The following is a 72089-nucleotide window of genomic DNA, read 5'->3' as shown; positions in this document are numbered from 1 at the left end:
ATGCGCGATCCAGGAACTTGTCATAGAGAGCAGTGGAGGATCCCGATACCACCGCCGGCACCTCGCTGAGAAAATTCTGTGAATTTGCCAGACACGCGAACTAAGTACAGTCAATTACAAAGGGATCCCATGCGAAGGCGGGTTGCGTTGGTGCAGCCCGAGCACAAGCTCCCCCATTCCTCCGGGATGTCTACGTCAGCAGGGCACCGCGCAGAAAGGCGTGCCGTAGTTACCACATGATGCGCATCCCGGGGAGAAAAAGGAGGGATTACTCCCCCTTGTGAATACCCCTTAACAACTACAGTCTGACAGTACGAGATATACAAATTTCTGCCATTTCTCAACCCAAACAAGAAATGCTGTTGAGAGGCAAGTATTTGAACGAACTCAGAAAACCACAGACGCACAAATGAATGCCCTGCTCCTCGTGCCTGGTTTAAATTTTATCAGAAGTACTAGGAAAGGAAACAGGAGGTGGTTTATATATGATTCCAAAAAATGAGAAAATATTCTTCCCTCTAGGGCAGACAAAATATATAATTAAGGGTACGAGCAAGAAGTCCTCCATTTCTGGAAGACAACTTCTACAAAACTACAAAAACTTTACATTATATATTGGTTTACCTAATTTAGTTAGCCGGTGTGTACTGCTCAGACCTCTTGGTATAGCCTTGTCAGCATAGGGTATGACTTTGAACAGCCCGGCTTGTAAGTCTCGAAGTCAAGATCAGCGACAAGGGTGCATCGAGAGCTTGCGTTTGAAAGGTGCAGGTGAAGGAGATCGTGTACCTTATTTGCTGACGGGTACGCGTATATTTTATACGTTTGGGATGGCTGGTTCAGAGATTCGTAGAATGTGCAGCCCGTCGACCAGTTAGATTCTCGTGGTAGTTGTCCTGTGCAAATCTCGAAAAGCGGCGCCCGTCTCGGAATATGGGGAAAGCGGGTCGATGTTAAATAACGATCCTTGTGCAACTCAAAGTGGATGGCAGCCATAGAAATACCAACGCAGAGTTTTCCCTGATCCCTATTATAGTCAGGCATACTTCTGAGAAACTGGAGTGGTTTCGTCGTGACGTGCTGGCAAACGTACATGTTAGGTTTTTCTGGTAGAAACTCGTGGGTCATGAAGAAAACAAAGTCCACCAGGTGCGGCGGCATCGAGCCTACAGTTACGTTGTCTCCGTAGGGAAGAATGAGCGTCATCAGCGCTGCTAGATTGTTCACATTCAAAAGCTTCCTCACGTTAGCGAAAAGAGCTGACAGTGTGCTGTGAACGTCGAAAGGCTGGCAGGCGCCTTTGGGCACAACCCAGTGGATGGCAATCCCGTCCAGGCGAAGGTCAACCATCATAGTCACGATGTCGACGACTAGAATGTCCATGGCCACAGGGTCTCTGCCTAGCCTTGAGAATTGAGGACTGTCTTCGGGGTACCCGCCGAGGGCTACCAGAACCTTGGTTTTGTTTCCACTCAGGCGGTCGGAAGTATTCTTCAGCTCCGAGATACCGTACAACTTGTCAAATGCTGGAACTCTACTTATTACTTGTCCATCATTGATGCTCATTGACCAATAGATGACATATGGGCAAAGATCGAATGGTAGATGCTCCGGGAGGTAGTGGAAGTCTTCATTTTTTCGGAATCTTGAGTTGTTAAACAGACAAAAAAAACGGAGGTTGTTTTTATGTGGCATCGAAAAATTGCTAGCATTACGGCACAGACCGTTGATGTCGTCGTTCAAGATTACCGCACCAGAGCAATTGAAGTCGATGGTTGTCAAGGGATTTAGAGTTGTCCTTCGACCTGGGGTGGGAGGCGTCATCAAGACCACAGTGGTGCCGCTGCTGTTGAATGAAATCTTGTTTAAATGTGACAGGTATCCAAGGAGCACCAGGCCGATGGGAATCAACATGGTTCCCGCACTTGCGACGCAGAAGAACCACATCTTAAGGCACCTGGTGCCCTCTTCCACCTCTTCGCCGTTGAACTCCTCTTCAGTTGAGGAAACGTTTTGTCTGAAATGGACTGGACTCGGGGCACGGGCGGCATCGGGAACTGCCTGATTCCATATTTTAGCTGGCGAAGTCCCTGTTCGTGGTGCACTGCATGTCCGGGAGAAATCCCCTTCTTTCGCTGTTTGATGATGACTCTGCGATGTGGGTCCGGCTTTTACGGAATGGGTACCGTCGCTGGCTGGTGTTCCGGTGGAGGTTCTCCCGGAGAATATTGAACTCCCGCTAGTAACCTCGTACTTGTTAGCGTCTTCAGAAGTAGGGCTAGCGCTCTTCATTTTCGAGTACACTGAGCCGCTGCGAGGTATGTACAGGGACGTTCGCCAACAGCAATAGGCGCGCAAGTTAGAACAGCCGGTACTGTGATGGCAAAAGCGCGAGTCTGGCACGAGACGTTTTCGTCTTTTTCATGCACATTTAATGAGGACGTGCTGGGCGCGTGGAGTCAACCCAGGATCGTGTAAAGCCCCTTCATGTTTCAAAAGTAGCGCAAGGTGCGCCTATGCACGAGGCACCTACAACGTGCAGCCCTTGGAAAGATCATAGCGGCACAGCGCAGCACTGAGCTAGATTTGAGACGCCGTGTTCTTCCAAGTTCTTCCCAGAAGTGGCACGCGGCACGTGTCTCGAGCATTTCCTCAACAATGAATGGCGCCACTTTTCCCAGGATAGAGGGGCTTTAGAACCGTGGTTCAATTCCAACCCCTGCCCGTTTCGATCTGAATGAGCGGCGAGCGCTCGTGTATCATTATATTGTATTCTTCAGCTACGCTCTGCTAGCGGAAGTTTTCGCGGTCACTATGAAACATCAATTCAGCACACGCCCGTCGGGCCCGCTTTCCCCCGAGAATGATCTAGTAAAATTTGTTATTACTGCGTGGTGCACGTTAAAGGCCCTTAGGCCTTTAAGCCTAAGGGCCTTTAAGGCTGTAGGGAACTGGCTAAATGTTTCATCTACAGGTGACGGACAAGTTGCCCTAGAGGCAGACTAAGTTTCGGCTTTCCAAACATGCATTTAGCATAAATACTTAGAAGTTACTAGAAAAGTAACTAAGTCAATATATAAAAAAAAATCGCCGATGATATGGCGACTCGACAGTTTCCTTGGAAAAATCTGTAAAGTGACTATAGTCGGTTACAAGTGAAGAAGGTAGCGGAAAATGCCCCTCAAAAGAAACCTTGTTTTCCTCCACCGCCAATCGCGTCCCGTTGTTTCCGTGACGTCATGACCTGCTCGAACCAATCTTGTTCTGGCAAATGAATATTTTCAACACGGCTGCCGGGCAGATTATTTACGACTCCAGTATCGTGCAGCAAGTATTCTGTTTTTTAATGCGGTTTTTCACTTACCCGAGCATACGTCGCGAGGTCGTAACCGAGTCCACTTTTATTCGCAATAGGTTCTGCGCGACAGCGTGAGAATCCAGCGATAGCATTGCAGCCAAAAAGTTCGATGCGGGAGTAAGGCCTAGCATCGTACAGACGTCGAACGCCGTCTGCTTCTCTGCCTCAGGTTACGCCTCAACGTCGGGACGGCATCGGCTTTTCTTCGCAGTGGTTTCCGTGGAGCGACGTTAAAATGCAGCGGTCACCAAACTCTTCTTTATAAGTGTAGTGGGCTGTGCGGGAAGGGCATAAGTGAACCGCGAACACAGTAAGTGTCTTTACCCAATTTCGACCGTATCTTTGCTGGCGTTAATAAATAGTCTGTCTACTGAAATGACGCCTTCGAAGCAGTATGTATTCATCTGTGAAACGTGGCGTCCTTGTCAAGTTTCCGCGTCGCAACCAGCTGCACGGTAATCTATGACTGCGATAGTACCCGCGGGTGCACCATCGTTCGCAATAATGAGCTGTTACATATATGTGACATACGAATGATAAAGCCAGTGATGCGTATGTTACAAACGTATAATTGATGTTGTTTTGTACGCTAAGAAGCTGATGTCTTTTTTTGGAATAACATCACAGAATTTGAGGGAAGCAGATTTGGCTCCCTCAAGTGCTTCCGAACATTCTGCTTGCTCTCAGAGGCCCTGTCAGTCGTATGTTTATGCTTCGAAACCCGGGTACGTGACGCGTGTACCCCCACTCGCGTCGCGTCGCGGCCTGACGTATTACCGGTTAACACGCGCCAGCTTTTCTAATTTACTTGAGAAGGAAATCTTGTCCCCAATATCGGACCGCAGCATTGGTTTCATACATTGTAAAAGACCAAAAGTATGTCAATAAAAATTGATTGCAAGGGCAGCTTCCCACTTTATGAATTGTGGCTTTCATATGCGAAATATTTGTTCAAATCAAAAATTTAAAACATACCGAATACTCAGATGTCCTGATCTTGATCCGAATGCAAGTAGCAGAATGATTTGTCTTTATAACAATAAAATCAACAATGTTTAAATCAAGCAACAGCTCAAACCGCCTAATTACATTTCTGATGTATGTTTATCTCTGCATTATACCAGGCCGTAGTCGCGAACGAGCTCTTCAGAGTCCGCCATCCTCTTTCTGGTCTACCTTGGCAAAGACACACTCGTGTAAAAAACATATTGAGCTTCTTAGAGGCAACTTCGCTGTCCTTATTGTCAGAGCTTCCATGGAACCAGCGGGAAGAAGGGTCCCTGTCGTTTCATCGACACATGTTTCGTCACCTTTTACGACTCTCGTTTTATCGACACTGATTGTTTCATCGATACTACCATACCGTGCCGTGAAGTTTCATCGACACACAAATTGCACGCTGTAGGAACATTTTGTTGGGCGTTTATCACTGGGGCACATGTTAAACTATCCGACCCACACAGTTCACGACACTTTGCGGCGACAGTCTCCAACAGTTCATTACAAAATGTGGACTTACCCAGCCCACTCGTACATGCCGCTTCGCAGCAGCGTGTAAGGGTGGTCCTGCCCCCGTGCATGTACCAGTACCCTTGCTCACCAACAAACCAGAGGGGCTATGTTGCAGGTTTTGGACTCCCAGGAGACTAGGGAGAAGGAAGTGACGTCAACAACGCTCTTTGGATGTTGATTGGTGGAGTCGCTGATGACGCGTTGCATGGTGCTGCTAAGATACGTTCATTCACACCTACATCACTTCCTTCTCCCTAGTCTCCTGGGAGTCCAAAACGTGCAACATAGCCCCCCTGCGCACCCCTAATAAAAAAAATGTTAACGACGAAACATAGCAAGATATGTTGACGAGCGAGTGTCGATGAAACAATCTGTTGATAAAACGTCGCAGCGTTGATGAAACGAACTGTCGGAAAAATGTCATTTGATGAAATGAGTGGCACCGAAAAAAAAGCCCGTTTCTGAGCCGCGTTACTTAAACACTATCGCAGTCATCATTTTTAGATACACATTGCCAGACAAAATGCACTCTAAACAAAACAAAAAAAGAAAATTAATTTCACGGCCCTTTCCCGTTAAAGTTCACGACCTGGAATTAGATAAGGAGCCATCAGGCAAATTTGAAATGGTTCTGGACTGGACAAGATGAACTCGTTATCGGCGTTATTGGTGCAAAATTATGACGAGTACAGCGGGCTCGGGCCTGAGACCTAAGGGTTAACGTGGGGCTCCCCAAGCCAAGCGGTACGGCGAGTGCACACCGACAGGGGGAGGCGACCACCTACCTATCTGACCTCGTTGCAATTCTTAGACCTCAGCCTTCAAAGGGCTCTGCATAATTCGTCGTATTGAATAACTTCTTGGCGGCCCATTAGAGTGATCCTACAATTCTGCTCCACCAGTACATCCCCAGGCCTTGCAGGAGGCGACCCACTTGATTTGGGTGCGAGAAGGTACCCCAAATCGTGACCTGCACTATATATTTGACCTCTGGGTCAGCTGATGGGGGCACTACAGCAGCACCAACGGAGAAGGGAATTACGCCTGTTACAGACTATAGCATCGAAAAACCCAGAAATACCTCCATTCATTCTAAACCAGTCTTAGAAGACAGCCAAGCATTCGAAAACGACCTTTCAGTACTTCACAACTCTGTCCTCAGCAACAAGTCTGGCTCCGATCTGTGCATTGTGGTTCTTATCGGCTCCAAAAAAGGTTTGATTTAATCCTCTACATTGCGCTAGTGCGGGAGGCTCAAAACTGAGGTCACTATGGAGGACCTCTTCACTTCATCACAGCGTTTCTGCAAGAGGGACGATATCACGCTTGAGTCGAACTGAACTAGGCCCAGTTACTGGCATTGGCATTCCCCAGATCTCCTCCCTCTCACCAATCCTTCATCAATGTTGTAGCCGACGTTTCCTCACGTCAAGCAATCGGTGCTGTTTGTACAATATATTTTAAGCGAGTACAATGGCACCTCTGAACTTCAGGAAATCTATGCCACACCCCTTTTGACCGCACTTCGGCGCACAGGGCAGCCTGCTCCTCATCTACCACCAGGTGTTAACCAACTCGGCGAAGTGCGACCCAAGAGTCATAATGGCCGTCGACTTCAAGGGAATTTTCGACGTCCCTATTAAGCACGATCCAAACCAACGCTTCTTTTTGCGCCTGTAGGTCGTGCGGCTGCGGATGTGACGTATTTTCGTGACGTCGCGCCGCTTCTACGCTCCTTCCGGGCGCGCACAAGAAAGTTGGATAATTTCGACTTCTTCTCAACGCGCACAAAAACGCGCGGTGACGTAGTAGGGCGCTCTGTGTCCCGGCCAATCGGTGGAGGGCAAGCTAGTTCCGGCTCCGCGTTTCTCGCCGTCTGGCTGCCCTCTCCTCCCCCCCTTTTATTCTCTTCCAACATGACAAAGCGATCTCTCTCTCTCTCTTTCTCTCGCCGTCTGGCCGGCCAGTTCGTCGCAGTTGCACTTTGCTTGTGCGCTCGTGCCTGCGTGCGCGCGTGCGCGCTCGCCCGAAGTTTTGCCCGTCCAAACCAAAGCGCACGGTTCTGACTCAGAAAGCGCGCCCGGAAACAGCAAAAACGCCACGAAATGCGTCACATCCGTAGCCGCACGACCTACAGCCGCAAAAAGAAGCGTTGGTTTGGATCGCGCTTTATGCTTCGAAACGAGTTCACTCTCCACTGAGCTAACACAAGGTATGGTTATTCTCAGGGTGGCCTCAGTCGTGTGAATGGCCACCGACGTCCAGTTTATGCTTCGAAACAGATCATTGGCAGTAAGAGTTAGCTGCCCACAGTGCTGACGCACGTTATGGTTATTCTCAGAGTGGCCTCGGTCGTGTGAATGGCCACCGACGTCCAGTTTATGTTTCGAAACAGATCACTGGCAGTTAGAGTTAGCTGCCCACAGTGCTGACGCACGTTATGGTTATTCTCAGAGTGGCCTCGGTCGTGTGAATGGCCACCGACGTCCAGTTAAGTTTCGAAACAGATCACTGGCAGTTAGAGTTAGCTGCCCACAGTGCTGACGCACGTTTAGGTTATTCTCAGAGTAGACTCGGTCGTGTGAATGCCCACCGACGTCCAGTTTATGTTTCGAAACAGATCACTGGCAGTTAGATTTAGCTGCCCACAGTGCTGACGCACGTTATGGTTATTCTCAGAGTGGCCTCGGTCGTGTGAATGGCCACCGACGTCCAGTTTATGTTTCGAAACAGGTCACTGGCAGTTAGAGTTAGCTGTCCACAGTGCTGATGCACGTTATGGTTATTCTCAGAGTGGCCTCGGTCGTGTGAATGGCCACCGACGTCCAGTTTATGTTTCGAAACAGATCACTGGCAGTTCGATTTAGCTGCCCACAGTGCTGACGCAAGTTATGGTTATTCTCAGAGTGGCCTCGGTCGTGTGAATGGCCACCGACGTCCAGTTTATGTTTCGAAACAGATCACTGGCAGTTAGAGTTAGCTGCCCACAGTGCTGACGCACGTTATGGTTATTCTCAGAGTTGCCTCGGTCATGTGAATGGCCACCGACGTCCAGTTTATGTTTCGAAACAGATCACTGGCAGTTAGAGTTAGCTGCCCACAGTGCTGACGCACGTTATGGTTATTCTCAGAGTGGCCTCGGTCGTGTGAATGGCCACCGACGTCCAGTTTATGTTTCGAAACAGATCACTGGCAGTTAGAGTTAGCAGTCCACAGTGCTGACGCACGTTATGGTTATTCTCAGAGTGGCCTCGGTCGTGTGAATGGCCACCGACGTCCAGTTTATGTTTCGAAACAGATCACTGGCAGTTAGAGTTAGCTGCCCACAGTGCTGACGCACGTTTAGGTTATTCTCAGAGTAGACTCGGTCGTGTGAAAGGCCACCGACGTCCAGTTTATGTTTCGAAACAGATCACTGGCAGTTAGAGTTAGCTGCCCACAGTGCTGACGCACGTTTAGGTTATTCTCAGAGTAGACTCGGTCGTGTGAAAGGCCACCGACGTCCAGTTTATGTTTCGAAACAGATCACTGGCAGTTAGAGTTAGCTGCCCACAGTGCTGACGCACGTTTAGGTTATTCTCAGAGTAGACTCGGTCGTGTGAAAGGCCACCGACGTCCAGTTTATGCTTCGAAACAGATGATTGGCAGTTAGAGTTAGCTGCCCACAGGGCTGACGCACGTTATGGTTATTCTCAAAGTGGCCTCGGTCGTGTGAATGGCCACCGACGTCCAGTTTATGCTTCGAAACAGATCATTGGCAGATTTAGCTGCCGACAGTGCTGACGCACGTTATCATTATTCTCAGAGTGGCCTCGCTCATGTGAATGGCCACCGACGTCCAGTTTATGCTTCAAAACAGATGATTGGCAGTTAGAGTTAGCTGCCCGCAGTGTTGACGCACGTTAATATTATTCTCAGAGTGGCCTCGGTCGTGTGAATGGCCACCGACGTCCAGTTTATGCTTCGAAACAGATCATTGGCAGAGTTAGCTGCCCACAGTGCTGAAGCACGTTAGCATTATTCTCAGAGTGGCCTCGGTCATGTGAATGGCCACCGGCGTCCAGTTTATGCTTCGAAACAGAATACTGTCAGTTAGAGTTAGCTGCCCACAGGGCTGACGCACGTTATTGTTATTCTCAGAGTGGCCTCGGTCGTGTGAATGGCCAGCGACGTCCAGTTTATGCTTCGAAACAGATCACTGGCAGTTAGAGTTAGCTGCCCACAGTGCTGACGCACGTTATGGTTATTCTCAGAGTAGACTCGGTCGTGTGAAAGGCCACCGACGTCCAGTTTATGCTTCGAAACAGATCATTGGCAGTTAGAGTTAGCTGCCCACAGGGCTGACGCACGTCATGGTTATTCTCAAAGTGGCCTCGGTCGTGTGAATGGCCACCGACGTCCAGTTTATGCTTCGAAACAGATCATTGGCAGATTTAGCTGCCGACAGTGCTGACGCACGTTATCATTATTCTCAGAGTGGCCTCGGTCATGCGAATGGCCACCGACGTCCAGTTTATGCTTCAAAACAGATGATTGGCAGTTAGAGTTAGCTGCCCGCAGTGCTGACGCACGTTAATATTATTCTCAGTGGCCTCGGTCGTGTGAATGGCAACCGACGTCCAGTTTATGCTTCAAAACAGATCACTGGCAGTTAGAGTTAGCTGCCCAAAGTGCTGACGCACGTTTAGGTTATTCTCAGAGTAGACTCGGTTGTGTTAAAGGCCACCGACTTCCAGTTTATGTTTCGAAACAGATCACTGGCAGTTAGAGTTAGCTGCCCACAGTGCTGACGCACGTTATGGTTATTCTCAGAGTGGTCTCGGTCGTGTGAATGGCCACCGACGTCCAGTTTATGCTTCGAAACAGATCATTGGCAGAGTTAGCTGCCGACAGTGCTGACGCACGTTATCATTATTCTCAGAGTGGCCTCGGTCATGTGAATGGCCACCGACGTCCAGTTTATGCTTCGAAACAGATGATTGGCAGTTAGAGTTAGCTGCCCGCAGTGCTGACGCACGTTAATATTATTCTCAGAGTGGCCTCGGTCGTGTGAATGGCAACCGACGTCCAGTTTATGCTTCGAAACAGATCACTGGCAGTTAGAGTTAGCTGCCCACAGGGCTGACGCACGTTATTGTTATTCTCAGAGTGGCCTCAGTCGTGTGAATGGCAACCGACGTCCAGTTTATGCTTCGAAACAGATCACTGGCAGTTAGAGTTAGCTGCCCAAAGTGCTGACGCACGTTTAGGTTATTCTCAGAGTAGACTCGGTTGTGTGAAAGGCCACCGACGTCCAGTTTATGTTTCGAAACAGATCACTGGCAGTTAGAGTTAGCTGCCCACAGTGCGGACGCACGTTATGGTTATTCTTAGAGTGGCCTCGGTCGTAGGAATGGCCACCGACGTCCAGTTTATGCTTCGAAACAGATCATTGGCAGAGTTAGCTGCCCACAGTGCTGACGAACGTTATCACTATTCTCAGAGTGGCCTCGGTCGTGTGAATGGCCACTGTTGTGACTCGGGGCTTGTCCATGTAGTCGATCTCCGCTGGAGCCATGCGTCGCCCAGGACATCGGGCAGAGTTGGTAGTGAGCCAGGGTGTCTCTTCTCAAACTGTTTATTTACATTCTATGTACAGTCTGCCGTACGGCATGAGAACAACGTGAGAACACACCGAGAGCGCGTAAAACCGCTCTTTTTATAAGGTCCCCCTTCCCTACGTCTCTAGGCCAGGACGCCGTTCCCCAACTGGTCAGGCCCCGCCCACTAGCACGCACAAGCACACAGTGTAGCAGCGGCCGGACATCACATCCCGGCGCCGAGTCACTCCCGCCCTCGAATGCCGCGCCGAGGAGGCGACAACAAAGGGTCTACTCTCAGCCTGGGAGACGACGCTGGCCGAGGTGGTGCCGATCTCTCCATTAGGCGGCTTTGTGGCACGAAAAGGGTTGGGCCGGAACAACCGCAAGTGGCGTCCGAAGATGATCCGTGCTGAACACACCCTCACGGAGGTCCCGCAGCTGGCGCACCGTCATCCGGAATCTTCGCACAGTAATCCCCCCCGGTTCCTGCGTCGGGTGACCCTGTTTCGGGCCAGCGTAATCCCCGCCAGAAGTAAGGGTCCGGCTCAGCTTCGCGCCTAGGTGTGGCGACATCAACACGGTGGTCCTCCGTCGAAAGCCATCCCTTTGTCGCCTCTCGCTTCGTTTCCGGGCTCAACTGACCGGAACCATATGGCGACGATACTCAAGGGGGTTCCCCAGTGCCGGGTGGTTTAGATCGAGAGGGCCTGGTCCGGGGGCCGTTCATAACACCACCGACGTCCAGTTTATGCTTCGAAAACAGATCATTGGCAGTTAGAGTTAGCTGCCCACAGTGCGGACGCACGTTATGGTTATTCTTAGAGTGGCCTCGGTCGTGTGAATGGCCAGCGACGTCCAGTTTATGCTTCGAAACAGATCACTGGCAGTTAGAGTTAGCTGCCCACAGTGCTGACGCACGTTAATATTATTCTCAGAGTGGCCTCGGTCGTGTGAATGGCAACCGACGTCCAGTTTATGCTTCAAAACAGATCACTAGCAGTTAGAGTTAGCTGCCCAAAGTGCTGACGAACGTTATCACTATTCTCAGAGTGGCCTCGGTCGTGAGAATGGCCACCGACGTCCAGTTTATGCTTCGAAACAGATCATTGGCAGAGATCATTGGCATACTCCAGCACTGGCAAAACTAAGTTAAACAGAATCAATGCACTTACGATCCGCTATGCCAAGAAAACAAAACGTAAGCACTGGGATGACACATGTGCTACAGCTGATGCCAACAAACCTGGAACTGAGATTTGGAGAATACTCGATGTTTTTACAGGCAAACGTGATTTACGCCTTTCACATGCTTCGATGACATTTCGCCTCGGAACAAATGTGAGGGAAGCAGCGGAGAGATTCGCGGACCAATTTTTTTCGGATCAAGACCAGACCGACAAGGTGTATGAAGCTGTGACCAGATCGTCTCCCTTGGACACGGACTTCAACATTGACGAATTAACGTTCGCGTTAAAATCATCTAAGCGGAAAAGTGCCCCCGGACCCGACGGAATCACAAACCAGATGCTGCAACATTGACCAGCTGAGCATCTACAAGAGCTACTAAAGTTTTTTTTTTTTTAATTCTGTCTGGGAATCAGGTATCATACCAGAAGAATGGAGAACAGCTTGGGTTGTACCCATACACAAACCAGAAAAACCACACGACGCGCCATCATCCTACCGCCCCATTTCTCTCACCTCCTGTGGGATGAAGCTCATGGAAAGGATGATACATGCTCGACTCGCATGGTGGCTTGAAACTAGCCATCTTTTGCCGCACGAAATGACAGGATTCAGACGCGGACTATCGACTCAAAACAGCATCTTAGACCTAATTAGTTCGATCGAACACGACCAATCTAATGAAAAATCGACTTTGGTGGTATTTTTCGATATCTCGAAAGCATACGATAATGTTGAACCAGCGGTAGTTCTCGAAAAATTCACAGACATCGGCATAACAGGGAAGTTCCAAACGTTTCTGAAAAGCGTCTTCACCAACCGGACTCTCAGGGTTCGGCTTGGTCCGTCTCTCAGCACTACTCGCAGATGTACTAGAGGCTTACCACAAGGAAGCGTACTATCGCCCATTTTGTTCAACATTGTTTTGGCAAGATTACCAGCATGCTTTCCTAAGTACACTCTTCCCATTAATATGTCAGTGTATGCGGATGATATATGCGTCTGGGTTTCAGGGTGCAGGCGCCATGGCCTTCGAAACGCCGCTCAAGCAACCATCACCGCAGCAAGCAATTATCTCAATGATTCTGGCCTACAATTCTCACTCGAAAAAACTGCATTCATACTGTTCCTGGGAAAAAACCGACGTAATACCAAAATTGACCTCACACTTTACAATACACCGATACGTCGCGAACGGCAACACAGATTCTTAGGAATCACTTTGAACTCGAGGCTTAACTGGCATGCACAAGCTATGATCGTAAAGAAATCTACACTGACAGCAAGAAACGCAATTCGTAGAGTCGCAGGACAGTCGTGGGGAAGCTCACCAAGATCCATGATGCGTCTGCATTCAGCCCTTATTGTAAACCGTATATTATATTCTTTGCCCGTCATTAAGCTGTCATCAACAGATTCCAAAATGCTCGAGTGCATACATAGACAAGGCCTGGGCACTTGCCTGGGAGTTCCAAGGTCAACAAAAAATAAAGATGTATACAAAGAAGCTCGCGCTTTCAATTTACCACTGCTAGCAATCAAGAGCCTTCTTTCTCAGCACGTACGTTTGAGTACCACGCCTGCAGGAAGAGACCTGCTGCGACAACTTAAAACCAGGCCACAATCGCGTCTTCATATTTCTGGACAAACTCTTCAACACCATGGATGGACACCTGACATTTCTCATGATCGAAATGGTGTTAAACCATCGCCCCCCTGGAACAACTACTGCCCAAAGTGCACCTGCCACATACCGGGTATACGCAATAAGATGAGCGAAAATGTAACAGTAATCAAGCAAAAAACAATTGAATATATCTCCATAACATACGCTGACTGTCTACCAGTACACACAGACGGGTCAGTAAATCGCACCAGAAGAAGCGCCACTTCCGCTTTCTATATGCCTGGTTTACAACTTGGATGGAGTGGACGACTCGATAAGGTGGTATCGTCAACAATAGCTGAAATGTATGCGATTGTAGCTCTCAGTATGATCAGTAAGCTCACACCACAAAATGTGGTTTTACTAACAGACTCTCGTGCTGCTCTCCAACAGCTACAAAGACCCCAAGAAACGTCGAAAGCAGCAACGGCAGCTAAATTAACTACAAAAACACTGGAAGCGAACGGTTTCCAAATTTACTATCAGTGGTTACCGGCACACATCGGGCTACGACGCAACGAAAAAGCGGATCAACTTGCTTCCGCCGCTCATAATTTACCCGCTAGCATTAAGACCACAGAAGATACTAGAAATTTCTACAAAACTATATACGACCATATATGCTCGTTATCCATAGGCCACCCCTCTCCGGTTCAGCCGTGCTTATAACCCGAAGTCTCCGCCGCGCAGGCGCCACTCTACTTTTCCGTTTACGTACAGGGAGTGCACGTACAGGCCAACTGCTGCACCGCTGGAAAAAGCGAGATACCGATACCTGCAGCAAATGTGGAGTAACCGAAGACCTCAATCACATGCTGGACGATTGTCAAAAGTTTGAAAAGGAAAGAAAAACATTCTCGGCTGAGTTGAGAAAGCACAAATTTGTGATACAGGACACAGCACAACTTATATTTGCTTCTGGTACTCATTCTACGAGGAAATTACTTCAGAGATTTTTTTTGAATTTCTTGCGAGCCACTGGCCTACACACTCAACTGTAAATGGTTCATATACTACAAACGTGAAAAAGACAACAGTGGAAATTTCTGACCACTAACTTTAATACCTCCTCTAATCTTCTCATATCTATCCTCTTTCTTTTTATCTTCTCATTAATTTAATTTTATATTTTTCCTTTCGCGCGCGGGACAATGTCGGCCTAGTGGCAAGACTAACTCCAGCCGGATTTCCGATTGTTTTAATAAAACGATTCATCTCTCTCTCTCTCTCCGCGCGCTACACCCATTAGGGTGTTATGCGGCTCGTGCCACGTCCCAAGTATTGTTTTGCTTTCGGGTGGATTGTGATAGACGGGGCGCTCACACACAGTTGAGCACTGTCTTCGATGGCCAGGGCTTCAATTACTTTACGTGCATATGCGTTCCGGTGCCGCCCTATAATGGTGATGTTGTTAAAATTAGGAGTGCACTTGCAGGACCGGCAATGTGCAGAAAGATGTCCGGCCGGCGTTCCTTTAACAGAAGCCGCGTGCTTCCAGCTCGATCGTTCACACACCGCTCCGTTTGTCCTATGTATCACCTGCCACAGGAAAGCGGTATGTTGCACAAACGCCACTTTGGCACGGGGTGTATTGCGTCCTGTGAGCAATTGTGCATTGCTTCCTCTCTTGATTTGTCTTTCGTAGGGTGCCTTCATGTGCGATTTGCATAGGGTGGAGACATCTGGCCATTGTGTTCCCACTTTTACATTTATTTTTCGTTCAGAAGCGCGTTAAAGAGCATGTCCCTGCACGCGTCTGTGGCGCTGACTGTGCTATAGACGACATTTTGTTTCCGTTGATTTCTTTGTATTTTCGCCGTGAGCGCGTGCTGTCGGCATCGGGTACTACAAAGGGTGGCATCACTCTAAACAGAAGGTCAGTGAGGCACCCTAGTTTTTCCATTAGTTCTGTGGCACATGGAGTAGGCCTTGTTTGGTGCCGAGCACACAACCCGAATATCATGCCTTCTGGCAATCTTTTTAGGTTGTGTGTGAGTTCATGGATGTAGGGTATGACCGCAACGTTTCTTCGATTTGTAGCTTGCGATGAAGCCTCATTCCCTGCATGCTCGCGTTTCAACTTCTGGCAAATGGTTTCAAAGACGGTCACCAGGGCTTGTTTGCTCGAAGCTGGTTAATACCCCTGTTACACAGGCACACTTAACCGCGGTTAACTCAGCTTTAACTGCGGTTGCGTGGCAGTACAGATGCTGCACTATACCCTCGGACAGCTATTTCAAAAGAAGTGAAGAGAGCGCGTGCACTGCTTTGATGGGTGCTCAAGATGCTTAAGCGCACGTTCGCCCATAGCTCTGACTGCATCGCCGCAGAATGTTGTCGGCAAGTATTGTGCGTTAATTGTAATTTAGCGTAACTGCAGTTAGGTGTGCCCGTGTAACAAGGTATAACTCTAACCGCGGTTAGAAGTTAACCGCATTTCCCTACGAGGGGGAATTTTAGGTCACGTGACCGGCAGAGTAGAAGGACGGCAGGGAAACATGGCGGTGCTCCGGTGAGTGAGCGCCGCTCGCCTTGGAGCTATTATGTCGTTGTAGCTGCAATATTGGCCGCGTTAGTCAGCAATGAATGGTTCAGGAGGCTTTCGCTTTGCCTTACCTCACATAAATCGAAAAGCACGAGCAATGATTTCGCCGCATTTTTTCGATAGTCTTTCAATTCTGGCCATTCCTAAGCCTAAATGAACGCGATTGTTGGCATGGCAACGTCTTTGGAAAGTGGATTGCCTTGGCTCAATCGGCCGGGTATTGATAGCACACAAAAACAGACAGCGTCCCAAAAGACTTTTTTGCTAAATTTCCCAAGCACGGAGGTGCATGCTACGAGTGTAGTTACACGCACTGCACGAGCAAGGCGTCTGCAGTGGTAACTAGAGCCACTCGATATGGCAGTGTAGCTGCCAGAGCAGCGCCTCGCTTTTCCCTGTGCCGCCTCTCACCGCGATTGGTCACACGCGGTACCATAGCAACGAGCTCAGCTGGCTCGGTTTCCGTAGCAACCGAGTGACGACTCGTCACGTGACCTCTCAAGAGCCGTGATGTCATCGGTAAGATGGCAGCGCCCAGAGCTGGTGGATGCGAGTTTGTTCTGTACGCGGAGTCGTGATGTGCCGCAGCTTGCCGACGATTTAGGGCTTCTTCGTGCTTTCTGACGTAGGTATAACGCGAAGATCTGAAAGAATGATACTTTATATCATTTGCGTGCAAGATCGCTCTGGATAGTAGCACCTCTGCGACAGCGTCAGTAATATCGCCTTAGCGATGCTCGGGTTTCCGGATGTGTCTGGGGATCGATAAGACATTTAGCATTCAATTTTCGCATTCTTTTAGCTTTATTTGAACGTTGGAGTGTCTGAGAATCAATGCGAAATCTATCCGTCACATGTTGGGCCTTGGGGAATTTGTTTTTGCCCCAGGTAACCGCATGATCACAAACTTTTAGCGAGGAAGCTCCTGCGATGTTTACGTTTTGTACTAATCAATCAGGGAACCTGGGTTCAATCCCTACCCCTGCCCGTTTCGATCTGGATGAGCATCGTACCAGCCTGCGGTTGCGTATCACTACTGCGTGGTGTACGTTAAAGACCTATAGACCCCAGGCTAGCGGTTATACTGCATTGGCTAAATTGCTCATCTACAGCGAATGACTCGTCGCAACTTTGAAATGGCTGACCAACTACACGCTGTATAAATATTCACACAACTCCCAAGCATACTAATCAACGATTTTACGACATGCGCAGCGCAAGTTTGTCTGCTTCTTTTAGTAGGGGTTATGGTGACGTCAGAACACCGAGCTCTGATTGGTTCTGAATAAAGAATAGTCGGTAGGCCTCAAGGCAGCTTGGTTTTAGGTCTACCCACTATCCTTCAATCGGAGCCACTCAGATCTCGGCGTTCAGACGTCACCACAAACCCTGCAAAAAGAAGCAGACGAACTTGCGCTCCACATAGCTTCCTTTGAAAGTCTTAATTTCTGAGAATTATAACGAAAGGTGTACGGCGCGTGTAGGGCATAGGAAAAATTGTTTCAGCCCTGGGTCACCGAATAATCACAGCATTTTTTAGCGAGGAAGCTCCTGCAATCTTTAACCTTTTTTACTAATCGACAATTTTACGAATTGGCAGTTCTGAAGATTTTGATATAACTTGCTTTCGTTGCAATAGCTTGCATTTGATCGCAGTGTTTTTTGGTTTGTTTTTCAAGTGAAAAACTGGTGTAATGTCCTGCTATATAACAATGCATCAACACATACTATTATACTTAGATGCTCAGAGGTGTGTTCGTTTTTGTAATTAACAAGTTACAGACATATTTATATCTTACGAGTGTAATATTTATCTTCTGTTGCTGGGCTCTTTTGTGCTCCTTAATGTCAGTGTGCTTGGTTCCAAATATCCTATTTACAATGCCTACGAAGGCCAAAATGACGTCGGCCGACCCCAACTCAAGCATTGGACACAAAAACTGCGTCGCTCGAATGTATGAGCTTGTCAGCAATCAATTCGTCCATGGATATTTGAATTCGCTTTCCTGGCCAATGAGTGTCCTGACAAAGCTTATCATCACTTGCGAATGCCAAGTTCCACGGTGTGCTTAAAAAGCACGGTGAAAGCTTGGGGTCATCGCACCGGTGCCCTAGCATATCACGACTGCGTGATTTCACAGTTCTCTTTTGAGTTGAGGATTACAGGTAAGGAAGAAGTTTAAAAGTAATTTAGTGGCCCGTTTAACACGGATATCTGTGCTGCATCAGATAAAAATATTGACTTTTTGAATGCCGGTTAACTTACGAACGACCATTTGGCTTGTCGGCAAGAACACCTCATATCCGGCGTCCGTCTCTTTTGATGGCGTCAACGATTCCCTAGAGACCACCATGCCGTCCTTCTTGGTTGAACACCGTCGACGTCGCTCGCTCACCAGTCGGTGAGAAAATCTCTTCTTGAAGGGATGATCGGGTCTTGAAGTATGATGCTAAACATATACTCGCTCACTATGAGGCAGTCGAGCAGTAATCATGTCCTGAGCCAATCGTCCTGTCGTGACCGGCGTAATCGGATTTTGTTCCATCGGAGCGAAGTCCGAAAGTACTAGGACGGTACGTTCGTCCCACGAAGCGGCCGCCATTCCGGCGGCGCCGAAAACCGCTCGCCTTGTCCGTGCACGTACGATACCATAGCAGCTCTCGTCGCCCGACAGTACCCAGGCTGCAAATCGTCTCACTTTTCAGAAAAAACAAGCACCGTTCCTCCAGAAGTTCTTGCCGTACCGCGATGCCAAGCGTCTTATACCACCTTTCAATGAACGAATGGAGATACCAACTAGACTGCAAAGGTTGCCGCCCGGCGTCGCTAGAAGCACGATTACCATGGCAACCCCTCCAGGCCCAAAATGGAGATCACAATCAGCGCTTCTGACGTCGTGCATCCAGATAATTTTGCGTCGTGTCTCTACTATGGCAGCTACGCTGCCATATAGAGTGGCTCTAGTGGTAACTGTTCCAAAGCAAAAAGCCTAAAACTAATTTTGCCTTGACCGCGTGTTCGTCAGAGCCTTATTATAATTATTTACTTCGAATCTTTTATATGAGGAAGGCGCGCTAGCGCGCGCGGATTGCAGAATTACACTTCCAGCGTTCTCCTCGATGCTTGGGTAATTTACTATGTCTTTTTTCACTGGAGCCGAATTACAGTTTTTTTTTTTTTTTTTTTTTTAATTGATGAGGGGTGTTATATACCTTCGTTTATGCTGGCCAACCATGCTGCCGATGTGCCGCCCGCATTTCACTGCTTATATCTTCCTCATCGTTTCGAGGACTGACCTTCTTCGTCCTTTTTCAAACTTGGAAGAAAATTTCAACGAGGCTTGTTTGTATTGAACCATGGTTAAAAGTGCTAAAAATACGTACACAAGGTAGAGAACAAACACGGGCGCTTGTTTTTCTGATCTGAACTTTAGACATCCAAATATTGAGAAATTTTCCAAACGAGGGTTAATTTAGTTTTACCTTACCCAATATTTGCATTACGAGCAACAAAAATGTTTCTTAAGCTCAAATGCAAGCCGCACTGCGTCGCGAAAACCCGGTAGCGCGCTTTTTTGCCCCCCCCCCCCCCCCTTTTTTTTTTTCGGGAACTTTTCCACGGAAGTTACTTATACTCTCTACAAACCAGTAGGTGACAACAACTACCACCCCACAACAAAACACGAAACTATCGCTCAACCAGCCCTCGTCAAACTTGGCTAAGTACTCCTAGGTACCTAGTAGGGAAGATCGGTTAATTTTTAACCGCGGTTAAAGTTAACCGGCTTCGAGCAAACGGGCCCTGGAAGCTGATGTTGGTGACGTCACGACTCATCCTGTGGCACTTTCTGGTCCCTCCACACTGCATGAAGTGAACGTGAGGCTTCCCAAAAACCCTGATATCGCTGAAAAACTATAGTCGGCGACAAGCAAAAAAGTAGAGGCTCTCCCTCAAGCGCAAGCTTTCTACGTTAATGGAACTTCATCGCACACGCAACCAAGACGTGGCAGAGGGCAATGACCGTGAGACGAAGGCGGATCATCATCTACTAAGTGCTTGTGACAGCTTAAGAACTTACCTGTCACCAGTCTTGTACAAGTTACTAAAAAAAAATACTTGACTACAATTACGAATTACTCTAGGTTGAAGAGTATTTGATTAGATCCCTCGATTACTCGAGAAGAAAAGTAATGCGCAGTTACTTGAAGAAGCAATCGTTACCTTTCCGGTTACTTCAAAAGTTCAGATTCTCAAAACGACAATTTTTTTCCAGCTGGTTTGGAAACTGGTCTTTCGTGCTGTCCACTATCGGATTACAATCGCCGAATCAGAAACTACTTACCTTCTCAATGCACCAATTTCGGAAGATCATTCGTCCGTCAGTGACTCGTTTCAAGCATTCTTCGGCAGAAAACACGTAGCAAAAATAATTCGCCATTAGAAAGGGGAGAAAAAAGTGATAACGAAAAACGAGTAATTTTAGTACTTTTAGTAACCGGATTACTTTCGTGATTAGCTCCTAAGAGAGGCTTTCACACGATTACAAAATTACTACAACAAGCCATTGATTGCAAGTAATTTGACTGCTCGCAACGAGGACTGTACAAACCCGTCTGGAGGAAGAAGTCCGTGACGTCATGATCTCACTTTCTCGTCCCTACACGCAGTATGGACAGTAGGCGTGAGCACGCGCTCGCCCCGCGGGGATCGCGGCCCGCCTTGCGTGTAAAGGGGCCAGCGTCCCACATCCGGGGACGTGGGCTGTCGTCATCCCGTAAGAAAGGGGAGAGGGAAAGTGATTTCGTCGCCCGCTCGTTAGGTCAGACAGAGGAGCAGACAGAGTAGCGCGGTACTACCGTCGCGGACTGCCGTCGGTAAGCGACCGGAAGCCACCGGAATCTTCGATCCTCCGCCCGAATGTAAGTTGCGTGTTCGTTTCGGTTCCTGATATTCGGCATTTTTCGGTAGCTATAATTTTGCAGGGGCGGAGGGGAGAGAGGGACAAGAAGGGGGGGGGGGGGGGCATTAATTATATGCGAAAAACGTCAAAAGAAGTGAACATCAAAGCACATCGGCGAACTATAGTTAACAGGTCGACCTTAGTCAGCATCTATAAAAAAGTGGGTAAGCGAGTAAAAAATCGGCGTTTTTCGTTGTTTATATTCTGTACCGGGCGCAGCAACTAAAAAAAAAAAGGTTTTCGTGAAAAATGTTTTAAATTTTTTTTTTTTTTTTTTATGTCGAATTTGCAAAAAACACTTTAAAAATACCCGATTGCAATTCTTTCACATTTTAATTAAAGTTGAAAGTCCGTCTGAGGAAGATCTTCTGATCTTTTCATCGGAAGTCACGTACTTCGAGAGGTATCAATCAATGCATTGAAAGCCGACAGAAATCAACCTTATATATAGCGATTCTTTAATTTTTGCAAAAATCGCGTTTGAAGTCATGTAAACGTCGTCATCATAATTAACGTTGGGAAGGGGGAATAATAATGAAGAAGACGCCTCAACAGGGCTGCACATACCTGATTACACTATGCCTAGACATTTAGTTATATAAAAGCAGTTACATGTCTGATTAAAGGGACCTAAATGTTTTTTTTTTTTTTTAAAGACTGACTACTCCGACTCCCGACAGTATAAGGTAGTAGTGACACCCACGCAACGCGGGATCCCAACATCTAAACAAAACATGAAACTCTCAACCACTATCTTCTTTTTTTTTTTTTTTCTTGCCAAAGATCGACGCTTCAGCGCAACAACTGTTTGATGCAAACCCTTCCCAGTGGCCAGTATAGCCCTCGCCATGCGAAATATAATTTAATTTGGAGCGATTTTTGGATTCACGTTCAACGCTCCATAGTCAATTCCACGATTAGATTGTAGAATCCATACGATCACGCCTTTAGCGGCCTTCCAGTCTCAAGGCAAAACATTTACATGAAACGGAATCTATAGTGCACAAGTGACTTTCACTTCGTTTTGACATCGCGCTAATCCTCGGTTAATCCCTTCCATTGGTACGCGCCCACTCAAGGACAACGTCGCCAACCCGCACCACGTAAAACTGCCAACAGCGAGGTCAAAGGAAAACCCCCTCAAGCGTTAAAACCGTTATCAAGAGAATCACACACATCTCTACTATTTGCAGCGTTCGTTGATAAACAGTTCCAATCGTCAATGCATTTAAATATCAAATAAATAAAGAATTCTTAAGAGGATTCGTGTTAAAGGAATGGGGCAAAAATTAATTCGTTGTTTCGTTCTCATCGCGTTACCACACAGTTTGCATTCGTAAGATGGTTGTGAACATTAATAAAGTAATGAACTTGTAGTGTATGTAGTAAACAAAATATTTTGACATTTTTGTGTCAAGCTTCATAAATTGTGGGGCGTTGCGTCCGCTTTTGTAGGCGCTACCGTGACGTCACGTGACGCTCAATTAGTGATACACTTAGCGGCTAGGTTTTCCCGCCAAACTTGGCAAAGACATTTTCCCGCTAACTTTAGTGAAGACATTTCTCCGCTGGATACAGCGGAAAACTTTTGACGTCATGTGACATGCCTTCGCAATGTCAGGACGCTGGTGATTCCCCGCCGTATTTAGCGGATAAAACACCCCGCTAAGTTTATTGACAATTTTCGCTAAATTTGGAGGAATAAATTTATCGGAAAAATTATGACATCAGGCGACATGCCTTCACAATTTGCTGACACCGTGACGTGACAGTGTCACGACACTGTGATTTCCCGCTAAAATTGGCAGATGCGCTTTCCCGTTAAGTTTAGCGGAGAAATGTTTCGATAAATTGAGCGGAAAACTTGTTACGTCACTTAATTTACCGTCTCAATCTGCTGACATTGTAATGTCAAGATGCCGCGACACTGATTTTCCGTTAAATTTGGCGGGCCACGACGTACATGAAACACACACGGGATCCGCCGTGAAACCTCGCAGAAAATACTATCGCTGTAATAAAAAAAAAAAAAGATAGACGCACACATGTTTTTGTCATTTCTGAGGTGATTTTACCCTCTAATCTGGCCTCGGAAAAACGGATCGACGCCCGTCGTTTTCCGGCTTCGCTTACCCAGTTCCCGGCAGTGGCGTGACAAAAATACTAATGACTAGACTGTTCGAAGATCGGTTTGCTGTCTATCGGCACCGAAATCGAGAGTGCAACGTGCCGTGCGAGTGTTTCGGTAGAAGGCTTAGCTGACCCCATTTTATTTTTCGCGCTCACTCCTGAGCGCATCGTCGTATAGGGAAAGCGCCGACTTTTTGTTGACTGCGTTGTGTTGCGTCGCGTTCCCCGCGTTTCACCGGATGGATGGGTAATATTGGCTATGCCCGTTGAATCGGGCAGTAGCTTGTGCCACCTAGCGACGAGGCTTTGCCTCAGTGTTGCCAGGCTCACTTCTCCACATAGATATTCGTATACCTTAAAAAAAAAAAGACAGTATACCGTTTGTATCGGCTGGTAGCTTGCCCCACCTAGGCACGAGGCTTTGCCTCAGTGTTGCCAGGGGGTAGAATTCGCCACCTGGTAGCGACAGTGACCGATAAACTACAAATCCATTACCACCATTGGTATGACGCCAGGTGGCACTGAATTTCCGAAAGGGTATATTCCGAAATCCAGTGCCATCTAATAGATCATATAGCTGGGTTTTTTTTTCCGTACCATTGGCGGTAGTGCACTTGTGTTTTATCGGGCACCTTCCTTACCTTGGCAAGTCAACGGCAAGCGAGGAAGTCACTGTACGGTCTCTTCTAATTTACTTTCAGTTTCGATGGCGGCGACAAAGATATAACTGGTCAGAACGGAGCTCCGATCCACATAGACACCTCGAATTTGTTTGGCAACAAACTCAGTGCCGCCATCTATTGAGCATACATGGGTAAATTACTTCCAAAATGTAATTTATTTACAATTACTTTGCTTCAAAAGTAGTTTAACTACAATTACAATTACTACTATGTGGAAAGTAATTAATTACAATTACAAATTACTTTTAAAAAGTCATAAAATTACTTTACAACTACTTATTTCCGATAGCGGCCCAACTTGGGCCATATGATTTTAAATGAGTTGTATAGAATGCAACGTATTTATTCACACCTTACTTAAATGTTCACGTACTGTACTGTCTATTTATGAATTTTGTTAAATTCATGATGGAAGTTGACAGTGTGGGGATATAAAGTGCTATGTTTTTATATTTTCAATAAATAATAATAAATTAGTTGACATGCTCAAGATGCCAGATCGCCAAAGAACAAATTGGGTTGACAGACTTTAGTTAGCCAGGCAAATAAAAATGTGACAATTAGTCACATAGGAATATTTTACAAGTGTTAATATGAAAGCAAAATCCACACGCGCTAATATGACCACATTCACATACAAACTTCATGGTATTGTAAATTATTTACATTGAGTTGAATTCGTAATGGCTCAGAAATATATAACTACCGAAGCGGAGCCCCCGGACCATTGATGACCATAGCCACAGGCGTAAGGTCAGTCTCCAAAGTGCTTATGCAAATAATATCCGAACTAAAACCTACGTGAAATAAACTCGAAAATAATACAAAGATACGCATATGTGACAGTACTGTAAGAGGGACGTAAAAAGCTGACAAAAATGAAAGAAAAATAACTTCAGAGACAATTAAATTTCCCAACCTCGGCTGAAAGCTGAAGCTCAATTTTTTTTTTCTTTCAATATTTTGACATGTTTACGCTATTGTTTTTTGCTCGCACCGCAGACGGCGCTACACGGTGCCGTTGAGGTAGGCTCCAAAGAGAATCGTCTATCAGCCCGCAGTGTGAGCAACAAAACAACAAACAATGCAACGCTGTTTATGTTGTGCGTGTGTGTGAGTTTGTGTGTGAGTGTTTTTCATCGGTGCCGCAAAGTCTTGCAAAATACTTGAACTTTTGCAATTACTGACTCTATAAACTAATTAAATTATAATTGCAAGTCCCTTTAGCCAGAATTAATTACAAATACCAATTACCAAAGAAAATAATTAACTTACAGTAATTGACTTCCTACCCAAGTATGGTATTGAGTAGTCCTGGCACACTTCCGGTCCGAAAATACCTAACTTCTTTTTTTTTTTCTTTTTTTTACGCGTCGGTATTTTACCGTAGCGGGTGCATCAGGCGTGACAGTGACATAAGCGACCATTTTTCCAAAATGGCGCGTCAATTTTATCTCGCAAAATATTGCGAAACTTGCCGTCTAGTTCAGAACCGAAAGCGTTTGAGGACATTTACACACTGGCGCCACCACGTTTTAACTCACGCGAGAACGAGAAAATACACCAAAGGGCCTTAGAGTCGATTGTGTGCCGCCCACAGATTAACTAAATCCGAGTTAGAAATGAACGCTTATGATGGCTCTTGCGTTCAATCCCCACGCCACAATCATTGTACCAACCCCCTCGAATCCATAGGCATCACCACCATCCGCTTACCTTCAACGTCTTTCTTCATCGGCCACCAGAAGGCCGCCACTAATATACGGCACAGATGTCATTCCTCAGATAATGATGATGATAGTAACCAAAGTTGCCATACTGAACTTAGGAAAGTGTGTATCCTTAAGCCTTCCCTGTGTGTAAGCACGACCGCGTTTTCAAAGATTCATCACCGACTCGCCCAACAGTCAGCATTCCTTTGGCGCACTGTGTTGTCTTGTTCTTACCTCTTGTCCTTGTATATAAGTATCGCGCTACCGTAAGATTAGTGGGCACACAGGAAAAGCCTAGCTGCCTTCGTCTTTACTCACCGTCTCCCACCTAATCAGAGCAAACGCTCAGCTTTGCCTCAACTCACTGTTAGAATGATGAGTACAAACAAAAACATCTAGCCTTTGCGTGTACCCTCTAATTCGCCCAATCAGAGCTCGGCTTTCTGACGTCACCATGTGCTTTCATTTCCTCCTCTCACCCAATTTCTCTAGGTATACGTGTCAAGACGTCTCAGCACGGTTGTGTCTTTTCCACGCGAGCGTCGCAGTGCAGTATTTTTTGCTCTGTCTGGAAGGGGCGTAATTCTTTAAAATTCATGATAGTTCTGGCTGAAGTCACTGGATTTTGGGAAAGTATACGCCATTACCTTTTCTGCCTGCCAGCCAGACAGAAACAAATACTAATACACAGACGACGAAAACCTCGCAACGCGATTGGCTGTTGGGTCCCTGCTGCCAGCGCAATCGCCATTTTGGTCCTTTCAAACCGTCGTACCTTTGCAAAGGTCGTTCTGAACCAATCGCGCCAAGCTCTCTATGAAGTGTCATTGCATTTAGAGTGTTTCTCGCTAATATGAGCTTCTTTGGCACTGTGTATGCAATCAACTCATCAATCGTGCTTAAATCCACGGTTCGCTTACAACATGTATTGTTCTTCTGTATTTCAAAGACCGGACAATGATTTCTCAGTGGCGCCAAGCACCTACGCAGCATGTGGTGGCGTTGCCAAGATGTGCGCCTGTTTCGCCGGTGTTTGTATAACAAAATCTGGTTACGCAAGAATTATACCAATAAAGCTGCCTGTCACCACGAATTTGCATTGGCTCACCACGAACGCGGAGGTCAAGAAGAAACAACTCATTTCCTGTACCAAAATGGCAATCATGCGGGTAACTTGGGGTTACTTTCCAAGAATCGAGTGAACTTGTTCTGGCGAGGCATCTTTAAAGTGTTGTGTTCTCCAGCACCTCCAGTCTTCCAGTGACCTATTTATTGAGTTAAGACTTTAACGGCAGAATCAACGGAATAGTTATCTTCCTCCTCGGCCGTCACGACTATGCAGGCACAAGGACAAGCAAACGCCTGTATACTAATACAAACGTGCAAAACGCTATCTGGCCTCGACACAACTGTGCCCCCCTTCGCGCACGGATCGATGGAGCGCGATTCACCGTGTCATGCGTACGCTGTCGGAGATCAAGAAACCGGACAGAAAGAGGCCATGGCGCCCGGCATCCTACCGAGCTTCGGCTTCGTCCAGACGGTACGCCACGCCGCAACGCGTCACTCGAGCGTGCAACCTGAAGGTCGCGTATACTGTGACCCATTAAAACAAGACGAACTAGCCGGCTCGTCCTTACTTCAGCCCTCTTGGTTCTCATAATCACGGTGGCCGGTTATCTGAAGCTTTATCTGGAATGCTAGGAAACGCTTTTCCGTGCTCCAGAAATGTTAAAACAGTACGCGACGCGATCGACCAGATAAAGTCCTCTTCACGAGCGCCTGATTAACCTCAGCCGACAGCGCCCCCGCCGTTCAAACGGAGCAACTAAGGAGATGATGAAAAAAAAGAGGTGTCTCGCATCTGGGCGCGCGTTCTTTCCTATCAGAGCGTCTGCCCTGACCTTGACGGACGGTGGCTTGAACACCGCGCCAGAGATCTGTACGCTTCAAGGCGTTCATAAAACTTAATGCCGCCGTTGAGGCACGCAAATAGGGTCAATGACGAAGCAGAGTCCAGCAACACGAGTAGCGCAAGTGCCGAATTCTACATGATAGGGTGCATCTAGTGTTACGGAACATCACTGCAAGCTTCATCTGGCCAGAAATGCAATTGTCAAGCTATCACAAGAACTGGAGATTTTGTTTGAATCTTTGTCGCTGTCCACTCCTGAATATGTTGTATGGAGTTGTATATAAATCGATAAAATGCTACTTCCTATATACGACGGCCTTTTGAACGCGCGAAAAGCCCAAACAAAACAACAACGAAAATGCCAGCCGCTTGATGTGATTACAAAAATAAACGGATAAGCTCTAAGCGATAAAGTTCGCGATTGGAATGGAATCACGGCACAGACCACCCTAGTCGAGTAAATGATTGGTATTTCTGGATATCTATACAGACAGGTGAATTCTCTCGAAATAAGATATTTGACTAGCGCGGTATGACTGTTTACCTGGGGTCTTTAACGTGGAGCCCGGAGTAATGATTACAGTAGTGCAGTTAGACTGCATTGTAAATTATGTCGCAAATGATCTAAAACGGCTATCCACAGCGCCACACAGTTAGCTGAAACACCTGTCGACAGCGCCAATTAAGCGCGGTATGCGTACAACCGCCGGCAATATGAAGGTGAACACCTTACCTGGTTCCTTGCCTGTTTTTCGGCTCCCTAAAGCTGTATTAACTCTCAACGTCTCAAATGGTACGTGGCCAAGGGTCTCAAATTTGCGTTCTAGGCTCTAGCCCTCTTCTGGAACAGAGCTTGTTCCGGAACTTGCAGGAGCGTCGAAAACAAGAAGAGGGCTATTCACCTTCATATCGCTCACGGGTGTACAGTTCTTGTAAAGTGTACTATGCAAGGCTACGAAATCTCGAAACGGATATGAATGAATTCGGGCGCCACGGCGTGGAACTTCGGTACCCTGGAAAGGTGTTTAGTAAAAGGTTAAAAAGCGCGAACAATTGGGGACAATGAAGAAACACGGACGGCAGCACAGGCGCTTCACTCTTAACTGGTTCTTATTATCAACTTCGACACCTAAATGTATTTATCCATATCGCCCAAACCACATCGCACTCGATCACCACTATCAAAGACAAAGACATCAAAGACATCTAGAAACACCATTTCACTCTGAAGCAGATAACACAGTCGGAGCGCTGACGCAATTGCTTTTTTTTTATGTAGAATGTCTCTATAATTTTTCTTTACGTTTTTGTCTTTTGCCTTTCTTAAAAACTTCGTGGAAATCAGGTCAGGTTTACATTCACATCGCCTACAATCGTCAGCAAGATGGCCCACCACGTTGTTGAGCACACACAGATTATGTTCTCGTGCTCTATCATTGGAGAAGCGCCCAGTCTGCCTAATGTGGACTCTGCCACAACTAAACGGAATCTCGTACACCACGTTGGTGACACACGCAGTACATTGCACCGCGTGTTTCTTGGAACACGGTGCTTTTTTTCTGCCTCGTAAACATCGGACAGATCCTAGCAAGTTTACACGGTGCCGAAAAGACCACGTTATTATCATATCTGCCAGCTACTTTTTATTTTTTTAGATTGTGAGACACGGCATGCATGTACGAAATGACTTGTATACTCGTTTCCTTTCTTTACTTGCATCGCTGTTTTTCTTTTTCCCCTGTTTAGCTTACCTGCATCACTGCCTTTTTTCCCCTTTCTTTTTAGCTTTTGAAGAAGGCTCTCACAACAGCTAAAGATTAGGTTAGGGGGTACCCCGCGGGTCTTAACATTTTACTTGTTGTTTAAAACCGATGTTCATCTGATGATTGCAACTTTCTTTCAGAACCGCACTTAGACATGTTAAGGTTATCCCCCTTTTTGCCAGTTTAGAGCGAGCAGTTTCACACAAAACCAGTTTTTTTTTTTTTTAGTACGCGGACAATATTGCCAACAGGCATGTTCGTCAAAAAAAAAAAAAAGAAACTAAATGCCTAAAAACTGAATGCCGTTCTTCAAAGGCAATTCCCAGGTATATTTAATTCCACCTGACAACTCCATCAAAACCTCAACAAACTGTTCAACCGCTTTCTCCAAACCCGACTCTGCGTCTAAAATTAAAAGGTAGTCATCTACGATTTGCAAGCCTATCTGAAATTTGTCGGTCTAGTGTCGCTAAAAAAAATGTTACACAAAACAGGGGCCAGTTATCCTCAGCCACTTATCCTCGGTTGCGAACTGCAAGCTCGATAATGTGTTCAAAAAGCACGATTGAAGCTTGGAGTCCTCGCGTGTTTAAACCAACACCGTCAACGTCGACGGTCTAACATTACTCTTCTTTCCATCGATGAAAGCACAATACACCTTGAGAAAAGGAAGGCCCATCGAACGTTAGGTTCACAGCTAACAAGCTCACCGCCGGATCCCGATTTCGGGACCCGACGATCCGTTAGAAACCCTGGACCCGACCCCTCATCTATCCCTGGAAGTCAACGGCATCGAAGAGGACCTTCAGGCCCTCCCGGCCACTACACAGGACTCTCAAGCCGCGGGGAAGATTCGACCAGCAAAAAGAAACATGGCGCTCGCAAGCCCATATTCAAGAACGGAGGAGGAAGCTTCCGCCTCAAAGAAGGTAGGACTTGTTATTTCCGACGAGCACTGGGCAGAGTTCCAGGCATTCAGAGAAAAAAAAGAAGAATACGCTCGCATAGAGCTGAACAAAAAGAAGTACAGCGCTTATGAAGAGCACGAAAAAGACATTGCAATGTTCTTGCAGAACAAAAACGCGTTCTTCAACTACATGAACGAAATCTCCAGCGACAACACCGAGTCACAACATTTGACTCCTGGCACCGAAGCTTCGAGCCAGGGCACACAAAATCTCGCCGGTGGCGATGGTATTGCGGCCCCCATGGAACAAGACAACCAAGATGGCACGTGGCAGCAATACACGAGACGTCGCCGACGCAACCGGTCCGATAAATCCACGTCACAGACACCCACGCACACGGTCGTCCTGAAGCCCGTGTGTCGCGAAGACGTTTACAACATTGCGAGCAAAAACATCCGCGACGCTATTACCAAGACCGGCGTAAGCGACAAGGAGTGCTCAGTTCACACGAGTGAACGTTCAAACACCATCGCTATCACCACGAAGAACCGTGAAGCCATCGACAAGCTCATGACAATAGGCAAAATCGACCTAAAGGAAAAGCGCTTGAAATGAAGCCATACGTGGCAACCTCAAGCTCGCAAATCAAGGGAGTCATTTATCTGCGAGGATACGACAACGACGAGACTCCTGATTCGCTAACAAAAGAACTGGAGTGCAAAACCCACCAGATCTCCTCGGCCAGAATCATCGGCCAGTCAGGAAGAACGGTCCTCATTACCTTTGAAGGCCGGTCCCTACCAAACTACGTCCGATACGCCTGCGAGGCCTTTAGGGTAACCTCATACAGACCTAGGCCCTTTGTGTGCTATAACTGTCACCTCCTTGGACACAAAGCCGACGTCTGTCCTATAAATATCAAGCGCTGAAGCAGTTGCGGACACGAGCACGACGCGTCCGAGAACTGTAAGCTGCAACCCAAATGTGTCAACTGTGGAGGGACACACGTTGCCACGAGCAATGATTGCCCCAAACGCAAGATCCCACCCAAGAAAGTGAAACCTCCACCTCCACACAAGAAATTGCAGAGCAACAGCTCCTACGCGAGTGGTCAAGCAAACACAAACTCGTCCCAACAAACACCGTCGCCGGAGTTTCTGCAATCCTTTAAGAATTTTCCGACTCTGCCATTAGCCATGCAGCCCCTTAGCTCCAATGCGTGGAACTACCCTCTGCATCAGAGCGGAGGAAGCAACACCAGCTCGGCCACGTCGTCTCCCTTGGGATGGATTGCAGAAGTACAAGCCACCCATGGCAGAATTGACACGCTTGAAGGGAAAGTCGGATCCCTCGAAAGCAAGGTTGACAAGCTATGCGACCCCGTCTACGCACTCATCAGCAAACAGCATGGCAAGTAGCGCCTCTGCGTCCAGACCCAAACCGCCACGCCAAAGAAAGAAAATAACCAACGTATGGGTCCTCCAGTGGAATTGCAGGGGTCTCCAACAAAAACTTTCGGAGCTTAAGCTCAGACTCCAAACACTCAAAGACAAGGCTCCCGATGTTATCCTCCTCCAAGAGGCGAACGTCAAGAACCTCAAGATTCGAGGTTACAATGCTTTTCTCCAGCCAATAATCATCAGAAAAAATGGTAACTCCGGACTAACAGTCACCCTCGTTAAAAAATCCCTACCGCAAACTCAGATCGATACCGAAAATGAATGCAGCGAACATCGTGAGGTGGTTGGCACTCGAATTCGATAGGGAGACACGACCGTCGATGTTTTTAATGCCTACATTCGTCCAGGCGCCACAGAGCTAGACGACGCATGGATACGAAGACTTATAGACAGCCGAACCCCAACTATACTGGCGGGAGATTTCAGCGCCAAGCACACAGAATGGGGCTACAACTCTAGAGACAACAGAGGCAAGGTCATTAAGCGTGCCTGTGAAAGAAAGCGGCTCGTTCTCCGCAACGAAAAAAGCATCACAACGAGGCTTGCACAATCTAACAATCAAACGGACACTACTCCCGACCTCACGTGGACTTCGAGACAACTTAGAGCGAGCTGGTGTGTGCTACCAGACGCCATGGGTAGTGATCATTTGCCCATCAAAATTACGCTTTCACTTAGTGTCGCACCAAAGAAAAAAGTATGTTTTATCAAGTGGGACGCCTTTCGCACCCACGTTCAAGATCTCAAAGAAACTCCCCTGGCAGAAAGGATTGTCCAGGCGGTTAAGAAAGCCAAAAAGGTGTACAAAGTGAAAGAAGACATGCCGACTCCAGACTTACATCTCGTTAACCTATGGGACACTAGACTTGAAGCTCTCAAGAAGTACAGGAAACGCAAGACTTTAGGCAACAAGATTTCCCTAAACAACGCGACGGCTAAGGCAAAACGCTACGCCAACGAGCTTTGTCGAAGAAAATGGTGAACACTGTGCAACTCGTTTAACGAGAAGACGGGACCACGCCGGGTCTGGCGGACATACCGCGGCCTTGCGGGCAAAACTAAGGCACAAAACACAGGCAGCAACATCGCCTTGAAACTCAAGATCACAGAAGAACAACTTGCCGATCAGGCAGGAACTCTCTTCTTTCCGCAGCAGCATCCGCCCCCGGAGGCCGAAATCTATCAGCCACTTCAAGTTGAAGACCCCGCACCCGAGAACGCACCATTCACCATGGGCGAGCTACTTGAGGCACTCACGGCAGCCAATACCAACTCGGCGCCGGGACCCGATCAAGTCACAGTCGCGGCACTAAGAAACTTGCCTAAAGAAGAACTTGAAGAACTCCTCCAAAGTTACAACGACATCTGGGACGGCGGAGAAATCCCGGCTGAGTGGAAGAGATCAACGGTCATCCCGATCCCCAAGCCCGGAAAGCCACTCAACACCCTACAAAACCTCAGGCCTATTTCGCTAACATCGAACTTGTGCAAAATTCTAGAAAAGATGGTTCAAACAAGGCTTTCATGGATCCTCGAGACTCAAGGTGACCTGCATCCAATGCAGACGGGTTTCAGACCTGGCTTGTCCACCCAGGACAGCTTGGCAATGATACATCGTGACGTGTACGAGAAGCCCCAGTTCAAGAGACAACCAAGAACCATTGTTGCCTTAGACATCAAGAAGGCATTCGACAGCATTCCTCACAAGACGGTCATCGAAGCAGCACAAAGACGCGGAATCCGAGGCAACATGTTAAACTTTATTAAGTCTTTTCTCAAGGAGCGAACGTATCAAATAGTTATTGGTGCAAACAGAAGCCCCTGGCGGCACAAAACACCGGCATCCCCCAGGGTGCTGTGATATCCCCAACACTGTTCAGCATGGCTATGACAGACCTAGCGAACACGTTGGATGCCATACCCAACATCAACTTTTCTATATACGCGGACGACGTTACACTCTGGACCGTCAAAGGAATTGCCAGAAAGCAAAAAGAAACAATGCAAAATGCCCTGGATGTAACACTGGCCTTTGCGAGACAATCAGGCCTCCATCTCTCGCCTGAAAAGACCTCCTTTATGATCGTCACAAAACACAAAACCACACGTTTCGACGAACAAATTCAACTTAAAATCGATGGAACCCCCATCCTAAAGGCCCCCAACCTCAAGATCTTAGGCGTCACCTTTGAGCAAAATGGAGGAGCTGCGACCTGGATGAAACAAACAAAAACCCAATGGTCGGATGGACTGAACCTACTTCGAAAGCTCACGACGAAGGCCTGGGGAGCACAGTCAGATCTACTAAAGAGATTATACCGAGCCCTCCTCGTTTTGAAGGCGGTGTACGGCCTCAGCTACCTCCGGCTTAATAGAGTGCAAGAAGAGACCCTCAATATACTCAACAGAAGCGCCATGAGGGTCATCACGGGTCTTCCCAAGTTCACTCCTATCGCCAAGCTGGAGAAGGCTGCCCAAGTGAACAAGGTCCGAGAAATTGCCGACGAAATGGTGCTGGGACAGCTCAAAAGGCTCTCTCGCTCGGACCATGGTAGAGTCATCTTGCAGAAATTAGAAAAGACCACGGACCTTGACACAACAACTATTGCAGCACATCCGCCGCCCCCGTGGGAAACGGAGGATATCTCAACAAGTAGGCCAATACCCCAAAACCAAGGAAAAGACCATAAGAAGAGGCGGCAGCACCAGAGTGAAGAACACCTAAAGAAGATTGGACAACTCGGAGACGATACCGATGTCTTCTATAGACGCCTTGCAGCAGCTGTGCATGGACGCCGCCATAACTGACCTTCAATTTTTGTTTCCTATTATTTCGTTTATTTTACTTCATTATTACCATAGCAGGTCAGGTTATTGCCACGTTGGATTCAACTGTGTCCTTTTCTAAAACATCGGCCTTTGTAGAGGATCGTCAACTACCGTTTCAGTTGCTCGGCATTTTGGTAAGACAAGAGAAGGTCAGCAATGGCGGCTGTAATTTGGCTCGTGTGTAAAGCGTCTATACCGACGCGGCCAGAAATGAGGCTGGACGCACATGCATCGCATGGAGCTCACCCACCCGCAGCAAAACATGGAGAGGGGAAACGTACAAGACGAGCAGCTCCAAGACGGCAGAGCTGTTGGCAATACTGCAAGCCGTCAAGGAAGCCACAGACAATCCCCAACGAGCCAATGTAATTATTTACACAGATTCACAAGAAGCACTCCGTGAATGCAAACGATGCCGCTCGCAGAATGACATCGCGCTCCAAATACGAAGCGTTGTTAAGCAATCAAAATTCTACGTCACCGTCGTTATAGACTGGATTCCGGGCCACGAAGGCATACCGGAAAACGAGAGAGCGAACGAGGCCGCGAGGGCGCAGCTAAACGCATGTACCCTGCCCTCACAAGGCCACGATCCTCTCCTCGCACCTCAAGAACAAGACAAAAGGCCTGCCATACCACCTGACCCAGACGAGATAAAAAGGGAGGAGCGGCTTGCCCGAAAACTCAGGCTCATCTCCCTTCTTCCGCCAGATTCTTATCCGATCCCGCCGGAATACAACCGGTGGGAGGAGGTGAGCATCAGGCGGCTCCAAACAAATACGGCCATCACGCCCATCTGGCAGGCTAGATTTTATAAGCCTACAGACCCGAACGACCCAGGCATTGACCCCAACTGTGAATACTGCGGTGTCCCGGCAACGTGTTTCCACCTCGTGTATGACTGCGCTGAAAGTTCGCGGTATCGCGAAGCAGCGTGGAAGAAGCTTCCCCCACAGGCAAGAAGACCCACAACATATGAAGAGTGGACCCTTCCGGACCTTGCAAACCAGCACAGGAAGCAGATCCTCGACTCCCTGTTAGACTTTCTCCGTCTTTCAGGGGTGGCGAGGCATGTATGACCCCCTATCCCCTTTCCTTTTCCCTCCACGTCACTCCAGATGATGCTACTCAAGAGGATGTGACGAATCCCCTTTGTACATATAATAAATACGTTTCGTATATACACAATACACCTTTTGCTAAATTACCTAAGCATCAAGAAGCATGCTGAGTGTGTAATTACACGCGCTGCACGTGATGGGTTCTGCAGTATAGTAACTGTTCTAAAGCCAAAGCTTAAAACAAATTTTACCTTGTACGCGCTCTCGTCAACGCCTTATATGAAATACTTTGAATCTATAGGGAGGTATTCACTGGACGCCATATTTGAGGGCGATGTTTAGAGCGGATGCTCATAACGAGCTCACATTAATAGCCTGCTGAGACCGGCAATTTTGATGGTGCGGAATGCTCGTTGCAAAAGAACTGTAAACGATCGCTGTTAGCACGCGCTCAGCAGCCGTGCACACAGATATGGCCTCCAATGAATACGGAGAAAGCGAGCGCGTGCGGCGCGTGGACCTCAATTCCCAGCATCCTCCTTAATGTTTGGGTAATTTAGCAATCTGCCTGTTAACCCAACCATATTCCGTTCCATACCTATACAACGCTGCCAAAGCAACTGGCGCGAGCGCGTGGCTTTATCTAGGGTTTCATTTGCGCGAGAACGCGTGTAAATTACGTACGAGATCAAGCCCATGCTCGCGCCACCAGCTTTGACAGTGTTGTTCACTAAGTATTAAACAGGGTGTAAAGACGCCATAGTGAGCGTTTTTCCAATCGGGACTATACTCCGTTCCCCTCTAAATTGAGACAAGAAGCTCCGCCTTCAGCGCGAGCTTTCTGACCTTGCTGACACAAACGGGAACGCGCAATCACGCAAAACCAAAGCTCAGTAGAGTGCCTTCATACACACGCGCGCCTTTGCTTGAGTGGTGACATCTCAGCCATTTTTCCGCTCAATTGTTTTTCATGCCTTTTGAAGTGCGCGCAATCCGGTGTCACTCAGCTCGAGCGCGTAGCTTTGGCTAATGCAGACGCCATTTTACCGCCCAAGTCATGCACCGAGTGCGCGAGAGCGTCACGCGCTGGCACATTCAGTGCAACAATGGATGTCTTCACCCTGAGACAGACAGACATGCAGGCACCCTAAAGGGGTATTCACACGAGGGAGAAATCCCGGGGATTTCTCCCCGGCACGCGCGCATCACGAGATGAAAACGCGAGGCTTTTGCACATCGCAAAGCCTGACGTTTTCGTCGTGGGATGCGCGTGCCGGGGAGAAATCCACGGGATTTCTCCCTCGTGTGAATACCCCTTAAAGCTCAGCGGAAGCCAGCGACCTCGCGCTGAAGGCGGAGCTTCTAGTCTCAGCTTAAAAGGATTGTCCGGTGAAAACCGGAAGTTCTTAAGATCTTGTCATGGTTACCTTACGGGAGCCTAATGATGAACTTAGGCCATTTTTATTTTATTAAACGGTACACCAATTTAGTGTAATCAATGACGAATGATTCTACGAAACTCCATGCCAAATTGCGCAAGTATCAATGGCTGCCCTACCATGTCTGCTGTGACGTCACACCAGGCTTGCAATTGTCAGATCCTATGTCTCATTCCTCCGTAGGAGCAGAGTGCTCCTGAAGCAACTCAGAGTTCTATTTCACTCCTATACTTCGTTTCAGCTTCGGTCCAGACGCAGCCAAAGCTACAAGCGCGAGCTCCGGGCTTTCAGCGTCCCTGCCAAGCACGCGCGCTCGTGCAGTGCAAGCACTGTTCTGGGCCACGTGCTCGCGCTTGTAGCATCGGCTGCGTCTGGACCGAAGCTGAAACGAAGTATAACTGTAAATCTCGCGGAGAAGTGTGGGACGTGACAACTGCACAATGAGGGTCACCTTTCCTTCCCAAAAACATTTATGTGAACCACGTCGTAGCGCTCACGCGGAGGACAAAATTTTAAGGGCGTTTCAGCTCGGCGCTTTCTTTGCCTTATGTAACGTCAGAGCCTCCACTCCTCTGAAGGCTGAAAATGAAAACGCCGTTTATGAATGCTTGATTTAAAATACAATTACTCTACCAGAGAAGCACACAAAAGTCAGATTTGTCCCGGAAGATTAGCCATTGACAATGAGGTCTAAATGTTTTCTTGAATAGCAAATTTGACCAGACAATCCCTACGGAGATGAAATTGTTTGTTTCAACTTTTTTTGTTCAGATGTGTTCTATGTTGTGGCGGCAGCCCAGAAGCACTATACTAGTATTTCTGGGCCGTCGTGAGAAAAACCAATAAAACTAATTTTAAAACGAATAATTACATTTCAACACTGCGCTTGACGGCGGTCTGTGAAGCTCCTTTGGAATGCCGCCACGTCATCGGCCTCTAAAAAGCAGCGCCAGCTCGCGGCAGCATGGCTCGCTCGTGGAGTTACTTAGCCGGGAATGTGACTTGGCGGAGAACGCTAACTTTGTTTACTACGTTGTATATATTAAAGCTTTTACAGTGCTTCCGCAATGTGCATTCCACACCATTAAGATAACCGCTCTTTGCAGACGGTAGGTAGGAGCTTGACCTGAAAATGCGAAAACCTCTGCTAGGCCAACCATAACCCCCCCCCCCCCCCCCCAACCCCCGGGGATGCGCTGTAAATAACGCGCCCAAGTACGGCACAAGTATTGCAAGCTATCTAAATAGCTTGCAGGTGTCGCTATTGCTGGCTACTGAGGGGGGGGGGGGGGGGGGGGGGAATCGGTGGCCGAGTGGGCTAGCGGCGCCAGTCTTGTACACGTTACTAAAAAAAACTAATCGATTACAATTACTATTACTCTTGGCTAAAAAGTATTCGATTAGATTACTTGATTACTCGACGGTAAAAGTAATTGGACATTACTTAAAGAAGTAATCGTTACTTTTCCGATTACTTTATTGTGTGAAGACACATCTTTAGCGCTCATAACAATGCACTACTTCCAAACTATATTTCACATTTCCACAAGTATTGAAGAAAAACTGGCTCCCTCTTCGTGGTCGTTGCACCTTCACAATGCGGACACAAGCATAGAATTCGTTTGAAGACGTTTAATGATCTAAGCGTTCGCCAGTGTTTTTTTTTTTTTTTTTTTTTGGGGCGGGGGGGGGGGGCGGGGGGGAGGAGCGGAGGGGGTTCTAGATCTTGTTAAGCTTGAGCAAGGGTTGTCGCTCATTTTATTATTCACATGTGGATGAGCTCGCATGTTACACAAGAGAGCAGCAGCTCCAGGATTTGGAACGGATCATGTGTAGTATCCATTAGCGGAAGAGATCGCCCCGACCACTTCTCAACTTGCAACATTGCTTGTCACAAAGACAAGGTAGGGGAAAGGGGGAATATTTAAACTGCCTTTGTTATATTTTGCATCCGCTTTAGGCATTCTTCGGTTCTGGTTCTCCTACGGGCTGCGAGTAGGTACCCTAAGCAGGATTTTTTTTTCTGTGTGTGCGTGCGTGAGGGGGCTAGTTTGAACGAAGGACTCACAAAGCTACATTCTGCTTCCTCAAACTTCGCCCTCAATGGCCTTTGTCACGCACTGTGGCTTCCCTGGGGCTTCCCACTCCCAGTCCCAGCTCGAAAAAAAAAAAAAAACGGATATTCCACAGAAACTGTAGATAGAAAGAAATTGACCTCGTTTCCTACAGCTCCGCAAAAATCTTTCTTTTTTTCGTTCAAAAAAAAAAAAAAGCAAATTTTATTTTTGTCATTTCATAAAAAAAGGTGTGTGCCCGGGGGGGGGGGGGGGGGGGGTCCCGTGAAATTGTAACGGTTACAAGTAATTTTATTACTTCAAAAAGTAATCAGATTACCCTTGTGATTACTTCCTAATAAAAGTAATCAACTGATTACAAAATTACTCCAAAAAGTAATCGATTACAAGTAATTTGATTACTTGTAATGCGTACGGTACAAGCCTAGCGCACACCAGCTCGGAGCACGTGGAGCGAAAGCTCGCGCTGCAGAACCCAGGGATCCTGGTTTCAGTCCCCAGCCCTGTCCATTTCGATCTGCATGAGCATCGTACCAGCGTGCGGTCGTGTATCACTACTGCGTGGTGCACGTTAAAGACCCCAGGCTAGCGCTTGTATTGAACTGGCTAAATTTCACATTTAGAGCGAGTGACTCGTCGCAACTTTGAAAAGGCTGACGAAATACACGCTGTCTAAATATCCGCACAACCGCAATTATTTTGCTGGGTACTGAGGGTTCTTAGGTTCTTTATACTTACTGGTTCCCCCGTGCTGCGATGTGTAACTAACACGGTGAACCGAACGTTTGTGGCACAAAGAATTCTGGCATGGCCGCGAATGACGTTACGGACAAGCTATGTAAAGGGTGTTTTCACCGACGTTATTTCGTCCCCCATTTTGTTCTAACAGACTGGCGCGTCCAGAAGGCCAGCACTCCGAAGATGCACCTCACACCCTAAAATTGTTAGTGCACAAAATCTTACAAGTTTCATCACGCTGACATCTAACAAAAATGGCGGATTGACGTCATGGGAAAGCACCCTATAGGCCATAGGACGTACAGCCGTCGGATATTACTACTAGGCGTGATTGTTACGCGTTGACGCCACCAAGCGGCAACACTCTCAACTACAGTACCCTTGGCTGTGCAGAGGCACTTGACGTCACGAGCGCAATATGGACTGCGCTTCTCGCTGGCCCATTTTGAAGCGAGGAGCCACGGCATTTCGTTTCCGTACCCCTTTAAGGCTGAACGGAGTATAGAGCGATGCTTTTGGTTGCGCACGTCACCAATCGCCAGTGACGGGATTAAGACAAAAATGGCGTCTCCTTGCGATGCTCGGACTCAGCACGCGCTCATTGCCTTCCGTGGTGCTGTCTTCGCCTGCAAGCTCACGAGACGTCGCAGTGTTATCCGAGGTAGAAAGCTCGCGTTAGAGGCGGGACAACTAAAATACTTCCGTGTCGCGTTCATCTTGTGACTAATGTTGTTGTTACCATTCCATCGGTTATCACTAGGCCAGCGAAAATATGCGACCACGGTTGGGCATTCGATAAAGCCTCTTGATTAAACTCACGCTTTGCGTCGCGTCAAGGGGCATCGTGGCCATGTCGCCAGCAAAATGTTGTGCGATGTATAAAAAGAAAGTGTGTTGCACCCCGTAAATTTGAGCGCTTCTTACGTGCGTCATAAATGCACTCAAGCGTCTGGTCGTTTCCTCAATAATGACGCGTTAATATGCGATTTTTGTGAACGCGTGGTACGGAGAATGAACGGTCTTTAATCGCGCACCATGTTGCTCACACAATTCTGGCACTAGCTGGGACCAAAGCCGTTTGACACAAACACATTAAGGGGTCTTTAGCTGGGGCGGTCGACGCTCTAAGGCGGTTGCAACGGAACGAGGAAGCTCGGCAAAAAAAAATTAGACCCGCAAATGATCATGTTCTCGGAACGCGGCTGAAAGGGACGAAACACCAGCGACGGACGCTGGAGCGAGGCGTAACAAAACAAGAGAGCCGAGACACCAAAATACGGTTGCGTGTGGAGGTGTGCCCCGCATACCAGGCAAGGAGACGTCGGAACAGGGCTGCGTTTTTATCTCGGTTTGGAATCCGTCGCTGAGAGGCGTTTGAAGCGGGAGTGCGCGCTTGCTTTCCTGTTTTTGCTTGCTCGCCTGACCCTAATGAAAGCCGTGCTATAGATTCCGCGAACCCCATTCATCATTTCCCTGTCGTACCTTTCTCGCTGGCGGGCCCTGCCGCGCGCTCAACCAGTTGCCTGTTCGGACGAGGTACGAGACATTTGTTCAAGTAGTGGGCGAGGAAATATTTCTCAACGCGCGCAAAATGGCAGACGAAAGAAATCAAAACGCCACAAAGAGGCACGCCATTCATTTAAGAACGCCGCAAAATAAAAAGGAAACAAAGCAACAGCAACTTTAGCGTGACCCAAAATGACACATAATAAGGCTCGAGCGTTACAAAATGACAGACGATAGATCTTACACCGTTACAAAATGACCGAAGATAAGTTTCGGACCGTTACAAAATGACCAACAATAGATTTCAGAGCGTTACAAATAATCAATGACGGGTTTCAGACCGCTACAAGATGACCGACGCTAAATTTCAGAGCGTTATAAAATGGCGGACAAGACATTACATAACATCATAGAAGGAAACACCATTTACTTAAGAGAGTCCAATTTGTCATTCGAAGAGAGTTGTAAAATAACAGGGGAGAAACTTTACGAATGCCACAAAATTACAGACAATAACTTTTAGACTGCTACAAAATAAGAGACGATAGACTTTAGCGAGTAACAAAACAGCACGCCCCTCATTTCAGAGCGTCACAATATGGCACACGGCTTGTTCTAGGGTGTTGAACAACATCAGACGGTAGTTTTCAAAGTATCCCACAATGGCAGACAATTGTGTTCAGGGTGTCACAGAATTACCCACGATTCATTTCAGAGCGCCACAGAATGACAGACCATAGTTTGGAGAGTAAATCGAAATAGCAGACGTTAGATTTCAGAGCGTCACAAAATGGCGCACGACTCATCTCAGAAAGTCATAAAATGGCGGACGTTTCAGCAGACGATACATCTTCGAGCGATAGAAAGACGGCAGATATTTTTAATCCCCAGGAAACCGGAATTTTCGAATGTCGGGTCCCAACCCTTCGGGTCTTTCGAGCAGCTTAGGGCTTCCCACTGCGCATGAGCAGAAGTTCTACGCATGCGCGGTGCGACGCCCCAAGCTGCCCAAGGGACCCAGAACAAGAAGGTCGCCTATTCTAAAACTCCCAAATATAAAGTTCTGAGTTTTCTCTGACAGAGAGAATCTAAACCTCCGGCTTGAAATATTCACGCTAACGGAATTCTTTTTTTTTTTTTCACCGCAGACTGCGCAGGAGAATGCAGTTCGCTCTGATTTTCCTGGTGCTCGCCTTCTTGGCCGGGACGGGCACTCTCTGGGCCTGGCCGTCAGGGGCACCGCACAAAGCGTGCGACTCTCAGACCCCACAGCACGGAGAAAACCAGCCGCAAACCACCCAGTCCCCGTTCGTGGTCCACGCCACTCCAAATGCCGTAGGCCAAGGACAGCACGTCACTGGTCAGTCCGGTCTTGAGACCCATCGAGCAACCCGTTCTATTACAAGAACTTCATAAACCTCGCTTGATGTAGTGCAATTTCACTCGAAAAAAAAAAAAAAAAAGTCTTTGAAAACGTCGTTAACGTGTCCCTCGAAGATTGACACACACAGGACATGTCCTGTGCCAAGGAAAGGACATCAGTGATCAGTCCTGGTTTTGAGAGCCATCGTGGAAGCCTATTCGAAAAGCTCCGCAAAGGCAACTTAATGCAGTAATTTAAAAGAAAAATAATGAAAGCTTGCCATTGACGTTATCAGTAACGTTGCCATGAAAGGCGTTCGCTCACTAGACATGTGCTGTGCCAAGAAGGGCACGTGACTGGTCAGTCCTGGTCTTGAGGCCCATCAAGCTGCGTGTTCTATATGATGGCCTCCATAAAGGCCGCTTCATGTTGTGTTCCTTTTTCCAATAGAAAAACAAAAAACAAAAAAACAATGAAACAACAACAACGTTTAGCTTTGACAATAGAGAGTTTTAGTATTGTGTTGAACCAAACGCAAGCGTTGTGCGCATGCCTTAGCGTTGCTTGCTACACGCTGCGCATGTGCGTCGTCGCCATGCAACAATCCAAGACCGCAGTTTGGACTCCGCGCACGCGCATCGTGGAACACGCAAGCGCACACTGCTTGCGTTTGCTCCCATACGCAATACTAAAACACTCTAAAAATTCACTACCATTAGCAACGTTTCACTAAAAGATCAACTAACGCATCTTAGATAACAAACACGCGGTGCTGCACTCGCCATGGTCCCATAGTTGAGTCAGACGCACAAGTCAGATTGGGCACGCGTGCTGCATGAACGTTCGTTCGGGGCTCGTGGGTTGCACTGATCGCACAAGAGATCCAGCTCTGATACAGTCCAATATGAGTTATCGCCTCAACTAGGTGACGTGGAAAGTCCAGCACAACGGCTCTGTTATCTAGGCGGACTTGCGTGGGCACTCGGCGGACATGTGTTGTGCCCACAACTCATATGAGCAGAAGCGTTTAGTCATAAATAATAAGATAGACCTGAGTAGTTAGCCAGTCATGCCAATGGGCGGCACGACAAATACGCTGGTTAGCCGCATGCTAGATTAAAAAAAAATACACGAGGTGTGATGAGGATTGCGATTGGCAATAGTAGGGATGCCAACCGGTCTACTATCTATATGCTTTTTACTAGCTGTTTGTTTGTAAACCATGGCAACGACCTGCTAAAACACTATTGGCGTTGTACAGAAAATCTAAAAGAAAACGGCTATATTGAAGACCGAGCTGATAATTTGCGTTGTCCTTTCTGTTGTGGCCACGGGGGCACACTCTGACAGTTCCCGTGTCAGCCTAACATGGACCGCAGATGAGGCTATCAGTGAGAGTTCCTCGCGTTGAAGCCCTCAACGGCTGCACAAACGCCAGAGCAACCGGAGCACATTGCGAAACAATCCACGCGCGCTTGCATCCTTTGCTGCGGTCCACGTTGACGTTAGACAGAGCACAAGAAAGACAGCAGGAGTGTGCTTTCTGTAGTTGTAGTGCTTGGTCATGTCGTCACAGTATATCAGGGACGGGCAACAAATTGCTCCTAGCTAGCTTACCAAATCGAGGTAGTATCATCGACGAAGTTTCTCACAATTTCGCCGGTCCGTTTCCCCAGTGACCGTATACGGCAGCATACCTTTCAAGGGAATCCTCCTGACGGCACGAGACGTAAACACCAGTCAAATCTTGCACGGAACCTTCACCGCCGACGAGAACAGCAAGACCTTGGACTGTTCCGGAGGACAAGCGGTAGGGTAATTTTTTCCCTTCCTCGGATGATTTTTCTTCATGTCTGTCTAAACGGCTCACCATAAAAAATATTTCGGGCACTTCTATTGCAGAACGCGATCACTCACAGATGCAGCACCGAGAAGAGTCAGGTGGCTGTGTACTGGACACCACCTAGTGGTTACACTGGACAAGTCTACTTCAGGTGAGACCCAAGGACCATAAATAGACTTGGTGACACGATCCGCAACCGTTCCTTTTGTTTTCTTTCTCCCCAACACAGCGCAACCGTCGTGCAAGCCTTCAACACTTACTGGAAGGGAATCACCTCCGACGGTGTCTTTGTGCAGTAAAGAAATAAAGAAGGGTGAATTCGGTTGGACGGAAAGTTGGAACCTATTGCTGGGCAATCTCTCGCTTGAAAACAAGCGACAGAACTTCTCGGAAGGACGGGTAGACCACGATCTCCTTGAGTCGTTCCAGAGCCCAGCGGCTCCCCGTAACCATGAGCTGGAGGAACCATTCTTCGAGGCGGTCCTTACGCAGCTCGACTTGGATGTCGCGCACGCCGGACCAGTCCATTATGATGGACGCGAAGACGTCCTCGTAACGACGGAGGATGAGAAAAAATTCGTCGTCCTCCTTGTCGATGTAGATACGGATCAGCTCCGTGGTCGGACATCCCCTCGGTGCGGTACGCAGGTAGGCCAGATTGCCCGAAACTGACAGCCTGTTGAGCGTGATCAAGGCCAGGTGTCCCAAGCGATAGCGGCGCCGGCATTCCTTGCTGATCAACTCGCCGTTGCTGCCTCCCTGGAAGATTTTGAGGCACCAGGCGCAGGCAAAGCGAAGGCACAAGATCACCAGCTTGTGCGGCTGCACGTCGCGTGAGAGCGATCGGGACACTTTGACGCACGCCTCGCGCATGATACCTTTGTACATGCTCAACTCCTGAACTTCCTTGACGAAGAGGAACTCGCGGCTGGAGTCGATCCAGTCGTACATCAGCTTCAGAAGGTTGTTCAGCAGCTGAACGTCCAGGTTCTCAGACGGTGTCTGAGAGAGCAGTAGGGCGCTCAGCCGCTCGCCGAAGCTTTGGCGAGGTACGGGTGACGGCACGCAGGAGGAGAAGCAATCCACCAGGATGCGCATCAGCAGGTCCGACACGACCCAGGGAAAGCTCTGCACGCCTCCCTCGGAGCCCTGGAGCTCGTAGGTCACTTGGTACCAGGCGGAGGCCTTGCGCATCAGATGGGTCAGGTCTTGATCGCCGGCGAAGAACTCAGCCCGCGTGCGGCGAACCACGTGCTCCACCTGACTCTCGAGGACCATGGCCACGTCGGTTGGATCGTTCTTCTCCTTGACGTACTTGTTGAACTTGGACACGGCTCCAGAGAGGGCCTCGCTCTCGCACTCGATGCCGTAGGACTTGAGGAGCGCGCGGATCTTCATGGCGTAACGTCGGTAGGACGTCCGCGCCGACTCGATAAACTCTTCGCGACCGTCCACGAGCAGTCGCGGGTCCGGCAGGCTGTCTTCGACAACTTCCAGACACTCCGTGCTCAGCTCGACCTTCTTACAATTGCGGTACAGTTGGCCCAGCACTTTCTTCGAGCAGTAGGTGTTTTTGGTGTCCAGTTTTTCCATGAAGTCGGGGTACATCGGTGGCTTCTCCGAGTTCTGAAAGCCCTTGAGGTCGCCGCGCTTGGCGAAGTCCAGGTTGACGGCGCACTTTCGCGCAAGGTCGCGGCAGCGCCGCGAGTTGATGCCGCCGTCCAGCATGTCCGCCCAGACCAGATGGGCGTTCGCGATCAGACCAATCTTGTCGCCCTTGATGTACTGGCAGAAGAAGTCGATCATGTCCTGCACCTGCAACACGTTCTTTGCAGAGGCTTGCACCGCCTAGCTAGAACCTCTAAGCGTTACCACACCAGATGGGTCAATAACGAAACTTCGCACGCCGTGTAAAAAGAAACTCCTCTGGCTCAAGATTAACTGGATGCTAAGGAAAACTCGGGACGTCGCGTTATTGAGTGGACTTTCAGAACGAGTTTTTTAAGCACTTCTCCCGGAATTGAAGGCTGCGTTTTGACATGTGACGCTTCTATTGGTCACGAAGCAGGCTGATAGATGGGCCAAAAGACCAGTCAAGTCGTTACGCGAAATATTGTCCACAATACTGACTTTGTGCGGCGACAATAGAGGTAAGACGTACTATTACCAAAGACTTGCGCGTTTCATTTATATATCCAAATACCTCAGCACAGGCCACATACCTCTATAGGTGCCTTCCTTTCTTTCGGAGGGTCGCTGTAGTAATGCATGGGGCTGCAGTTATTCCTGAATATCAGGTCTTCGTACCAGAGCACCGAGTACTCGTCGCCATCCAGATCCGAACCTTGAACAAAACGCGTTTTTTGGTGTTAACTAAACTATAGAGCTAGGTGGCTAGATTGCATATAGCAAAAGTAAAAGGTGTGCGCTCCAGCGTAACTGCAGAATCAGTGCCAGCACCAACCCCCCCCATTTTCCGGTCCAAAGGTATGTCGCAAAACTTCCCTGATATAAGATCCTATATGTATAAGATATTTCTTGGTGCAATAAACGCATATGATTAAATAAGATTATATAAGAGCATAGAATAAACTTATAACAACAGTATAAGATTACATAAGAAGATATGAAAAAGTTTTTGATCGGTTTCTTGTAACTGCTTATATAATATGCATTTAGGATTTTTTTACTAGGGTTAGCAGTCGACCTGTGAGTTTTGTGTTTGATACAAAGATTCCAATATATTATTGCCGGATACAATTCAAGAATGCGCCGGAGATTCCACCTCCGGCATGCGCTAGCTGCCTTCCATCGCGCCTCGGCTGGACGTGCTCATGGGATTACAAGTTACCCAAGGTAGAAAAGCTCGCGCTAGAGGCGGAGAATTCTGGCGCGTTCTAAACTGTTACCTGGCCATTGTGCCACGAAAATGAACTTCAAATTTCGCAGTCAAAAACACGTAACCCGAAGGCTTAAGACACACACATCGCGCTATATGAACGAGCGATTTTGACACTTGCAAACGAGAAAGTGTGCCAGACCAGGTTATTTTCCCAGATGCTGGGAAGCTCATTTCGATTTCTAATACTTCGTTTCAGCTGAAGTCCAAAAGCAGTAGTCGACACTATGAGGTAATGGATCCAACAAAACAACGTTAAAAGTGCAAGTCACTAGGCTTTTTCTGTAGATTATTGGTCCAGCGATGACATATAGAACACGCACACAAACACGAGGAACACCATGATGGTGCGCGTTTGAAGCTGTCTGATTGGTTCCACGAGCTCGTAGTGCGGGCAGCGTCCGGATTTGAAGTGAAACAAAGTATGACACTATCGCGCAGAGTTCCGCAAGTTCTTCCAATCTTGAATGCCGTCCTAATATATAAACTTACCAACCAGCTGTAAAGCATGACACCCTGCCACAACCGCGCCTTTTTAGCGCGTGTACTTCTTTCTGGGGCTTATCGCCCAGGCGGCGTCTACTTGCCCGTATAAGAGTGCGACTGCGCATGCCCGGAACGAGTTCCACAGCCCAGAGGACAAAGATGGCGGCGCGCAGAAGACGACCGTCCGAACGGCCTCTTGAACACTCTATACGCACCCGACATCTCGTCCGGGTGTGGTCGCTCGCCCTTGGCCGGGAAGACGATGCAGTCTCGAACGTGGTGCAGTCGCGGCACGTTCACCGCCGTCAGCCTCCGGATGTCCCCCGGGTGCATGCAGGGGTTCTTGGTCACGATCACGTCGCCTAAAGGTGCACATTGATAATCTGATAGTCGTCCAGAATAAACTCTTCCGTGCTTGTATAGCAGACGCGAAAATGCGTCTGATATAAACACTGACCCTTGAGGATGGTGGCTGGGTCGGTGGCCTTGTATCGAAACATGTCGTTGGAGTACTGGACGAACACCTGGCCGTACTCCAGAGTGTCGGTCTCGTCCAGGACGCCGAACATCGTGCGGCCTTTCTCCGGAGGAACCAGGATACGCGCCTTCGTCTTCAGGTCCTCTGCATGACCGAAAAAAAAAGTGTTCTTATATGTCATGGAGAACGAGCAGTGCATGAACAATCGCTTATACTTGCAGACCAAACGAATTGATGGAACTTAAATGAAATCAAATTTGAAGGAGCCCCATGCCAAACCAGCGAAAAACATCTGGCACGCCCCAGCCGACGTCTGGTGATACATTTCGACTACCTGGGGATCTTCCGACGTGCAACCCAAATCTCTGCAACACGGCGCCTTCTTCGCAATAGCCTCCTTTAGGATTGCGGGCATCTCGGCAAGGATTAAAAACCACAAACTGGAGATACGTAGGCCGGCACTTTGCTTCGAAGCCACCGAGGCGGCTGATAAAAAGAAAATCTAATCTACGCACTATACGCGATTTGGCAGTTAGGAAGGACCAAGTTCAACGGTCTACACGTTTTAAAAGAGCGAAGGCAAAGCAACAAAACTAACGGTATCACGCCATCTTGATTCTCTCAGTATCACATGCCTTTTTTGTTTAGTTCTTGCATAATTCTCGTCGCCTCCATGGAAGGAAACAAGCCACTCACTGAGGACCTTTCGGTTGACGGCCCGAATGAGGCCCCTGAAGAAGGGCTCGACGGTAAGGTCCACGCCGACGCCGGCCAGCTCTTTGTAGGGCAGGCGCAGGGCGCAGTAGCCGCAGAGCACCTGAGCAGCCTCGTGGGCGTCCAGCATGCTGTTGATGAAGGAGTCGAGAACGCGGTTCTGGAGCGCCAGGAACGCCTTGGCGCGGATGCCGCTCTGCTCCAGGATCGTGATCATGGGCCGGTTCAGGTACAGCACACCTGCAAGCCAATGCTCGCGCCTCAGAATAGTACGAGGTTTCGAACAAATAGAGAAGAGGATAAATAAATGCTATATCCTAAGCAAATGAGTGGTCGTTCGGGTGGACATTATGAGGCGTTTCTTTCCGTGTTTCCGACAATCGTTGGCAGGAGCAGGGGCGTGAGATATAGCGAGGATGCCCTGAAGGCTAACCAATTTCCACGGTGCCTATTTCAAAACTTCTGCGTCGTTTTTCGCGCCCAGTTGCACAGCCTCACGAACCGGGACGTCTCGCGTGTTTATGCTCGGTGGCTCGTTTGGCGCGCAGAACATAACCATTTAAGGCCAAGTCGCGCCACTGCTCACACTATGTAGGTGTTCAGGCAATGTCACTAGATTAAAGTCAGTTGTCTGGCGCCAATTTATGGCGCGTCCGCTCGCTGGTGCGCGCTATTATATCATCCTAAAGTCCCTCTATCCTGGGAAAAGTGGCGCCATTCGTTGCTGCGCAAAAGCTCGAGACACGTGCTGCGCGTCACTTCTGGGAAGAACTATAGGTGCCTTCATGTGCGCTTTGCTTAGGGTAGAATCATCTGGCCATTTTGTCCCACTTTTGATTTTGTTTTTTGTTCAGTAGCGCGTGAAAGAGCGTGTCCCTGCACGCGTTTGTGGCGCTGACTGTGCTATGGCGACATTTTGTTTTCGTTGATTTCTTTGCATTTTACCCGTGAGTGCGTGCTGTCCGCATCGGGTACTACAAAGGGTGGCATCACCCTAAACAGAAGGACATTGAGGCACCATATACTCTGTTTTATACTTAGCGCGCAACGCTGTCAAAGCTACAGGCGCGAGCGCGTGGCTTCATCTATGGTTTTGTTTGAGCGAGAATGCGTGCAAATGGTCAACAAGATCAAGCCCCATGCTCGTGCCAGTAGCTTTGACAGCGTTGCACACTTAGTATGAAACAAAGTATAGCAAGAACATGGCGTCTGAAATCTAGCTCAGTGCTGCGCTGTGCACCCTATGATATTCCCAAGGGCTGCACGTTGCACGTGTCTTGTGTATCGATGCACCTTGCGCTACTTTTGAAACATGAAGGGGCTTTATATCAATCCGCCCTGGACAGAAGCGACGGAACCGCTGAAACGTTGGATGCACATTGTCTGCGGTGGAACGAGATTCTATTGTGTTTTTCTTTAATTTTTAAAGTGAACGTAAAGTTTGTATAAAATTTCAGGTAAACGTTTGAGCAAAAAGAGCGTCGTTCGAAAACAGTGTTGCCGCTGGTGGCATTAGGAACATTATCCGCTCGTATCTGCTCCCATGCAGGCCACAGAGAAAACCCGATTTCGAACGCCGCTCTTCCGTTATAGTATACTGTACTTCCGTGGAGATTGTAAACTTATGTATCCAAAAACGTTGTGTTCCGAACAAGGTGTTCCGAAGCCGGTCAACATAAATTAATGAAGTGCTATAGACAATTGCAAGCGTGGCGCCTAGACTGGTGGTCCATGAGTGCAAGAGAAGCGGCATGCGAGTGAAGTTAAGTTTTTCCAGGCTCACAACTGCACATGCTTGCCCGCACGAGCAGAGAAATGGCGCCTGCCAGATTCCCTGCTTGCAATCGTTTAGTGGCGACTCAAGCAAAATAGACGACACCCAGCAGCCAGAACAAAAAGCTGCGGCGACATCATCGTGCGGCAGCCTTTTCGAGCGGATCGGAAATTCGCAGTGGGTAAAATGGGTAAATTTTGGGCTAACGCAAAAGGGAAAGCCAGGAACGGTACCCAGAGGACGCTGAAAAATCCTCACTTCGGCTAGTCGGCGACTTCCAGAAGTTCTCAAAGCTGAGATACGCAAGCTCTGTTTACGTGCACCCGCGCAATAAAATCGTTTTCACAAAGTTTCGCATTCGTCTTTCCATACCGTAGAACGCAGCACGAAACTATTGCGACAAAAAATGTACCGATCGAAGACTACAAGTAGACCATATGGAGTGTGCGATACCACTGTCGAGATGTGTGCTTATGTCGTCCTTTAGAAAACCAGAGTCTCGGTGGAGAGAGTAGCGTTTAATCTTCACCAGCCTGATTCTGTACTCTCGTTTTTCGTACCTAACTTCGCTTATACTAACGCAAAGAGTCTTCAATTAAGGACTTGTGGTGCCTTACGTGGCTTGCTGGTCTTGAGCACGTACAGGTCCTCATGGTCGGAGGGGAACTTGCACATGCTGGTTCGGAAGACGATCCGTCGGCCGGCCATGGTGGGGTCCACCAGGAGCATGCCCTTGCAGCCGCCATACCGGATCTGCACCGCGCAGGGCTCTTCGCCATCTTCCAGCTCGAGAGAGCGGTACACCTGGAGACCACGGTCGTCGGTCACAGAGCGCTCGGCTCTTTATTCTAACGAAGCCTCAGAAAAAACAAATCTGCTTTTCACTAAAAAAAAAAAAGAAATAAAGAGTGCAATGATTATTTTGTTGGGGGCCACATTATTTGTAGTCCAAGATCTATATAAAAAAAACTTAGTTTTGTGTGTATGTGTGTGCACCTGGACGATCTATTCTAGGCCTTACGCATCTACTCGTGCCTGTAGCGTATAATATAGCACATGCCAAAATTGGGTACGCTCTGCGACCGACACAATGAGTGCTAACAAAGTTTAGATCGGGGTTTCCCCATGTTTTACTCTAACAGGTTATTGTCGATACCCTATTTTACCACCAAAGTCGGTGCCTCGCAAAAAGAATTGTTACTAAACACGTGATGAGATACCATCAATTTAAATAATATCGGACTATTCCTTGTTACCTGTATCTGTACCTGTGCTATTACCTGTATCTATCGCTTTGTACAAACAGTAGCCACGACGGCCATTCCAGAAACAAAGCCTTCATGTTTCGTTTGAACGACCTGTATCTGACGCTTTGCACAAACAGTAGCCACAACGGCCATTCAAAAAACAAAGTGCGACACACCTTGCGCATGAGGGCCGGCGATATCCTACCGATCCCATCGCTGAAGATGTAGTCCCTCTTGGCCGCCTCGGCCAGCGCGGCCGCCGAGGCTCCTGGAGGCGCCCGACAGCGGACGTCCGCTTCCACGGCCGTGTACTGGCGCGGGACCGTGACGAAGCCCAGGGACTGCGAGAAGGCCTGTCCCATCCGAGCCATGAGCTTGGGCACGCTGCGGATGGACGACAGGTCCCCGATGCCCTGGCGGATGAGGTCCGCCGTACGGCCCACGGCGTCGCGGGCGTAGAACCAGACGCCGTGGTTGCGCAGTTGGCTCGTCGAGCAGCCCAGGAAGAGGAAGCGGCGGCCGCCGATCTTGATGCCCGAAGACAGCTGCGGCTTGATCACCTGCACGCCGCCACCCAAGGAGTCAAGCGGGGTTTGTAGCACAGTTCTTTGGGCTGAAATTTGTTTTTTTTTTTGCCTGGGAATTTAAGGTCTTAAAAAGGCCAAAGTACTCAAGGTAGATTCAAACTTGACGTTCGCTGGCCAAAGTCTGGGAATCTTGGCCTTAAATCGCCAAACAAGAGCCAAAGTTAGGCTATATTGCAAACCCTCGTATTTCCTTAGTAGCAAAGTGAGCTAGGCTTGTTCGGTTTTAGAGCGCAGCTCTTAGGGGCCCGTTTCCAGCCTGAGCGGCGTCGGCGTCGGCGTAACCGGGGGGGGGGGGGGGGGGGGTCACGTGACCCCCAGGTCACGTGATCCCCCCGAGGTCACATGACCCCCCTCCCCCGAAATCACGTGACCCCCCCGGGGTCACGTGACTACCCACAGGTGACGTGACCCCCCTCAGTACCCTTCCCTACTCCTCACCAAGAGCTGCGCTCCAATTCGGCGTTACAAAGATTTGTAAACGGCTTTCATTTTTTTTTCAACAATTTGTCCTGTTGTTTTTGCATCACATGTGCGCTTTCTCTCTCGGCGTCAGTCACCGTAGAGCTAATCCAGATGGGCAAGTAACGCATTACTATTAAGATGAAGTAATAACCTTTTTTTTTAATTCCGTGCCCAGTAACTTAGCCAGTTGCTATATGAGCGATTAGAAGTAAAAAAAAGTGAAAGCCGTTTACAAATCCCTGTAACGCCGAATTGGAGCGCAGCTCTTGAGGAGGAGGAGTGAAGGGTACTGAGGGGAGGGTAGACCCCTCCCCCTTCTCCTCCTCCTCCCCTCATTCTTTAATATGCTCCGGAGGGGGGGTGTCACGTGTCTTCGGGGAGGGGGTCACGTGACCTCGGGGAGGCGTGACCTGGGGGTGACCTCAAGGCCACGTGACCCCAAAGGTGACCCCCACGTGACCTTGGGGTCACGTGACCTGGAGGGGTCACGTGACCTCGGGGGGTCACGTGACCTCAGAGGGGTCACGTGACCTCAGAGGGGTCACGTGACCTCAGAGGGGTCACGTGACCTGGGGGTCACGTGGGGTCACGTGACCTTGAGATGACCTTGGAAGGGGTCACGTGACCTTGGGGGTCACGTGACCTTGGGGAGGCGACCACGTGACCTCGGGGGTCACGTGACCTCAGAGGGGTCACGTGACTTGGGGGTCACGTGACCTTCAAAGGGTCACGTGGGGTCATCTTGGGGTCACGTGACCTTGAGATGACCTTGGAAGGGGTCACGTGACCTCGAGGGGTCACGTGACCTTCAGGGGGTCACGTGACCTTGAGATGAACTTGGGAGGGGTCACGTGACCTTGGGATGACCTTGGTTACGCCGACGCCGACGGCGACGCCGCTCAAGCCGGGAACGGGCCCCTAAGAGCTGCGCTCTAAAAAGTTAAAGCCGTTTACAACTCCCTCTAACGTCGAATTAGAGCGCAGCTCTTGAGGAGGAGGAGGGAAGGGTACTGGGGGGGGTCAAGTGACCTTGGGTGGGGGTCACGTGACCTAGGGGGTCACGTGACGATGACGATGCCGATGACGTCATAAGTAACGATGACGATGCGGATACCGATGACGTCATCAGTGATGATGACAATGACGATGCGGATGTCGGTGACGTCATCAGTGATGATGACGATGACGATGCGGATGCCGGTGACGTCATCAGTGACGTCACTGATGACGTCATCAGCGATGATGACGATGACGATGCGGATGCCGGTGACGTCATAAGTGACGTCACTGATGACGTCATCAGCGATGATGACGATGCGGATGCCGGTGACGTCATCAGTGATGATGACGATGACGATGCGGATGCCGGTGACGTCATCAGTGATGATGACAATGACGATGCGGATGCCGGTGACGTCATCAGTGGTGATGACGATGACGATGCGGATGCCGGTGACGTTATCAGTGACGTCACTGATGACGTCATCGGGGGTCACGTGACCCCGGGGGTCACGTGACTTGGGGAGCCACGTGACTTTGGGTGTCACGTGACCTTGGGGGTCACGTGACCCTGGGGAAGGGGTCACGTGACCTTGGGGTGACGTTGGGGAGTCACGTGACCCCTGATGACCCTTGGGGAGGGGTCACGTGACCTTGGGGTGACCTTGGGGTCACGTGACCTTGGGATGACCTTGGGGGTCAAGTGACCTTGGGATGACCTTGGTTACGCCGACGCCGACGGCGACGCCGACGCCGCTCAAGCCGGGAACGGGCCCCTAAGAGCTGCGCTCTAAAATGCACAGTCGCCTTTCTTAAAAAAAAAAAAGGAAATGTGTGTACCTATTTGGATGGTGTACGAAAGAAGTGGAGAGAAAAGCGTCCCTACCGCGCTCAGAAACTCGTCCTTGCAGGCACCCAGAGAGAAAGAGACGAGCTTGCAGTCGTCGTCCCTCACCACCACCCGCAAAGCGTGCTCGGGGTCAAAATGCTGTAGCAGCCTGCTCTTGCAGACCAGCTGTGGTGGCAGGTAGATCTTCTTGGTGGGCGTCAGGACCACCTTGCGCACCTTGACCATGTGGTGCGGGTGCTCTTGGGCTATCACGGACCCCGTGAAGGCGTCGTTGCGGAGGCGATGGGTGCGGTACTTGACGTACAGCGTCTCCAGGGCGCTCAGGAATCGAACGAACTGCGAGGATTGCACAATATTATTGTAGCCATTGATAGCTGAAGAAATGCATGACGTGGCGAGTCGTGAGCACGAGCATTTTATCGCCCCGCAGCTTATCAGACTGCGGCATCAACGCATAAGGACGCCGAAGAAGGAATCACAGAGCAATAAGCGTGAACACAACAAAACACACCCTAATTTCTTATGTTATCGGCGACTATAGGAGCACTGTGAAAACCCGGGTTGCGTCTAATGATAAGATGAGGACTGACGCTTCGTTGGTCGCGTCATAAGGATATTACAATAAAGAAGACTTTCGACAACTCTACTCCTAAAAGAATAAAGAAAAATATAAGCAAAATCAGCAAAATCACACCGTAATCTAAACCCTGAGACACGAGACGAACAAGACGACACTGAATCTCAATTTGTGTCGTCTTGTCCATTATTTTATTTTTCCTTGTCTCGGGGTTTAGATTGTGATGTTTCCTAACCAACTTGCTTTTAGACCTTCGCTGCTTGCAAACAATAACAGATGAACTCTACAGAAAGTATTTACAGTCTGCCGTAGCTGACCGTTGCTGCTATGCGTACTGACGGAGAACCTGGATTACGCTTACCAACGCGCGTCCCACACCGTCAACATGAACGCTTTCACAGCGCATGCTCGTTCTCAGCATGTGCTATGAAGGGGGTGCTTAAAACGGCGACCTCTTAATACAGCGCACTCACTACCTTACTGTTTCTAAACCAGTGCGTATGACCCCAGGAACTGTGAACAGAGATCGTGTGCGAAACCCGTTTTTCTAAAAGGGGACCGCCTGCGCATGCTTTGTTTTTTATTCAGCGCCATCGCTTTGAAGTGACGTCATAAACGTGAGCTGGTGTATATGATTTGTTACAACAAGCTGCTCACTTCTAAAGCATATCAAAAGTTGTCAAATTCTCTGCCAAAAGTTAAGAATGGAATGTCTTCAAGTCCCTCACCTTTCCCTGGCTCAGCGAAAAGTAGATCTCAAAGAGCGCCTCTTCGAGCGCACGGGGACACTCCTGGACCATCCAGGTCAGCTTGCGCAGTGTCTCTCTGCAACCCTCGACGTCCATAGCCAGTTCATCCGCCACTTGGAAGCTCCCGGACCAGACGCTGAGCATGGCATACGTGCAGCCGTAATCCGCCACGTTAGGTCTAGGCACCACGCGCGCGTCCCGCGCCCGCAGCTCTTTGACGGCAGCGTAGAAGACCTCGGCGCTGCTCCTCGTCCTCACTACCAGGTTGCTGAGCGCGTCCCAGTGCTTCCAGCTGCTGAACGTCAGCCGTAGCACCCTGGACTTGCCCAGCACGTCCACACCGCATCTGGACGGTCCTTCGCCGAACTCGACGGCCCGGTCCCAGGCGGTGTTCTCGGAGACCTCGAACTGCGCGAGATATTCGCCCTCGGGATTTCCGGAGCACACTCTGTACAGCAGCGGCGAGTGGAGCAGGTGGATATAGACCGTCGTCGACTGGGCGGACGTCTTGCAGAAGACCATTCTGCAGATGGATGAGTACCGCACCATCAGGCGGTACCGCTTGGACGGTTCCTTCTTTCGGGAGTCTACGAAGTAGAGGTAGAGCACGTTGTAGCAATGTTCAAAGTGCGCGTTGACCTGCGTTATCCTGGAGCCCTCGACAGGTGCGTAGCAGCTGTCGAAGTGCTCCACGAATGTGTTGTAGCCGAGAAAGCCGCCCAGGGCGAAGGAGGTGATGGGGACTTCCTTGTGCTCCATGGCCACGACGGCGTCGTAGGGGCTGCAATGGGTCTCGAGCTCTTCGGATGCAAGTAGCCATTCGGGAACTGTGAAGGTCTTGGAAGCGCCACGGTTCAGCAACTGCTGCCAGGTGTCCAAGTTGCACCTTCGAGTGATAATGAATATAGCGCTTTTTTTCTGGACATAGCACCTGACTTGCTCTTAGGGTCTGACATGTCTACGCTAATCGCCAGATGTGTGGAATAAATATTTCAGAATAACTTGGTACCGTTTAGCTGAAGCTCGATGTGCTGCAGAAAGCGTTAAGAAGCAGACTATTCTTGAGTCAAACTCTGCTAAACTGAAGCACGCAAGGCTTACTATTATTATAAAGATAAAAGTGAGGGCCACTCAAGAGCATTGAGGGTTTGAGAACTCATCCGTAGTCCCTACCCAGTCCCTACATAAACAGCTTTTCGTCTAAAGAAAATCTGTCATCTTCAGCTGGTATTGAAACAAAAATAGCAATGACAAGGTTTGGACTAATGTATTACACGTTCCTAGTGTACAAGTAATGAGGATCCTTAACATGGGTGCAGAAAATTTATTCGGTATAACGAACAGTTTTGCCCGATCAGTACACTTTGGTGCCATTCAGCCAATGTACAGTGATCGCCGGGATGGGCAAAATATTTCTAAAAAGGTATTTAAATACATATACAAAACACTTTGACAAAACTGTATTTAAATACAAATTCAGTTACACGAATAAAAAAGTTTTTGAATACAAGATGCAAATACAACGAGAGTACTTGATCATCTTCTAATACTTTTTCAAATACATTTTGTTCTCGAAAATTGACATCTTAGACTTACATTTAACTCAAGCAAACAGGACCCTGCCCAAATAAAGAGTCGAGTTTGTATATACTGAGAATAGTGCTTAAAAAATGTTGCAGCTCTAAAGATAAATTTGTTTGTCATGACGCCATAGGTGGACACAACATAAGGAAACACAATGTATTCAGTAAAAGATTAATTTAAAATGCTGAGTTGATACAGCAAAGCCTTTCCAAATACCATGTCATTAATTCTACATGTTTAAAAAATTTGATCACCCACCAAAAATGGCAATAATTATAATCATCTCTTTAATTCTTTGTTTTACTCTTTCATTTTTTTTTTTTTCAATGTTTATTCTGCGCAAAGCGCAGCAAGTTCTTTGTATGACTCCCTTTGCGAAGAGTGCCTCCTATCACGTTCGATTGCGAAGAGCCGTGCCCAAAATGGTATTTGAGACTGCATTTAAAACACTCAATTTTAAGTACTTATATACAGTCGACAAATACATTTCCCAAGATGTAATCAAATACAAAATACTTAAAATAATTATTTTAAAAACGTATTCCAAATACTCGTTTTTGAAATATTGCCCATCCCTGAGGTGGACGGCATCATAAGCTGGCCCAACCAAGCGCCAGCCGAAGGAAAAAAAAAAAAAAACATCTACACGGTGTATTTTTTTGTGCCTTAAAGGGGCGATGCAACGATTTTTGTATTTTGCGCAAATACCGCTTAGAACGGATTTCTGACGTTAACGACCTGTGAAACACCGGTTTGATTTCACCACATGCCATCAAAGTCGCAGCAAAAATGAGAAAAAAAAAATTAAAGAAAAACGAGCAGCGTTCATTTTCTCAACTCGCAGCCAGAACATGCGGCCACATGATCTGGAGCCGATTATATGCCGCCAATGTTGATCATAGCCGCGCGCTGGGGTTGCCAAGGCACAGGACACGCGTTGAGTTCCAGATATTGTTATGGTTCGGCTATTGTCGCCATTGCAGCGATTGGACACTGGCCACTGCCCGAATGCCCCCCGAGCTATCGATTATTACGAGCTGAAATCGAGTGCTCACGCAATGTTCGGGTCCAATCTATGAGCCGCATTTAAATATCGTCACTGAGAGGTACTGCAATCCCCCAGTTACGTTTTCAAGTTTCGCGAAGGAGAGATTAAATGAAAACGCTCGCTTTTGTCCTTCAAATGAGACCGGAACAAAGGAGTTTCTTGGCCAGTGGCGCTGTGTGCGAGTATCCTTGAGTCCCACTAGCGCCAGTAAGCTCGTGTAAAGTGAAAAACATTCTGACTGAATGTCGTTACACCGCGCCTTTGATTTGAGCCAGACGTACCGAATCGTCTGCCATAAACAACAGTCTCAACGTTGCAAAATGTATCTGGTGAACATTCGCGACAGCAACGCGCTTAGTCACACACAGCTATGGCCGCCGATGAATACTTCCTAGAGGATAAGACTTGTATATTACGTCGACATCAGTGAATCCCCAACCCGTCCCAAGCGGCAGATGTCGCTGAAGATTGAAGCAAGTATAAAAGGCAAAACAGCAGACGCGACTATGCGGAGCGCAAGTTCTGACTTCTTTCGCAGAGGTTGCGGTGACGTCAGAACGCCGAATTCTGGTTGGCTCTGATGGAGGGGTAGTGGGTGGACTTCAACGCTAGCTACCTTGAGGACTACCCACTATCCTTCCAATCGGAGCCAATCACAACTCGGCGTTCTGACGTCACCGCAACCTCTGCTGCTCTGCTGAAGAAGCAGATGAACTTGCGCTCCGCATAGCTTGGTGCAGCCACGTGGCAGAATCGCCCTCATTGAGGGACGATGCACGACGCCGCCTTGCGGACCTCGTCGCAGCAACGCGGACGCGAGCAAGACGGCGCTGCACGATGCCCTTAGTGCCTAGGTGGCGCAAGCCGCCACCCGATTCAAAAGATTCAGCCTCATCTATCCATTCAGTATTGACGCCAAAAGAGGAAAGGCGAAGGCCTTCTCTTCTACAGTTGGTGACAAGTTCAAAAATCAGTAGAAGCTCCGCCTCCCAGCACGCGTTCGCTTCCTTTCACTGTGTTTTGGTTGCGCGTGTGCCGAAGTGTTACCAAAGGCAAAAGGCTCACGCGGAAGGTGATCTGCTGTATTCTTAAAGCATCACCGACCATAGTGTGACCGCCATTGGTGCGTGCGCCGTCGATCGGCGCTTGCTGGAAGCAAGCTATCACAACATTAATTTCATAGAACCCAGGCTGGTTCACGCAGCCCCCTTTCATATACGTTACGTAACGAAAGTTTACGTTGTATATACGCCACAAGTCACCGGGACATCTGTGCTTCATATGAAGCGTGGCTAGCAGATCAAGGAAATAGCCTGGCCCGCGAGAAGACGTAAGAAAACAATGCTGTGTGAACCCTACTTAGATTGCTCGTAGAAGATCGACAATCTCTTTTACAAAAGGCATTTCCCCACGTCAGCATAGACAATAGACTGAAGCCTGGTTCAGACAGTTGCGTTTGACTGCGTTGCGTCGAGAACCGGAAGCGAGTCACCGGCACATCTGTGCTTCGTATGAAGCGTGGAATCCAATTCAAGGAATCGTCTTGGCATGCGATATAAGCAGCAGGGATATCCTGGTTTCTCGCTGCCGCAACGCAGTCAAACGTAGTCAAACGCAACTGGCTGAACCAGGCTTGATCCCACCAGTCATTCTGACTACGCCACCCTGCCGCAATGCATCGAGGAAACTTCAGTCTTTCTGCACGTGCAATAACCTTGCTTGAGCTCAGCGCTTGTGGAGCACGAGACGGCACGAGCCCTCACATGCACGGCGGTTTGCCTCCCGTGAGCTAAAGCTATGGCGGCGCCACGCATGCGCCGAACGCTTTATGAGATCGGTCTATTGCAAGCATGGCACCTCGGCTGGACAACCATGCGTGCAAGCACGTGCAGCTTGCGCGCCTTTGGCAAACTTGCAATTGCACCGGCTCGCCCACACAGAGAAATATGGCGGTGGTCAGCCGTCCCGTTTGCAATCATCTCTACGTGGCTTGCACGTGATGTCATCACATAAAGCTGGTGGTCATTCTTACGCGAAGAGCAAGTCGTCTGCTTTTTACGCAGGAATTGCGGTGACGTCAGAACGACACCGAGCTCCGATTTGCTATGACCCAAAGGATAGTGTGTAGACTTCAAAGCTAGATGCTTAAGGTCTACCGACTATTTTTTGAAACAGTCAGTAAAAGCTCGGCGTTCTGACATCATCGCAACCCCTGTGGAATTAGCAGATGAACTTGCGCTCCGTATTTGTTCTTGCCGAGTAAAATAATTTCGTTGCATGCCTACAGCAGGAGGTACGCCCTCAGTAGCAAGGCCACCAGAATCGCAGTCAATGTGACGTCATGCAAACTATGCATACACCGCTTCCATTGATGTCACATCGGCTGCCACTGTGGAGGCCTTGGTGCTGAACACGCACTTTCTGCAGCACGCATTGCGCACCACAAACTGTTTTTCTCGGCAAGAACAAATAGGAATGAACACCAGCAAGGTCAGATGACGTAGCGTGCATGACAACGGCACCATGACAGAACAGCACACGACATAACAGCACGCGACAAAAGAGCACGGTCAAAACAGCACGCGTCAAAACAGCACAGCGTCAAAACAGCACGGCGACAAAACAGCACGCGTCAAAATAGCACGCGACAAAACAGCAGAGCGTCAGAACGGCACAGCGACAGAACAGCACGTGCCAAAACAGCACGGCGTCAAAACAGCACGACGTCAAAACAGCACAGCGACAAAACGGCACAGCGTCAAAACATGACATTGACAATATAGCTCGGGTTCGGCGTTTTCGGTTTGTATTATTTGAAATTCCGCGCACTTTTTTTCGGTTTTTATTTCAAACAAAAGTTTTCGGTTTATTGCGGTGAATGTTTGTAGACTCATAAATTTCTTAGTTATATTAGGTTTATTGACGAAAACCAGTATACTAACGAAAATTCAATAATTAAAAGCGTTTGTGTAAAATGTATACCTAATGAGTACCATGTACTGGTCTTGTTTGTTGCCGTCTTTGGCAGCCGACGCCACCTGTTCTGTAAAAAGCACTGGGGATTATCGTGATCTGACATTACCGTCGTGTGCTCGTATTTGTACACAGGACGAGCATGAGCTTCAGTACCACTTTGGTCGGAGAGGCAAATATCAAAATTGAGAAATTAGCAAGCATTGTACTCTGTGCGTTTTCCCACATTTTAACGACTGAGAGAGGTGATAAATTCGCGCCGACGGCAGAAATGAAAATAAAACACTCGTATTTATGCCCTCCTCTAGTAGACGGAAGCTAGGGGTGTTAAACAATGCGCGGCATTTACGGACGCTCTTGATTTCCGTTGTTTGAGTTCACACTTAAACTCTAACCCCCCCCCCCCCCCCCCCCCCTCCCCGCGGAGCACGGCCTTCGGCACAAATCCCTATCAGGTGAAAAACCCAGGTTTTGTCCTGAAGACCCCTGCAGCCCCGGAGCTTTTGTTGCAAGTTGAACCGATCTCGCAGACAAGCTCAAAACCGGGAAAGGAAGTGGTCATATTGTCAGTAATGAGTAGGGTTCCGTGTTTTCGGAGCTTAGCTTTCGTCAAGTTCGGAGGGTGTTTTTCCGAATTTAGTTTTTGCCAAAAATTCAGGGTTTATCGGAGTTTATTTTTGTTTTATTCCGAATTCTCCGAAATTCGGAGCTCAATTTCGCAGTGTTTCTTATTAAAAATAAGCAAATAATATCCAAATGTAAACGTTAATAAAAAATTAATATTTTCTTCAGTTGGATTTGGTGTTGGTGCCTTTACTACTGGCAATACTAATTTGTCCTAGAACAAAGGTGGCACACAAGTGTTATTTCGATAAATGTCGATACCTTAAAATCAATAACCTACTGAAGTCGCTGGGAAGCCTGTATTCATTCCATGCTATTCCATCAACCTACCGCGCGGCCGCAAGAGGTAGAGTGGTAAAGGATGAAATGGAGAAATTTCAACTGTCCTCTTCCCCACTTTATGTAATTTCTATGGTCCATAGCTTTCACGGTTACAAAAACACAACCTCTCCTTCCTCTCAGGCACAAATAGTATGACCCAAACCGGAAACATAAACAGTGACTTTTGTCTTAACCCGATAGTACAATGACCTGTTGTCCTGACCAAAATTTGAAAGGTATGTGTGGTGGAATTTTCCCAGGACCATTTACTCTACGCGCTGATTAAACCATTAATTGTAAAATATTTGTGTGTGTGCGTGTGGGGGGCGGGGGGGATCGGCAGATCGAAATTCAGAGTTTATCAGATAAATCCGAATAGACGAAACTCTTACGGGCGGGTGTTTTTCGAATTCATCCGAAGACACTAAACCCCTAGTTATGAGTCACATCCCCCCCCCTCCCCCCCCCCCCCCCCCACACACACACACCACTCCAAACGCCCTCGAAAATACTGAACTTTTTTTAGTTAAGACCGAATTTGGAAAAATGAATTCGGCGTACTTCTACCAGTTATATTCGGTTTAACCCGAAAACGCTGAACCCTAAATATAGCGTTTGAAGTTAAAAAATGCACGTCTCAAATAAGGCACTGTAAAGGAATTCAGGTTCTAGGCCAATTTGTCGAAAGCCAACTCGTCGACGGCCAATTTTTCGAATCTGTTCTTTTGGAAGCAAGTTCGGAGTGGGAAGTATACTTGATGCGCGCATGACGGTTCCCTGGGCAGTACCGAAGCCAACGCTGGTGCGTATTCTGGCTATTTTGTCGCGTGAGCTACACTGGCCGAGGCTGAGCAGTTTCGCGTGGCTCGCATAATGAACCGCTGCGAGGAGCAGTGACGTCACGCGGCGCACAGCTGGCGCGCCGGAGCCGCCGCCGCGCCCGCCTCGCCGGTCTACGTATTCCAGAGGAGTGACTTCATAGCCGCGGCAGACGCACTGGCGCCGCCGCGTGCCCAGCTAAGCGCCTACGTTGCGTAGTAGCCAAGTCTGACGCTGCACCAGAGCCGCTTGATAGCGCCTCTCATTTTGTGCGCATAAGCTCACGCTGCGTATATCCTGGCATAGCCAAGCTAAGCCACCGCAATTTTTTCGAGGAGTTTTGCTCATTTTGACGCGCAAGTTTGCTGGTGATATCGTCTACAATAAATAATTCAATCGCACGGCAATGTGCTGTCGTTAGTTGTTAAAAGAAAAAAAAACATAGCGTGTGCGGCAATGGTGTGTTCAGCCCATGCTGCAGTGTAAGGCCACAGCACTTAGAGAGAGAGAGAGAGAGTAAACTTTATTTTTGTACGCCTGGTCCGGCGCTCGTTAAGAAGGTTCTAATCGTAAACACGGCACTGAGGCTGCGGCATGTTAGTGCTTCACCGGTTTCCACTCGATCAAGGCCCTTCGTCGGCAATAATCTGTGAATTTAAGTCAAAACGTACAACTTCTCGCATGCAAGCTCCAGCCGCGTGTTTCCAGGAGATTTTATTCACGGCGAATGAACCGCGCAGAATCGGTGCCCATGGTACACCTTGAATACGCTCCAAATTACAGTCACCTTATCTTACCGGTTCTATAAATGCATCTGTGATCGGCGCATCTCCCGCTTTTTTATTTTGTGTGTGTGTGTGTGTGGGGGGGGGGGGGGGGTGTTTTACGCTTAGGTGGTAACTACGAAACGACGAGTACTACGGAACCTCACCGGACCGCCACAAACTAGGCAGTTCATAACTTGAACGTATGGATATCATTTTCCCAATAACTTTTCCTATTTCCCTGGTGCTTCAAAAAAGACTAGACAACGCAGCCAACATCGACGCGAAGGTATCCCTTCTAAATACCCAATCTCTTTAGAGATCAGCGTAGTTAATTAGTAGTAGCTACTGCTAACTTTATTTGTTTTTAGCAATCACACAGCAGCAACACTCGGGACACTGACTTGAGTGGGATCCCGTTGCCGCCAGCGTACTTTCTTTTATTGTTTCTCCACTAGCTGTTAAATAATGCCATCCGATGTCCAACCCTTTTTCTTCACGTTCTATTTTGTTTTCATAAAACGCTACCTATTACAGCCTTTTTACATGCGTGCTGTTTTGTTGTTGTGCTGTTTTGACGCCGTGCTGTTTTGGCACGTGCTCTTTTGTCGCTGTGCCGTTTTGACGCCATGCTGTTCTGTCGCGTGCTACTTTGACGCGTGCTGTTTTGTCGCCGTGCTGTTTTGACGCTGTGCTGTTTTGACGCGTGCTGTTTTGACCATGCTGTTTTGTCGCGTGCTGTTTTGTCGTGTGCTGTTCTGTCGCGTTCCCCATGACAACTATAGGCGATATTCACCGGACGCCATATTTGAGGTGACTGCTCACAGTGTATGCTCGGGATGAGTTCTTATTTACGATCTCCCAATGAAGACAGTCTTGATGGTATTAGAAGCGTTGTGGAAGCCTGCCGTCAGCAAGTGCTCAGCAGCAGCGAGCTCAACTATGGCCGCCTGTGAATACCACCTATAGGGTTTCTTTACAGGACGCCATATTTGAGGACGATGTTTAGAGCGCATGCTGAAAACGAGCTCACATTAATAGCCAACCAAGACCGGCAATAATGATGGTGCGGAATGCATGCAGCAAAAGAACTGCGGAGGCTCGCTGTCAGCACGAGCTCAGCAGCCGCGAACACAGCTATGACCGCCAGTGCACATTTCCTATAAACAATTGAAAGCAGGGCGCTTTGCTGGTGCCCCATGGTTCAAGCACGTGCAGCGTGCGTGTGAACGTAGCTTTAACGGGCGTGCGAATGCACGTGCGTGCTCGCACGAGCAGAAGCACGGCGGCGACCAGTCGCCTTGCTTGCATTCATCTATTGGCGGAGAGATGTTTCGGTGGCGCCCTCCCATGGATCCCTCTCCTGACGTTATTACTTTACGAACAACAAGTTGGAAAATGTTTGTAATTAGCATGGTGGAAGCTTAAAATTGTTGCGCTCGAAATCAGCACTACCAACGCCGTAAAAATTGAGGTTCTTTCATTACTCTTATTTCCGTCATGATAAATCCTTTGCTGTCAGCATTCGGCTAATTGTTGCAGGGTGACCACTGCGACGCTTTCGATCGCTCATGACGTTATATTTAAGTGCGCTCTGAACGAGCTCGCTCGTTGAATGTTGAAGGTGTGGAATGCGCGTTGGCAAAATAACTGAAAGTTCGCCGTCACTACGCGCTAAGCAGTCTCGGACTCAGCTATGGCCGCTGCCAGTGAATACTCCCTATATGGCGCCCCAAATTAATGGATGCAGCGGACACGCACCACTTGAGGACAAGGTGTCCGAAGGACTCCTTGGGCGCCCTCTCTGTCCGCACCGTGAGGTGGGCCTCGTCGTACGGCTCCTCAAAGACGGCCACCTCGCAGTGGTCTCCAGTGACCACACTGTCCAGCGTCGTGGGCAGGCCCAACAGCTGACGCATCAGAGACGCCGACGGCGGGCCGCGGCCGCACTTGAGGCACAGCACGCGCAGCGGCAGATCCCGGGGCTTTTCCATCCTGCAAGATACCGACAAGACAGACCCGCGGCTCTACAACCGATTCCACCTACAAGTTAAGGGCCCAGGTGTGATGTCATCGATGGGCGATCCCCAACCTGCCCTCAAGCGGCAAACACGCCGAAGCTGGACCAGAGACGCCGCAAAGCAGCAGACGAGTCCGTCTCGGCGTCGCCAAGTGCTGCTAGCGTCACGTTCCTTTAGAGACACTAAGACTCACTGTCCACGATGTTGACGCAAACTAGGCGGCTCTGCGTAGATTCACCATAGCGACGCCGTTTGGGAGGAAAGGGCGCTGCCTGGTCGTCTAGGAGGCACATTGTTATAACGTGGTCTCAGTGACCAAGTCCGCCCATTTGAGCCACCGAGATGGAACGGTCATTGGAGGATGGAATCCATCGCCCTCCTCGCTTGTTGCAACAATAATTAAACAAAGACCAATGCCCATGGTGTTCAAAGCGCAGCATGGTGCAGTATTACGAAAGGTTGTTAAGATTATGCCAGAGAAAACTAGATCTCAAGTAGGTCAGTTACAAACTGCACGACGTCGTTGACACACAGTAAAACCAAAGGGACAACTCACGCCACCGACGGTCGCTGTGGGCGATCGGCCTATAGGACGGGCGCACCCGCTTGGAATCGGGAAGTTTGAATCAAAGAAGATCGCGTCGATCTGTAGGTTTTTGGCGAAGACAGAATATCCAACCGCGAGAAGCTTGGAACACTGATCTGCTTCGCCCGTGACACGAGGCCCTATATGGCACGCGGGGGCAATGCGCGGTCATGCGGGCGCGTGGATCTGTGGAAGGGCGTCAACGTCTTTTAGAGGAACTCTTTTGCCTAAGGTATGTACATGAAGTCATCGGCAACAGGGGAATCAGTGATCGAGTAGGCTAGCACACACTAGAGTTTATATATACTAGAGTCTCAGTATTCAGTGACACTAATGCACACCAGATTCGTCGCCCGTTAAGGCAGACCAACTTCTACGTTGTATAAACATGCACACAACCCAATTTTTTTTAATGCACGCCAGCTAGCACGTGGAGCGAAAGCTCGCGCTCCAGAACCCAGGGATTCTGGGTTCAATCCAACCCCAGGCTAGCAGGTTAGCAGGTCCCAGGGACTGGCTTAATTTCTCATCTACAGTGGGTAACAATGTCGCCGAGTCCTGGCGGACTAACCTCCTGCTGAATTCGCGACGAGACGTTTTGGTATCGCCGCCTGGTGAAATTTTTTCACAACTTAGAGTGAGGATACTTCAACTTCCTCTGCTGGAGCGAGCACGTGCAATGAAGCTTCTGTACACCATAAAAATTAAAACATAACCGCGTGGGTAGCAAGTACACTACCCAGTGTGAGAAAAACAGAAGAGCCCCTAGCGAGCTTTTCACCGCGAATGAACAACTAACGACTAATTACTTTTTCGTCAACGGCACTATTTATCAATCTCACTAATTTTACATGTTTTTTAATCACCACTGTGTTATTCAGAGGGACGCGTATTTAAAATGGTGAACGAGCATTTTTTTATTTTTATTTATTTTTCTAAAAAGTAACTTTAACAAAAAAAAAACAAAAAAAAAAACAAGAGTAACAAAATGTTCCCATCGTCATATTTTTCATTTGGGCATCAAAAAGCGATTTCGCAGTTGCAATGTCGCTCGCGCAAAAAAAAAAAAAAATAAATAAAATCCCTGGAAGAAGTTGGGGTCATAGAGTTATTATAATGTACGCTAGAGGTTCAACTGGCGCTAGCGTCTATGCGACTTCCATGACGCAAATCGAAGCAGACAGAGAGAGAAAGAAAACATGTTTATTGGAAAGATGAAGAGGTTATCCCGCGGGAATTCGCAGGATTGCTACTTCATACATGGGAAAGAGAGAAAGGGGCAAAAAAGACAAAGAAAGAAAAGGAAAGAACGAAAACTTTGAGGATGGCTGTCAGTCACTTTTGGAGGGTGTCCTACAGTATTTTATCAAGTTGAGTCGTTTGGAGAAAACGAATCAATGAGCTCGTCGGCTTGACTCCTTGAAATGTTGGTGGCCATGGCCCCAGGAGATGATTGAGCGTGAGCGGTTCTCCGTTGTGAAGAGTCAGGGAGCTTATCATTTCCTTTCTTTGGTCAGCGTAGAGGGCGCAGTGGCAAATAACGTGTTCCAGCGTTTCTACGACGTCACAGCTCTCGCAGATGGAAGAGTCCAGCTGACCGGTGAGGTTTAGATAATATTTTGTTGAGGCCACGTTCAGTCGTATTCGGTGAAGAGCGGTTTCTGTCCGACGTTTGAGCCCCCAGGGAGGGCGGAAGGTAAGAAAGGGGTCAATGTTATGAAGGTGTCTCTAGTGATATAATGGATTCGCCCAGAGGGTGTTTACTAGAGCCGCAGTAATGCGGTTGGTTGTAGCTCTGGCGTCTGAACGTGAAAATGGAATTACCAGTTTGGACGTAAGATGATGTGCATTCTTGGCTGCCAAGTCAGCACTGAAGCAGACAGCAACCAGTCTACTTTTGCGGTGCTCCTGTGCATTCCTATGGGAAAACGCGCGTGCATTCTTTCTTCGCCGGAAAATAACACGAAACACTTTGCTTATTTAAGTCGTACCGAATAGTATGTACTTTGAATAACATTGTAAAAGCGTAATTGCTTTAGTTAGGGCACATTTCTTTATCAGTGAACGACGTTTAACTTCGCTACATCTCAGTCCCAAACGTGCGTTCCGCAGCGTGTAAAAACAAGCGACGATTAAAAGCAAAATTACAATCGAAACGAATATACTAGAGTGTGTTCAAGGCTCGCCAGCATTCCGGTGACGCTTATATGTTGATAATATGCCAGTCCTGTCACCATATAAAAATGACCCCGTCGTGCATGGACGGATAAAAACATTAAAAACGTAGAGAATAAAGGCTGTGAACTATGAAAGGTGTCTTTTCGTATTGTTTGTTTTTGCCGGCAGCTTTTTTCGGTCACTTTTTCTCAAAGATTTCGAGCGTGCAGGTGATATTTTGAACGTAGAACAAACATCTTCGCTCAGAGCAGAAAGAATAAAGCGGTACTTATTTAAAATCGGAATATATTGCGCGGCCTTCAATTTATTTTGATCGTACATGCACGGGTAGTTACTGATCCAGTGTTACTGCGTAGTTCTTTCCGTCTCCCTTAATTTCCAGATGTTCTTCGTTTGGCACGTATATCCCCCACGCTGAAAAGCGCCGACGTCGTGTTCGCGCTAACAGTGTCCGACAGTGCACATACAAAGCCGTTTTAGCACCGTTTTTATTGCGATGAATTTGAAGAAAAAAAACGCCGTAACTGACTAATTATTTCGTCGGCCTGACTGAGAAATGTTCCAAGCTACCTAGTACGTACGAATTATTTGAGATATTTGCTCTCATGATCGAGCGCAGGGAGAAAATGCACTCACTTTTTCCCATAGAAGTGCATTACCGGAAAATTTGAACTGGTTGCTGTCTGCTTCAATTTGCGTCAGCACACTAGCGCCACTTGAACCTCTAGCGTACAATATAATAGAGAGTTTTAGAATAGGGGCTCACCACTGCGCATGCGCAGAACCCAAACTCTGTTTGGGGCTTTGGGTTGGCGCTTGGGGCCCTTGCGTCGGCAAACATGGCGGCGCCCTCTCCGCTCGCTTCGGGGCAAATTCGTCATGGTCGCTGCAGTATTAGCCCATTTCAATGCCAATGAAGAGTGAAACCGACTTTCGCTTTGCCTTATCTCGCTAAAATGACGAAGAATGAGCGGTGGGCTCGCCCCATTTTAAAGATCGTCCCCGATTGTGGCCGTTTCTAAGCCTAAACATACGCGGTAACCGTTGACACGGCAACGTATTGCTACTCCGTGGCTCCGAGTAGATTTCGTTCGTGGCACGATACCTGCAGCTTGAAAACAAGTATTTCAAGGCTTCAAAGTCGCTCCAGCTTGATCTAAATAGTTCAGCTGCTCGCAGAGTATGCGCGCTCGCGTTTGTCTCAGTTTCGGCATAGTTGAAGGTCGAAATCTTCGGCTGCAGATGGTCAAACCGCACACGAACGCCCAAAAACTTTGAGAAGGAGCCATGCTTAAAACAGCGCGCAAGCACAGGAGGAAGAAAATAGAACACAGGAAATAGAGCTGACTCTCAACTTATGTATTGTGAAAGAAAGAGAAAGAGGAAGCTTCAGACATGAAGCCCGCGCGCACCCACAAGGTAAAAAGAAGAAGAAATAAAAACAGATACCTTACTAAGTTGCAGTTGAAAACTGACATTATAAGGTCACGACGAACAAAAGAGGAGAAACAAGAAGAAAGAAAAACTACAACGTGGGCTTCATCTGAAGCTTCCTCTTTCTCTTTCTTTTACAATACATAAGTTGAAAGTCGGCGCCCCTTCCTGTGTTTTGCTACCTTCCTCCTGTGCTTGTGCGCTGTTTAGGTATGTCTTCTAAGTACCAGCTAGCTCAACTCTCTATGTTACTACGAGAACAAGAGCCAAATTAGAGCGCTACGGATTGGATTGTTCCGGCTACATCCGAAGCGGGATGGCCGAACGAGTCAAGGCCGATCCAAGGCCAGAAGAAAATGGCGGAAGAGAAGGCTCCCGCGCGCGTTCGCTTCTCGATGAACGATATAATTTATGTGCTACACAAAGTGTACGCCACTAACCCATTCCAGAATTCCAGGAGATGGACTTCAATTGCCGAAAGGGTCTCCGAAGCAATCGGAAGAAATTTCTCCACGCGGGCCATCCGCGACCGGGTCGGCCTGCTGCTGGCACAGTTTCATACGAAGCACCCATTTCCCGGTGACTTTTCGTAACGTAACGTAAAAAGACAAAACAAAAAACGGGTTGTGTGAACGAGCTTTTTGTCACCGAGTAGCAATACGTTACCATGATCGCTAGGTTGGACATTTGAGAAAAGGTACATGGAAGTGACGTAATGCAAAGGAGGAGCGTATCCTAGCAACACTCACGTGGCGGCTCTGCCCACTTTGACGCCGCTACGTCATCGCAAACTTGACACCCGTCACCCGTTTCAGCGACGTCCGGAGCCAACCACCGACGAGCGGAAGTAGCTACGCATTCCCTGAGGCGTCCCTACGCGCGGGATACGGGGTAGGATTTACTACGACGCGGGGAGCAGTTCCTGCGTTTAGCGAAGGAACGGCAACCAATCCTGTGCGTCGCTGGCCGTCGCATCTGTTCTAGTACAGGTAAAAGTATTGAAAAACAATCAAAACCTTTTGGGCGTTGTTAAAACAAACCGCTTTTTTGTACCCTTTTGCAATACATTTAAGAATTAATTGGAGAGAAAGTTGTTCCAATATTATGCGGGATGTGCGCTACGCGCCTTCTTCAAACCAAAATGTCGAACCACGAGGAGCCGGGTGTGCCGGGGGCAGCGGAGGGGTCGGCGGAACCAACGGGGAGCGCGCGAGTGACGGCTGCTTTAGTCAGAAACAATTTTTTTATCTTTTGAGAACTTGCTATTGCTGTGCTCAAATAAGAATGTTTGGCGCAACATCTGTGATAATTCTTTCAAAGTGGTCCAGTGTTTATATGGTGGTATGCTAGTCAGAGAATATATATATATATTTTTCCTTTCGAAATTTAACTATTGTGCTCAAATAAGACCAGAGTGTTCAACAAGATATCTGTGATATAAACTTAAGATTGCCCAATTGCTTACATGGTTCCAGTCGATGCTCAGTTTTACTTCCAAGAATGAAATATTACATTCCATGTTATCACACTTTTATTCATGAAGTCACAGGTTTTTCTTTAAGAAATAAAGCAATTTTCAAAACAAACTACATGTGCACTGTCTTGAGATAACACAATCACCTAACTTTGATGAAGTACCATAAAAGAGATAATAAAATAGAGCAGAAGGCAAGACGCTTTG

General features: G+C 48.3%; 2 protein-coding genes across 2 annotated transcripts; one reads left to right on the top strand and one right to left on the bottom strand.

Annotated features, from left to right (window-relative positions):
• Positions 1–20671: 20671 nt before the first annotated feature.
• On the top strand, positions 20672–44548 carry LOC115330289 (defense protein l(2)34Fc). The gene is made up of 5 exons (XM_029992060.4): positions 20672–20768; positions 42177–42388; positions 44068–44201; positions 44294–44385; positions 44464–44548. Exons 2-5 carry the CDS (start codon positions 42190–42192, stop codon positions 44531–44533), a joined length of 495 nt encoding a protein of 164 aa, XP_029847920.1. The 5' UTR covers positions 20672–20768; positions 42177–42189; the 3' UTR covers positions 44534–44548.
• Positions 44549–44576: 28 nt separating this feature from the next.
• LOC8051619 (probable RNA-dependent RNA polymerase 1) lies at positions 44577–56152 on the bottom strand. The gene is made up of 9 exons (XM_040504528.1): positions 56036–56152; positions 54767–55066; positions 52009–52392; positions 51203–51389; positions 48794–49051; positions 48077–48241; positions 47835–47981; positions 46457–46578; positions 44577–46049 (listed from the first exon to the last, which is right to left on the bottom strand). Exons 1-9 carry the CDS (start codon positions 56150–56152, stop codon positions 44577–44579), a joined length of 3153 nt encoding a protein of 1050 aa, XP_040360462.1.
• Positions 56153–72089: the final 15937 nt, after the last annotated feature.

Source organism: Ixodes scapularis, unplaced genomic scaffold, assembly GCF_016920785.2.
Source record: "Ixodes scapularis isolate PalLabHiFi unplaced genomic scaffold, ASM1692078v2 PGA_scaffold12__126_contigs__length_90152505, whole genome shotgun sequence".
Classification (NCBI taxonomy): domain Eukaryota; kingdom Metazoa; phylum Arthropoda; class Arachnida; order Ixodida; family Ixodidae; genus Ixodes; species Ixodes scapularis.
This window is presented reverse-complemented; position numbering and strand designations above follow the sequence as displayed.

Excerpts from the sequence above, each read along its gene's own strand:
- LOC115330289 (XM_029992060.4), top strand. The coding sequence starts at position 42,190 with ATGCAGTTCGCTCTGATTTTCCTGGTGCTCGCCTTCTTGGCCGGGACG. Across the intron at positions 42,389-44,067 it reads CCAAGGACAGCACGTCACTG|TGACCGTATACGGCAGCATA; the intron begins GTCAGTCCGGTC and ends CCGTTTCCCCAG. Across the intron at positions 44,386-44,463 it reads ACTGGACAAGTCTACTTCAG|CGCAACCGTCGTGCAAGCCT; the intron begins GTGAGACCCAAG and ends TCCCCAACACAG.
- LOC8051619 (XM_040504528.1), bottom strand. The coding sequence starts at position 56,152 with ATGGACGTCGAGGGTTGCAGAGAGACACTGCGCAAGCTGACCTGGATG. Across the intron at positions 46,579-47,834 it reads ACACCCGGACGAGATGTCGG|GTTCGGATCTGGATGGCGAC; the intron begins GTGCGTATAGAG and ends GTTTTGTTCAAG. Across the intron at positions 46,050-46,456 it reads AAAGGAAGGCACCTATAGAG|GTGCAGGACATGATCGACTT; the intron begins GTATGTGGCCTG and ends AACGTGTTGCAG.